Source organism: Rhinolophus ferrumequinum, chromosome 9 (genome assembly GCF_004115265.2).
Source record: "Rhinolophus ferrumequinum isolate MPI-CBG mRhiFer1 chromosome 9, mRhiFer1_v1.p, whole genome shotgun sequence".
Classification (NCBI taxonomy): domain Eukaryota; kingdom Metazoa; phylum Chordata; class Mammalia; order Chiroptera; family Rhinolophidae; genus Rhinolophus; species Rhinolophus ferrumequinum.
Window position 1 is genome coordinate 64,021,655 of NC_046292.1, and position 51,071 is coordinate 64,072,725.

Here is a 51,071-nt window from a genome sequence, read left to right on the forward strand (position 1 = left end):
CATGGTTGTAACAGGAGCTAAGTAGGTAGCCCTTGTATTATGGGAAGAAGATCAGAAATCTGTTTAACAAAAGCTGTTTCATTAAAACGATAGCCCAAAATATTTAGTCCAATTTCATAATGGTCCACTGAATATTCACAATGTATATTACAAATAGTTATACAAACATAAATAAGACCTGGACCCTGCTGTTTAAGGAACTCATTTTCACAAAGGAGACGACAGACTTACAAACAACTGATCACATAAAAAATGGTTAAGTGCAATTAACATTAGAATACACAAGGTACAGAGGAGTGAATAATTAGTTACAGGGAGGTGATATCTGAGATTTTTTTTCTTTTACTTTGAGTTGGATTTTGAAGGATGAATGAGTTTCCCAGCCAAAGGGGGAGGGAAGAACCTTTTAGACTAAGATGAAACATATTTTGAAAGGCACGGAACTATAAAATAGTATGTTCTATTAATTTTTGAATTTTAAGATCATAGGAAGGGAGCCATATGAAATGAAGGTGGAGGGAAAGTCAGGGTCTATCATAGAAGGCTTTCTGACTTTATGCTGTTGGTGAACGGTGTTCCATAGTCAGGTGTGGCTTTTACAAAGTATATATTAGCTGCATTGTAAAGGATGGAATTGGGTAACATGTGGAAGTAGAGATTACTGTGATTACAGTCCAAGTAAGAAACGAAATCATGATATGAATGAAGGCAAAACAACTAAGTCATTATCTTCTTATTACTATTTTTAATTACTATGTAGTAATAATACTCAGTTAAATTCATTCTGTCACACTAATTTTGGCTCTAAAGCACAACTGCTTTAATATAAAACAAAACCTTTAGCATTATACAGCTGCAGTCACAAGAAAGAATCCATGAATTCACTTGTACTGTTCTAACCAAGGCACCATAAATCACATATACTTCTGGTTGATATATCAGACTTTTCACTGTAAAGCCTGAATAATTTATCATCTTTCTCTAAAATACAGCAAATACTATTGGTTGTGATATCAGAGCTTCAAAGCTGACCGTCTTTCTCAAAAACACAGCAAAATGTATTCAAAGGTCATCATAATCAGTCTGCTAACGCACTAGGTTTAAGTTTCATTAACTGTCTCCATCTTTTTAAACTCATCACCGGGACCAAACGGTATGCCCACTAGAGACTGCCTCTCCTTACCTGATTCCACTGTCTCCTCCCCTTCCGGTAGAAGCCTAGCTTTCTTAACGTTCTGGGGGGCATCATCACCATTGTCCTCATATATGTTAGACCATTTTATTGCCATATCCAGTTCTGGGGGGGGAGGTTTCTTCTCAGTAGTGTAGGTTTCCGGAGGTGGTACATAGTTGGACTTCCATATTTTGAATTCCTTTGGAGGCTGTTAAGCAAACACATTAAGAAGCACTGTGACCAACCGAGATTCCGATAATCGGTATGGGCACATGCACCTCCCTGCCGTTCGCTTATTGTTCAGGCTGACTTTTTTTTTTTAAAGGTTTAAAGACACATTTTTTTTTCCATCAAAATCACAATACTGTTAAGTGAAAAGCCAAAGGGTTCCCTATACGAATAAAGCTAATAACTTTTTAGTTACCAAAGAAGAATCCAGTCTCAGAGATACTACGCCAAGGCTGACCCCTTCAGGAGGCTGCAGCAGACATTGTCTTGGAGGCAGCACCGCAGGCACTTCGGCGTCAAAGGGAAGGGGTCTCGGGGAGAAGCTGCAGCGGGGGGGCGGGGGGAGTCACCACCGTTAGTCCTCGCCGCGCAAGGTCGGGGCACCGAGCGCGGAGATTTGGGTCTCCTCACGAGTGGGCGGGGACTGCGGGTCCGATCTGACACCCACCAGGCTGGGGGAGGGGGCCCGGGCTCCCCAGGGCTGGAGGTGGGAGGGGGTGGTACGGCATCCCGCAGGGGGTGACTGCGTGTGGGGGAACGGACAGCCGGTCCCCAGGAGGCGGCTGAGGAGGAAGGGGGCGGAGGCCGGGACCAACATCAGGAAACCGGGTCGGGGACCTCACCTCCTCAGGCGCCTTGACAACGTGCCTCTCCCAGTCTATCTGTTTGTTGAGCGGATTGTACAGAAAGGCCGGGCGAGTCACGCTCCGAAACAGCTCGTCGGGTCCCGGCAGCCGCTTTTCCGTCTTGTTCCCACAGCAGCTCCCCGACTTCGCAGGATCCAGAGCCCTGCGACTCATGTCCTCCGGCTCGCTGTTATCCTCCTCTTCCGAGGAGCCTGAGCTGCTGCTCCCGTATGCCGCGAAATAGCTCAGGGGGTCCTTCTCCTCGGCTGCCATGACGGTTACGCGCGACTATCGAGGGCTCCACCGGAAGCCGGAAGTTGTTCCAGGTCCCGCCCCGCGGTTGGCCCCGCCCCAAGCCTCGGAGATAATCTCCGGGCCTGCGCCCCCTGGGGGCTGCGTGGAGTTACTGCTCCCGCGCTGAAGGGCTAAGGCTGTATAGGTCAGACAGCGCACTTGCCCCAGCAGGGACTTCTTTTGCTCATTCCTGAAATGCCCTGAGAAGAGACAGGTCCTGAGTCAGTGGTCCCAAACAAACTTTCACTGTTCAGCAAGAATTTATTAAAGGCACAGAACAGCTAAGAAGTTTCCCTTTTCACTGCCACCTCACTTTAGCTCTTGCCCAGAGAGACCAGGATTTCGTTCTCACCCCGCCGCATCTCCTCTTAAAAAAAAAAGAAAAAATTAATGTGTTTCCCTCAGTAGTCATGGAAGACCTCTATGGGTGGTGAACTCATCAAGTCACAAACTGAATCCTCTCCTGGTTGACCTCATTCCATCACACTCAGAACAACCTCTCTGACGAAACTCCTGGGTTGCATCCCATCACTCCCGGTCCTCCAAACTCGCTGGTTTCTTATTGTCAGCCTCCTTCCATGCCTGCTTTGCTCTGTATGGCCCTTAAACGTTGGTGTTTCCCAACATATAATACCGGTTTTCAGCAATACTAACATTTTGTAGAGAGTTTTACAAAGTTGCAAATCAGCCCATCCCTTTTTAAGGCATTAACTACATTATTCTTGTGACTCCCAAATCTGGGCCTCCAACCTCAATCTTTTCCCTCCAAGCTCTGGACAGAACTTCTATCTGGCTCAACCTCTACATGGCGCTTAAACTTTCCATATGGACATCCTGCCGTCTCAAACACCCCCTTCCTTATAGGACAAGTAACTTGTCTTTCCATATAACTTGCTTTTGCATTTGTGTTCCCTCTTACTAAATAACCATGTACTTAGTTACCAGGGAAACTAAAAATCCTTGATTCCTCTCCGTGAACTAGGAGGGAATGGTACCTACATGAAAATGATAAAAGTTGGTGTCAGTGTAAACATTCACAGACCCCGTTTAAGGAGTCTTGCTCATTTACACAATACACTCATCTCCAGGGAGCAGAAAATATGTCTATCTTATTCACTCCTCTTTCCTAGTCCTATATAACACATGGCCTGGGAGCTCCTTGAGCGGAAGAGTTGGATTGTGCTTTGTTCATTTTTATATTCCTAGAACCCAGCTCAGTGCCTGTTACAGAGTAGATGATCAATAAATATTATAATTTATGAGGCTGTAGTATAGATAAGTGTTTCTCAAATTTTTCCATCCAATTACCTACGTAATGGTCCCAAAGTGCAATGTTTGGGAGTCCATCCTCACTTCTCTCACCAATCGCAAGTTTGTGGCTCCCCCAAACTAACACCAGGTTTGCTAATTTGGTAGAACTCACAAAGCTCACTGAAAGCTGTTCTCATCATGTCTATAGTCTATTATAGCAAAAGGATACAGATTAAAATCAATAAAGGCAAAAGGTGCATGGGGCAGAGTCCCAGAGATTTCCACATGCAGAGCTTCCAGTGGGCTTCTCTCAGTGGAGTTGCAGACAATACAAACTTCTTGCAGCAAAGATATGTGACAATATACAAGGTCTGACAATTAAGTTCGCAAACTTGTTGCAATGATGTTGCTAACCTTTTTTGATCTCAGAGGGATTATTCATTATGAATTAGTACCAACTGGACAAACAGTTAACCAAGTTTACTAACTGGAAGTGCTAAAAAGACTGCATGAAAAAGTTAGACGTCCTGAACTTTTCACCACCAATTCATGGCTTTCGCACCACGACAATGCACTGTCTGTGAAGTTGTTTTTAGCTAGTAAACAAATAGCTGTATTGGAACACCCTCCCTACTCACCGATCTTGCCCCCAACAACTTCTTTCATTACCCGAAGATAAAGGAAATATTGAAAGGAAGACATTTTTGATGACATTCAGGATATCAAGGCTAATATGACAGTTCTGATGGCCATTCCAGAAAAAGAGTTCCAAAATTGCTTTGAAGGCTGGACTAGGTGTTGGCGGTGCATAGCTTCCCAAGGGGAGTACTTCAAAGGTGACCATAGTGATATTCAGCAATGAGGTATGTAGCACTTGTCCTAGGATGAGTTCACTAGCTTAATTGCCAGATCTTGTACATGGGAGTATTGCCAACCAGGGAGGCTCACCTGAGCCTTGGTGTCCAGAGTTTTTATTGGGGCTCGATCGTGTACACATAGTTGATTCCCATGTGGCTGACCTCAGTCTCCAGCCTTTCCAGAGGTCAAGCTGATACTGTGTGGCCCAAAGCACCACGAGCATAACATTTTTGGGGAAGATAGTATATCTTGGAAATGTATGTAAACGTTATGCTAGTACCTAATACATCTTTTATTGTAATATACAAAATATTTTAAATGACTTACATTGGGTAAAACTGACACTCTAAGAAGATGACCACATTTATTCCGTGGCTTTTAAAACCGGCCCACTGCTGAGTGCTTCTGGGGTGTGATGCTCAATTTGAGTAACATGAGTCCCTGTTATCAAAGTCATGAACAGCTTCCATTTAACCACCTCTAAGGGCTACTTCTTACTTGACCTTTTGACAGGATAGTCCTCCTTCTTGAAATGCTGCTTTCCCCTTGCCTTTCGCTAGATCATACGCTTTAGTTTTATTCCTATTTCACAGTTTTATTCCTATTTACTAAATAGTTTTATTCCTATTTAGTTTTATTCCTATTTCCTTTCAATTTCCTCTGCTGTCTTCTTCTCTTTTACCTTTAGATGTGAGAGCACCCCAGGCTCAGCCCTGGGCCTTCCTATCTTTTCTATTAACCCTCATTTCAAAGTGATTTTATGAAGTCCCATGGTCTTCAATACAATTTTTTTGCTAATAACTCCCACATTTATATACCCAGTCCAGAAGTCTTCCCTGACCACCAAACTTCTGTATCCAATTTCCAACTTCAGTGTCTAACAAGTCCCTCAAACTTAACATATTTGTGGTAAATTATCTACCAAGATTATCTACCCTGTGCATGTAGACCACTCTTTCCATCAAGCGGTGGAGAATATTTCCTCTTTGAATCTGGGCTGGCCTTGTGACTTGCTTTGATGAACAGAATGCTGCCACTTTGTTCTCTTGGGAGCCCTGAGCCACCATGTAAAGAGGTCCAGCTGCCCTGCTGGAGATACCACGAAGAGATAAAGAACACTGGCCAGTTCCCAGCTAGGCATTCATGCCAGGGAGGGCACCAGATATGTGAATGAAGTCATCTGGAATCATCCAGCCCCAGTTGAAGTTTCAGAAGTTTCCAGGATGACCCTAGGATGGACCATTAGAAAAACCATGAAGCTAAATCCAGCCCAATTTGCAGCATCATGACTAAATGGTTATTTTAAACCACTACATTTTGGGTGTGTGTTTTATGCAATAGATAACTAACAAATATGTCCAAAACAGAACTCTTCCCTACCTTCAATACTCCAAACTTCCCACATTCTTCCCCATCTCTTTAAATTACACTATTATTAATCAAGTGCTCAGGACAAAAGTTAGAAAGTCGTCACTTTAAAATGCATTCGAAATCCAAGTACTTTTTACCAATTCTACCTCTACCACTCTCATGTTTTGCCCGAACAATTGCAGTGGTCTTTTTTATTTATTACTAATTTTTCCTTAACATTTAATCATCTTTAAATTGGCTCAGCTTCGTGCATTACATGTAGTGGTCATGTCTCAATCTCCTTCAACCTAAGATGATTTCTGTCTTTAGCTTTCATGACCTTGATATTTGGAAGATTGTAGGCCAGTTATTTTGTAGATGCCTCAATATGAGTTTGTCCAGTGTTTCCTAATGATTAGGTTCAGGTTATGAATCTTTGGCAAGAATATCATGGAAGTAGTGTGTTTTTTATTGCATTCCATCAGGAGGCGTAGGATTTCAATTTGCTCTGGTACTGATAATTTTAACTTTGATTTTTTTGTTTAATGTGGTATCTACTATAAAGTTTATTTCCTCCTTTGTTATTTATTAGTGGTTTGTAGGGAGGTACTTTGAGACCATGTCACTACCCCATTCTTCATTAAATTGTTGTTTGTATTAGCACTGACTCATGGTTTCCTATTTTATCCAATGAGTTGTAATACATTAATTAATTTGGTATTGAAATTGTTCCAGATTTGGCCTCTGGGAGCTCCTTCAAGCTGGCTGCTGCATCCTTTGGAGATGCCCATTCTTTGGACACTTGCCTGCTTTCTGGCATGAGATATTCCAGGCTTATCTTGTTCTTTGCCCTGGCATTAGACATTTTGCTAAAGAACTCTGATTCCTGTTAATGGAGAAAAATGGTATTTAAAAGCCAAGATCTAGGTGCTTGGTGTGCTCATTACTAATGAGGTGTTAATGTTGTAGGTTCTCTCAGTGGACAAAATTAGATAATGCACTTATTTCTGTATCTATTGAAAACTTTGAGTTCATACTGATACCTTTCATTTTAATCCAGTACTACAGGATTCCTTTTAGTTTTCTTTCCATATTTGTAACTCCATTTTCCAATATTAAGAAATCTAGCTCCCATTATCCTAAATCCATTTTTACTTGGTCAATCCCCAAGGAAAGATATGCAGCCAACCTTCCATCACTGCTGCTGGCCACTCCCTCATGTGGATGCCCTGTTTACTGGACTTTGGATTTGACATACTGCATTAGACGGCCCTTCTACAGAGGCTGTCCTCACCTGTTCCTACCGTCTGCTTCAGGCTCTGATGTTGAACACTCCTATAGGCGTTTTCTTCACCAGCTCAGGTCCTGACACTTTTTGAGTGCACACCTGCCACTGCTGAGCCATGTCCACACTTTTCTTACTACACTCAGGCTCTGAGAGCCCACAGACGACCACCCATCTGCACTGATATTCTCATTCCATTTGAATCCCAATTCTATATCCCCACCCCCACCTCATGCCATCCGTATCCCGTTCAGCCTCCTACACGCCAATCTGGACTCCTACTACTTCCCCCAGCCCTGCTGGTACACACACTGTACTTGGCCCCACATAGTGGCTTGTGGATTGAACTGTCAAAGAAATGCAGGAAGAGAATGAAAGGGAAAGTAGACAAGGGAAAGAGGAAGACAAAGTTGAACTTCTGAAACAAATCAGATCATGTCTCTCCCTTGCTTAAAACCCTGCAATTGTTTCCCACCCTAGAAATCCAAACTTCTTAAAATGGTCTGTAAGCCCTTCCATATCTGATTCTTGCTGTCTGTGAAATCTCATCTCAATCCAGGCACCTGAGTTCCCCCCGTCACCCTTCACACGTATGTTCCAGCCATACAGACGTATGTGGTCCTCAGTAACTCATTCCTGCCACAGGGCTTTTGCACTCGATGTTAGTTCTGCCTGAACTTTCCCCTACAACTTCATGCGACTGACTCCTTCCTTCTTATGATTTAGGTCTCAGCTCAAATGTTACATGCTCTGAGAAGACTTCCCTCTTAAAGCTATCAATATGCTTTCCTTTTTATCTCTTACATGCCCTATTTTATATCCACGGCAATGAGAGTTGTCTGGCTTTCCTTGTTTATTTTCTATCTCCCCCAACTAGAATGTGAGTTCTATGAGAACATACTTTATTATTTTTTCTCCAGCACCTCGAATAATGGGTACTAGATAAATAAATATTAAATTAATGATACAAAACATACATAATCTCCACTCTTACCTTTCTGCCATTTAAGAAACACTAATAAGAGAATATTGATCTTGGAGTCAAACAGCCCTGAATTTAAATCCTAAAGAGCTGTGTAATTTTGAGTCATTTACTTTATCCTGAGTTTGTTTTTCATCTGTAAAAAAAAAAAAAAGAAAGAAAAAAAGACAATACAACTTACCTTGCAGGGTTGTTATTAAAAACAAGATCACACATGTGGAAAACAAAGCACAGTTATTTGGCACCCAGTACAGCTGTGGTTTCCATTTCCAAATATTGTTGCATATTGGAATCGCTTGGAAATCTTTAGATCTCCACACCCAAACATTATAGTTTAATTGGTATGGGGTACAGCCTGTGGATCGACATATTTAAAAGCTCCCTAGGTGATTCTACCATGGGTAGCGAAGTTCAGGAACCACTGCAATAAAGGACAACTGTCTGATAATTAAGTAGTATGGCAAATTAGGAGTAGGGATTTTAGGAGCAGCACCTAAGTTATCTGTGTATTGTTTGTGCTTATAATAAATGCAGCTCGCCTTTCAGAAAGCCCTCCTAAGATTACCTTTAACAACTATGGATCGATTTGCTTTTTTACAGAGTTAACAGTGTACATATTTATCCAGTGACAGAAGGTAAGTCCAGAGCCTAAAACCCTGCTCCCTTTTACACTGCTTAGGTAAGACAGTAACTAATAAAACTTGACTTCTACCATATACCATACATAAAAATTACTTTGTAATGGATCACAGAGCTAATTGTGAAACTAAAACAACTAAGGTTCCAAAACACCATCATCATAACATTGATACAAAGATTTCTTAAACAAGAAACAAAAATCATAAATCATAAAAGGACTAACCATAGGACTTAATTAAATACACAAACTAAACCAAAAAACTCCCAAAATTAAAAAACTCAAAACAAACTAACAAAAAATAGAAAAATGCTGTCCTTATCCTGGCTTCCCCTAATTTGTCAGTGTTTGACCCTTCACTAAAAGTGACATGCAGACCAAAGATGGAATTAACTTCTTGAAAAAGCTTACCGTGAAAAGACATGGAGGAAACTTAATGCATATTGCTAAGTGAAAGAAGCCAATCTGAAAAGACTATATACTGTATGATTCCAACTATATGACATTCTGAGAAAAACTATAGAGGCAATAGAAAGATCAGCGGTTGCCAGGATAGGAAGGGGGAGGAAAGAGGAAGGGATGAATAAGTGGAACACAGGATTTTAAGGGCAGTGAAACCATTCCGTGTGATATTTTATAATTGTGAATACATATTATGCATTTGTCAAAACTTATAGAACTGTTCAACAGAGTGAACCCTGACATAAACTATTACCTTTAGTTAATAATAACGTATTTAAGACTGGTTCATCAATTCTAACCAATGTACTACACTAATGTGAGATGTTACTATGGGAAATAGGCGGAAAGAGAATATATGGGAACTTTGTACTTTCTGTTCAAGTTTTCTGTAAATCTAAAACTGCTCTAAAAAAATAACATCTATTAATTTTTTTAAAAAACCAAGAAAAAGTGAGCTCAAAGGTGTTTTATGTTAAGTGATAATACAGTATCTGTGAAAAGTACCTTCTTCACTGATGTATTAATCAACCTACTGACTAACTGCACCATATCATGTCAATCATTCAAAGTTAAACGTTTTTGGCAATACCTGGTTTTCAGTGTTTAAAGAAAATGAACTGACTTTATACGATTCAGAAAACCCAAAAGCGTAAATTTGTTAAAACCTTAATTTTACTGCCTAGTTATTCAACAGTCTGAAAGAGAACTATTATAAACTATAAATATAGATGCTACAGCATATTTATATTTGATTCTGAACAAGTACTATTTAAATAAAAAAACTGTGTATCAAATTTTATTTTAATTAATCAAATGAAAAGCCTGCTTCTGCTTTTAAGATTTCTTAAAATGTAATGCCACTACTTTCTTATGCTACACTAGAGATGAAATATGTTTCTCCATAATCCTTAGAAAATTCTTCCACTCTTTAAAATATTTTTTTAAACCATCAATCTTCTTCATGATTGATAAATTCATCAGTCCATCCAGAAATGCAACTTGATTTTACAATTTGAAATGTTTTCTATAAAAACTGGCACATATAAGTGTTTTTGATATTTACTTTCTATTGAAAAGTCTGAAACTTCCAAAACAGCACTACAATTTAAAATCTTTTATTATTAATAGCATACTTTTATCTCTACTTTTTGCAAGTAATTGAAATATATTAGGTGACTCCCTGGAAATAGGTAGAATTATAATTTAAATGAACAAGAGAGCATAATTTATAAATGTGTAATATCAGTCAAACTTTGTTATATAACAAAAAGACAAATCTAGCTAATGTCCGACTTGTTCCAAACAAGTCTATTAAAAATAGACTTCACACACACATCATTTTGTTCTAGTTATTTCAACTCATACAGTGGTTCTCATTAAAACAGAATGAAAAGTACAGAAAAAGTATTTTTAAAAATCTCGTCAACTTACATGTAATAACAAGTTTTTTCCAAGATTTTTCTCTAGGAGTGAAAATGATAAAGCAAAGAATATGAAAAGTCTAAAGAAAATAACATTAATTGCAAAGGTTAATAAGAAATGTATTTTGGCAAGTTGAGGTCTTAGGTGGCTCATACTGTGTCTGATGTTCCTCTGCATCAGAAGGGGACACTGCAAGTGTCTATACACCAAACTGAGTGAGAAAGAGATTCTTTTCACTACACTGGTAGTTTTCCCATCCGTGATTGGCTTTATTACTGAAGAGAAAGTTTAATCCTGAAAATTTACTGCTGAATGGTTGGAAAGGACTATTAGACTGAAAATTTCTACCACAAATGCGCTGAGAAAAAAAAAATTAGTCTCAGCCTAAGACTCTATTCTCAAATAATGTTCCCTCATAAAATTCGTCTTAAAACATAAAAAAAGTGAAAATACTGAACACCTCAAAAATGAAAAAAATACTAAAAAAACCATGATCAACATGATTTTAGCTATCTAAAAGTATGCTTTTATTCCAAAAGTCTATTTACAAAGTGTGCTAACATTGCATTTTAAAAGACATGTATCAGATGTTAATAAGTCATTATTGCAATTTTATAAAAAGACTCATATCCTTTCAAATATTTTTGTGATTATTAAAAAAATAATTAAAAGGCTATAAACTGTCATTGCCGCGAAGAGCACGTGATCTTAAGGGAAGAAACATCTCACTCGAATTCCCACAAGTTCCTTCTTCTAACTGTAGCTCTGGGGGCAAAGGAGGAGCCCCAGGGTCCCCAGGTCGGGGAAGTGTAGTTGAAGAGAAGTTAGGATTTTCAGTTCTGCCTACTTCTAGAACAGGCAAATTCACAGAAGAATCAGTAGAAAAAAAGGGGGCCGTGCTGGATTCTCCTTCTGGATGGTACATGACAGTGGATGCTCTCAGTTTTTCAGAGAAATTACTCTCATCTGAATTTGATCTATAAAGGTTGTTTGTGGCTCCATCTGGAAAAGGTTCACAGCTGCTACATTTCAGTCCTATAATAAAATTATTCAGATGTCAATGAAAAAGAAACCAACAAACCTCAGTCAATCCCTATCTTGTAACTTTTTAAAGATTACAAGCTAGTGACCACACAAGCAAAATTTAAACAGTAATTTATAAATTCTGTCATAATCCATTTCACATTTCAATTGTTTTTCCCAATAACTATGAAGTATACTATTATTTACATTTTTCAGATAAAGCAATAGTCTCTTACATTTGCCAGACATGGCAATAGTCTCAAGGAAGCTAAATGATATGCTATAGTCTATATTTAATTTGTATACTTCTATACTTAACTATTGAAGGACCTAGAAAAAAAATGAAGTAGCTCCTAAAATTTTTCATAAAATAAGAAATAGCTTTCACAACTAATATTCTTTAGCATTCTGTTACAAAAATAACATTACCCAATAAAAACAAAATTTAAACAGGGCATATAATAAAATTCTGAGTTAATGCCAATTACTCATTCTTGAATCACGGTATTTGAAAGGGATTTCAGAGGTCATCTAGTATAGTCTCTCACTATTAGAGGTTGAGAAAACAGAGACTCAGAACAGTTAAGTCATGTCCAGCATTCTAGGACTTCTTCGTAAGAAAGTGAGAATTAGATTCCAGGTCTCCTCTTCACATTAAACAGATAATGTCCTGGTTCTCAATCTAACACATTTATTTAAATGACAGTGGTTGTTCTTCTGATCAAAGAACTTTATCATATCTAAAAGTATAGCCAACAATTTAGCTTCAGGGTGAAAAGAATAAACACAAACAAAATTTATCTTCCTGTTAAGCTTAGCAAATATTCAACTCCTAACTATCCATAGGCAAAGAGCCTCCAGAGTTGACAAATTTTATGTAAAACCTGCAAAGTCTATAAAATACATTTATACGTCATTTTTTCCCACTAGTTTTTCAACTTCACAATACATTCAGCATTTCTGTCCCGTGCTATAAACTTTTTTTTAAAACAGAACTCAGAATGGGAAACTTCCAATGTGTTCAAACATGGACTTAGAGATTGTGAGTTCCTTAAGGGCAGAGTCCTAAATTACTCATTTCTGTATTCCCAGCGCCTAGAAGAGCTGGAGTAGAGCTACATCACATTCACAATTAACGTAAGTGCTCTGGAGAGACAGAGAGTGAGATGGGGCTGGGGCGGGGGGGGGAGGTTATATTGTGCAGGCAAATTACACAGCATTTCAATCACTGTGTGTACTATGGGGTGAGTGTGAAACAGGAGTGGTGAATTTGCTATTTTCTCCAGCAGTCTCAGTTTCCATGCCTCTCTCATTTTGCCTAAGTGTGATTCTAGTGTTTCATGTCTAATTTATACAACATGATTCTTACAAACATAAGCCAACCGTTTCATCTTGTGATCAACTGGTGGTAGAAAAACTATCAGAGTTAGACTTATTAAAATATTTGCCTACATACTATTCTTGATGTGTGATGTGCATTTTCAGGGGTTACTTTTCAATACATTAATCTTACATTCTGATGACTTTAGAAACAAACCCCTGTGCGTACTGGGACTTTATTATAGTTAAATTTTCTAAAAATGGTATTGTTAATGAATATAAATACAAAACATTAAGTGATATTCCACTTTTCCAATGCAGTGACATCATATAAGGTTAAAAAATGCAAACTGAATGTAATTCTGAAGCTTAACTTTTTGAATAAAAGCAAAACAATAATTTCTGAGTTTTTTGTTTTGTTTTGCATTTTACTTTTAAAAGCACTGTTACATTTAAATGAATTCTTTTATATATATTCACCTTTCAAATGTTCTAGTTTTATATTTCGAAGTTTCAGCACTTCATCTGTAATCTTCTGTATCAGGAAGTTCTGTGTTTTTTCTCGTCGAATAGATTCAACCAGGGTATCTAGTCCTTTAGGGTTTTCTTGTAAGTAGTCTAATAATTTTCCAGCCCTTTTTCTACTTGATGTTCGGCAAGAAATTTCTTCAGTGTCTTCTCTACTGAGTATTTTTTTTGCACGTAGATGATCAAAATGTCTCTCAGCTATGATTTTTTCACACAGGTACACACGCAAATTTTCTAAGGCCTAAAAAACATAAAATATGCTTCAATGTTATTGTTTAACACCTGAGGAAAATACATAGGTGACTAATTATTAGTTATGAATCTTAACTGGTGGGAGAAGACATTTTGAAGTAAGGGAGGCTCAGGCCTACTGAAATGCATGCTATAAAGATGAAGGTCCAAGTAGAAAAAGTAGGTCCTAGACTAGACATTCTTCATAGCTTCTGTCCTGCGCTGATCTCATTTTCACACCTAGAAACCAGGACCAGGCAACTGTGAGAAGGGGCCGTTCTAATTTAGAAGGCCTGAGTCCATGGAAATACGGTGGTTTGCTGAGGGCTACCTTTACAGGTAAAGATGAAAGCAGAGGCTTCCATACGTTTTAGTTACCATTTATCAAGAAATCCAGGATTAGTCAGGACCAGAGAGGATAACTTAATCAGAGGTCTCAGAGTTGAGAACTTTCTCATGTTTGTTAATTTTCCATCTTCCTAGAGTAAAGCTATTTTTTTTTTAAACAAACACTAACCTAAAAGGGCCCATAATGTGTCTATCTTTTTGGAGTCACTAGGAAAGACTATTCTCCAACTCAGTGAGTCATTTGGTAGAAGGGAGGTAGAAAGATGTTGTGGGGAAAGAAACCTAAAGGAATAGTGAATGTTGGAATTAAAGAAATAAAAAAAAGGAAATCACAGAAAACAGGGTTAGATCTGAGAAGTACCAAGGGGGTTTAATTAGCAAAAAATTGATATGGGTCCCAATAAACGACTTTAATAGTTCAGTGCCAGTGACTGTACTGTAGCTCTTTCACTTACTAGCTATGTGATCTTAGGTAAGTAACTTCTCTGTGCCTCAGTTTCCTCATCTGAGTGTTATGAGGAATAAGTTAATACATGCAAAGTACTTAGAAAAGTGCCTGCTACATAGTGATCAATAAATGTTAGTGATGGACATGATCACTAATATGACTCACATCTATCATGATGAGCAAAGGGCAATGGAAGATCTCAAAAGTACCCAAGTATAATATGGTAGCAGAAAAGTAGACTAGTTGGGGCCGGCCCAGTGGCTCAGGCGGTTGGAGCTCCAGTCCTGCAAGGGATGGTGGGCTCCGCCCCCTGCAACTAGAAAACGGCAACTGGACCTGGAGCTGAGCTGCGCCCTCCACAACTAAGACTGAAAGGACAACAACTTGACTTGGAAAAAAAGAAAAAGTCCTGGAAGTACGCACTGTTCCCCAATAAAGTCCTGTTCCCCTTCCTCAAAAAAATCTTAATAAAAAAAAAAAAGTAGACTAATAAAAGGTTCCTGTAATTCTCAGTTGATGAGAATATGTGAAATCACATATTCCTTTATTTATTCACACAACAAACGTTTCATATATCGAAATGCCAAATATGCCAAGTACTAAGCATGTAGACCAACAAGACTTGAAACCTGCATGCAAAGGGCTCATGGTCTAGTTAGAGTACATATCACATGTAAGCCAACAATTATAAAACAATGTGATATGACTCAGGGAGAAAAAAATGACTATTGATCAAGTACTGGGGAGCACAGAGTAAGCAATTAATTAACGCTACCTCCAGGACCTGGGATATTTAGAGGCTATACTTTTTCTATTTAGAGGCTATACTTTTGGCTATACTTTTTCCTATACAGGCATGAAGGTGTGCAGTGGAGAAAATACTGTGAAGTCTGGGGCAGTTGGAACACAGGCTGCATGTGAGAGGATGGTGAGGAACGCAGTTAAGAAGGAAAACTGGAGTTGGATCACAGAAGAATTTTTATAACATGCTGAGGAACACACATTTCCCTGTAGCCGAAAGAATCATGCAAGGTATATAAATAAGAAGCAATAAGACAACTATTGCAGAGGACCAGGGGGGAGCCAATACTGGGGTCAAAGGAGACCAATTAGAAGACTGCTGCCATCTCTTACATATATTGAGTGCATGAATTTAAGCTGTGGGGATGGAGACAGAGACGACTAGATTTAAAAGATGAACTCCTTGAAAAACCTCACCTATTGTCCTTTCTATCACTGATGCGATAATTCCCAAATTTGGGTATGCGATCAAGACTTTCTCCATCTAGACATCCCAAAGGTACTTCAAATTCAACATGTCCAAAAGCAAATTTATTTTCCCCTATTCTTTTGCTCTAATAGTCTCAACTCATTTGAGAGTATCACCACCCAGCCAATCATGCTATAAACCTACCATGATCCTTGACCTTCCCTCTTTCACTCACTTGCCACACTAATCACCCATCCACCAAGCCCTGACACTCTACCTCTTATATTTATCGAATTCGCCCCTTTACTTCATCTCTATTGTTAGCATTACTGTAGTTAGTTCAGGTCTTTTTGCATGGGCTTTTAACCTAGTTATACTTCCTACTTCTCTCCTCCCCCTCAAATTTCCCCTTCACAAATGTATCAGATTTTCCAAATTTTCAAGAGAAAATCAGAGTTATATGAACTCTAATATTGAAATGCTGTCAGTTAATTTTTTTTTAAATTTAAAACACTGTGTGTGTTCCACCCCTGCCTTAAAAGGATAAATTTCCTCAACAATGGCAGAATAGTAGAAAAGAGCATGGCTCTAGACTCAGAGCAACCGCATTTCAAATCCTCAATCTGCCACATACTTCTGTGAGAGCTGGCGCAAGTTACTTAACCTCTCCAAGCTTCCAGTTCCTTAGTGATAAAATGGTACTTTGGAGGACCTCTAGGACTAAATGAGACCACGCATATGAAGATTTGACTGTCTCTGATACATAGTAAGTACTCAATAATAGCTAATAGAATGGCAGACAGGGCGCTCCATAGTATGGATCCTACCTACATTTCCAGCTTAATTTATCGCCATCTCTATCTGTCCTGATAATTTATGTTGTACCTGAAACTGCTGTTTGTCTGTCTTTCTTTACGACGTTATCTTTGTCTTGTTTTCTCTTCTCATACCCCACGTCGCTATTAAGATTCAGGACAGCAGTCATCTCCTTCAGGAAGTTTTCCCTAAGTTTCCCACAATAAGTTAGGTACCCCTCTCCTCTGTTCTTACAATACCCTGTGTACAGATTTCACTTTTCCATAAAGCAGGACTCCACTTCTCATCTCCCGATTCATTCCTAGACCCTTCCATTCTGTCTCACTACTCTTCTCAAAGTCACCAATGAGCTCCTTAATGACAAATCTGGTAATTTTCAGTCTTCACCTTTCTTTACAGCAGCATGGACACAGTTGACCATGCCTTTCTTGAAATGCTCTTCTTGTCTTACCACACTCTCCTGGCTTTCTTCCCATTTCTATAACTTCTCACTTTAACTTTTCTATGATCTTCCTTTTCCCGTCTAGCTCCCAACTCCCGAAGTGAACTCATTCAATCCCACATTTATATTTTCAGCTCAGATCTCTTTTCTGATCTTCAGACTTGTGGGTATAGTTGCTGATCTGACATTTCCGCATACTAATCTGATTCCATTCTATTCCCAGTTCCTACATACAATCCATCACCAAGGCCTATAATTTCCTTTTCAAAAATGCATCTGGAATTCTCTAGCTGCATCCATTTCCACCGCCTTCAATCTGACTCAAATCACCACCATCTCTCAAATATATAAATTCTAAGAGTCTCCTGGTTTCCCTCTTTTCACTTTTGCTCTCCTCAGTCCATAAAATAGGCAGAGGGATCTTTTAAAAATATTATTCTTCAATAGGTCCCTACTACACTTGGGGAAAAAACATCCAAACACTTTACTACCATCTATTAAGACCCTTCATGATCTGGCTCTAGCCCACCTTCCTCCTAATTTCACCTCAGGGAACCCTCTCCTCTGCCTTCTTCCAATTTCCCCAAGTCACCAAGATCCTCCCTGTTTTAGGTCCTTTGGAAATTCTATTCTGCCTGGAATGCTCCTCCCTGAGTTCTGTCATATCTCTCAGGAACCAACTTAAACGTAACTTTCCCGACCATATTATCTCAAGTACATGCCCCCTGTTATCATCTCAACATCTGTCTGTCTCCTTCATAGTACTTACCATCATTTGTAATTGCCTATGTATTTGTTTTCAACCCTAATGACCTATATGTTTGAAGCAGGCAAACACCAGGTATGTTTTGTTCTACTCTGTATACCCTGCACTTAGTAGAATGCTAAATAGACAGTGTTTTGGATGAATGTAAAATTCATTGCACTTATTTTGTTATTTGTTAATTATCATTTTAAGTCTATCTCTCTCCTCCCAAGAAATCAAGCTCTTTTCAAACTAGGATTGTATCTTAGTTTTAAATTTTTAAACTGTTAGATGCAACTACAGTATCAGCCTCACAGCAGCATGTAACCCGTATTTAATTCAACTGAACTAAATTCCACCCAAAACATGAGGTAAAAAGCTAGATGGGGCAGGATGGAAAAGGAGTATAGTGAAGAAGTAGGAGTTTCCAGGAGGACGGGTGATGGTATACTATTCATCAAGACAGAGACTATAGTAGGAACAGCAAGCAGCTTTGGGGGAGGGAAAATAAAAAGTTCAATTTTAGACAAGGTGAGGAATCTGCATGACATAAAGTGGATTTCCAGTAGATACCTGGAAATAAGTGCCTATAGTTCAGAGAGAAGAAAGTTCAAATATGTGGCTGATAACTATCTAAAGCAGGGGTGTCCAGACTGCGGCCCGCTGGCTAACTGCGGCCCATGATCCATTGTTAACTGGCCCGCAGCAAATTCCAAAAATATATTTAGTTTACTTAAATAAACCAGGTGAGGCAATACGTACTTCACCTCGAGTGAGTGGCCCGGCTGCTTGTGTATTTTACCGCATATGGCCCTTGGTGAAAAACGTTGAAAAAAGTTTGGACACCCCGGGTCTAAGGTCATAAACCATTTTGAAAATATCATGAAAAAAATTTCTAAGAAAAATATGTGCACATACTTTTTTTCATAGACCTCCTGAAACCCATCCATGACTCCCCAAGGTTATGAATTTCTGATATAGCTGTAAAATGAAATCATGGAGATGAATATCAACGAACTGATAGAAAAAAATAAACACCTGGAAGCCACTCTTCACATCTGCGTTGGCATACAAGTTTTACATCCTCCCACTTGTAACCTCTCACTGCCTGTTTTATCCGCTGTAAAATAGGAATGACAATTATCTCCCTTAGACATTGTTGTAAAGATTAAATGGGTTGGTGCAACCACTATGGAAGGCAGTGTGGAGATTCCTCAAAAATTTAAGAATACAATTACCATATGACCCAGGAATCCCTCTCCTGTGTATCTACCCAAAAAAATCTGAAAACATTTATCCATAAAGACATGTGCGCTCCAATGTTCACCGTTTATTTACGGTGGCCAAGACAAACAACCAAAATGTCCTTTGATAGATGAATGGATAAAGAAGTTGTGGTATATATACACAATGGAATATTATTCGGCGGTAAGAAAAGATGAAATAGGACCATTTGTGACAACATGGATGGAACTTAAAATTATAAGGCTAAGTGAAATAAGTCAGACAGAAATAGTAGAGAACCATACGATTTCACTGATACGTGGTATATAAAACTGAAAACAACAAAAGAACACGACAAAAAAAAGAAGGACTAAAAACTCATAGACACAGACAATAAATAGTTTAGGGGTTACCAGAGGGTAAGGAGGGAGGGGGCCTCTAGAAGAGGGTAAATGGGATCTAATATATGGTGATGGAAAGAGAACTGACTCTGGGTGGTGAACACACAATGTGAGATATAGATGATGTATTACAGAATTGTACACCTGAAATCTATGTAACTTTACTAACAATTATCACCCCAACAAACTTTAATTTAAAAAAAAAAAGATTAAATGGGAACATTGTAAGTAGTGTGACACAGCATCTGGAACAAAGCAAGCCTAGTTTTGAAGTTCATGGTTTTACTGGCACAAATCTTGAGTAAGACAACACTCATTTATTCTATATTAGTTATCAATGTCCCAGTCTTATATCAACTAAATGTAAAGCAGATCCTCATTTTTTGTATCTTTCCAGGCTCAAGGACAGTACTTTCCTTACAGTAAGTGTTCCATAAATATCTGCTGAATGAGGAAACTAAGGCATACTGTTATTGAGTCATACTAACTGTAATTATGAGTACAGCGTAATAAACCTTACAGGGGAGAGAAAAGGAAGGGATCTGAAGTAGATGAACATTCACAAAGATGAAATTGTGAGTTTTGTAGTGTTAAACCACAGCACACTTCATGTTGTTTGTTTTTAACTTGAATTAATATATTTTAGTGGCATTCGTACAGGTCTTATACTGCAAAACAACTGAAAGCAAAGGAAAAGGAGAAACAAGTCATACCTCAACAAAGTCATTCTTTAAGAATATATATTAAGATTTTCTGCAGCATCCAAGCAAAAGAGCAAAATTCAGCTATTGGATATTTTCGGTGTTTGCTTGTAAATTAATTCTCGGCTACACGTATTCATCCCCCTCCCCTCAATTTAAATATGTGGGCGTTCGCTTACTAGGGGAATTCCAGATCGTGCTTTCAGCTGTTGAGCTTCCTCAACCCCTTTTGCAAAAGTGTTTCACATATTGGCTCCACTGCTTGGGATCCTTCATCGGGTCCAGCCTCCAGGTCGAGCCAGCAGCCTGGACAGTCTGACTCAAAGATGAACCTGAGCCGCTCGCTGATCTCTAACAACGAACGCGGCACCAAAGCGCAGGGGGGTAAACCCACCAGGGAACAGGTGAGGGGTGGGCAAGAAGCAGACAGTGAAGTAACGCTCCACTGAAGGCGGCTTCAGAAACCCACGCCCTGCTTTTGGCGATTCAAAACTTGGACTGACATGTCGCCGAAGGATCACTTCCACCAAGGTCCCTCGAAGGCAGGGCCCACTGCCCACCGGTTCCCTCCTCGACCCACAGGCTCCTCCTCCCACTCGCACTCCGGGTTTCCGCTTTCCTCGCCCGCGGGGCTGCAGCCCGCCCCCGCCCGCCCCCAGCCCGCGGGGCGCCTGGGTAAGGCTGTGCTACTCACGTCCTTCTTCACTTCAGTCAGGTCCTCTTCTGTGAGGGACGGCGCGACGGGCTCCATGGCGGAGGCGGGAGATGGCGCTTCTTCCGGGTCCGGGAGCTCGGGTTGCGCCGCTCCACCTAAACTGGAGGCTTCGGCCTCGGGATGAGGGACAAGAAGCGGAGGCGGAGCGGTTCAGGAGGAAGAGGGCTGCCCCTTGGAAAACAGGAGGGTCTCGGAAGTCACACTGTGGCGCTTCCGGCGCTGCCTGTGGAGCCGACACAACAGCAGACCCACGGCATAAAGACGCGGCCCGCGGCCCCGCGTTCCTTCCCTCTCCTACAGGCTCCAGCGCAGGTGCGGCAGGGCCCTCGGCAGAGCCCGCCCCGTCCCTGCGGCAGCCAATCGGTGCCAGCCCGCGGGCCAACCTGTCTCCGCCCTCCCGGCCCGAGCCTTTAAGGAGTGGCTTCGCCCACATCCTCCAGGTCTTTTGCATGTGACATCGGTTTGGCCTCCCGGAAAGGCAAGGTTTCCGTGGGTGGAACCGGTTGCTGCTGTGCGGGCGGACCCTCCCCGCCTTTGCCGACTGCTCACTGGTGGAGTCTGGTCTCGGCTGATCTGTGCCTTTGGGTTCCTCCCCTTTTCCCAGACCTTGCTCTACAATTTCCTGTTGCTGTATTTGCCCACTCAAGTTTTTAAATTATTTGATCAGGCGCAGGCACGCGCGCAGGCGCATACACTCACAACCTAACTACAATACTAAAGAAATTTTTGAAAGAGCAGAACCACCTACAATCCCACCACTTTAACATGTAATTTATTGTATGCATACTGTTTATTATACACATATTTCCATATTTATTCTGTGTAATGAAGCTAGATCTACCTCAATAGGGCTGCTGTGAGAATTAAATATAAATGTAAAGTTCTTAGAGGTACTTGGCACACGGTAAGCACTCAATTTATTATTTATTATGTATTATTCAAACATTTATTGAGTCCTTACTAATATGTTCTAGGCATCTTATCCTATAAGAGTTCTCCCATTTTACTGGGGAGACTGATGAACAGACAGCCATTCCCAGATGGTATTCTAATAGAGGTGTATACAGAGAAACATGAGTAAGTCGGTGAGAAGCTCAATACAGAACCCTGGGCCCAACCTTAGGGTGGACAATATGCTAAATAAACTAAAAATAAACTAGATGGTATTTGAAGCTGTCATGCAGAGACTGATGTGGGGTCTCTGGCCCCACTCCTCATATAAGAACGCAGGACATGGTGAGGCCAAAAAGGAACACCCACAGAGCCATACATAGGGGATTCATACCACTATAGTCTCGCTGGCGGCTGGTTTGGAGACACAGGAAGCAAGAGCCACGCTCTCCGCAACCTGCCATCCACATCTCTGTCTGCCAACCAACCAACCCCAGCTAGCTGCAATCTGCAGTGCTAACTGCAATCTGCTCTTGCTAGCTCAGCCACCATCTTCTTGCCAGCCCCCATTTGCTGCTAGCATAGCCACGGCAGTTATATTAGCGGCCAATGGCTCACTGCTGACAGCCAACCAGCCACAGCTGATGGCCATCCAATCACAGTTGATGGCCATTTACTACCCGAGTGAGCACCTTTCCACGTGAGGGCGAGAGCCTGGAAACTGCACTCCTGGCTCTGTCCCCACAGAAGCTATAAGGGTAGATAAAAATGACAAGAGAACCAAAAACAAACTGGGGGACCTGAACATTTAAGGGGAAAAGAAAGGGAAAGAACCAGAAAAAAAATGTTGCCAAAGCCACACCAATGTAGTTTTGATCACAACACAGGGATTCTGCATTTAACGTTAACATTGTGTCATATGTCTTTTTCCACATTGATACACAATACTTTTTCTGATTGCTTAATATTCCACCATCGTGGTATTGCCCAATTTACTTAACCATTTGTTCTTTCATTTCACAAATATTTATTGAATGTTAACTAAGTGCCAGACTGTTCTAGGTAATGAGGAAACAGCTGCGAGCAGCGCAGATGAATTTCCCTTTCCTCCTGGAGTTTAAATTCTAGCGTACTCGTATGTGTGTTTCAGGCAGGGCAGATAGACATTTGAGAAATGTTGTATAAATGATGTCAGAAGATGATAAATACTAAGAGAAAATATAAAACAGGGAAGTAGGATGAGGCTTTACGGAGTGGTAAAATTTAAAATAGGGTAGTTAATAATAGACCTCCCTGGGGGAGGTTTGAGTTACCACTTGAAGCAAGGGAGGGAATGAACCGTGTGGACATGGAGAAAGAACAGAAGAGCAGAGAGAAGAACCAATAAAAAGGATCCAGTGTGACTGGGAAGGAGATGAGATCCTTGTGTGCCAGTGTAAAAGTTTACTCTGACTTTGCTCTGAGTCATATGGGCTTGCTTACTCTGAGTCAGATGGGAAGCCACTGGAGAGTTCCGAACAGAGGAGTGACTTGATCCGATTTATGATTTGAAAGGGAGCATTTTCACTGTCTCCTTGAGTTAAGGAGGATGGAAGAGGGGAAACTAGTTAGGAGCTATTGTCATAATCCAGGCCTCAGGACGTGGTGGCTCAGACCACGATTGGTAGCTATGAGGGTGGTGAGAACATTTTGAGAAGTGGGGAAGTGATTTCATTTCCTTTTAAAAGAATCACTCTGACCGCTGAGTAAAGAGTGGACTGTAGGTGTAAGGGGGAAACAAAGAGACAGGCTGGAGGCTATTACAGCGATCCAGGCAAAGATGGAGGGTAGTGTGACCAGGGTGGGAGCAGCGGTGAGCACTCCATGGTTACCCTAAGTTATTCCAAAATTTTCCTTGTTATAACATTTGTCCCCAGATTTTTAATCTACCTGTTCCCCATCTTTTTTTCTTTTGAAATATCATTTCCTTTGCATAAATTCCCAGGAGAAGGAGCACAGAGCCCAAGGAAATGATTATTGTCTGTCATTTCATATATATTTTCACAGGTTCTCTCCAAAGTACTGTTTCATCCATGTGTGGGAATGAACTGTTTTGCCATAACCATATCAGCTCTGTTGATGAAAGAGGGGATTCAGTACACATCAAAGCAAAGTGATTTGAATGATGCCAATTTGAGACACCCATTTTGATCTAGCCATTATGATGTTGGTGTTCTATTTTTTAAATTTTTTTTTATTGGGGAATATTGGGGAACAGTGTGTTTTTCCAGGACCCATCAGCTCCAAGTCGGATCGTTGTCCTTCAATCTAGTTGTGGAGGGCGCAGCTCAGCTCCAAGTCTAGTCGCTGTTTTCAATCTTAGTTGCAGCAGGTGCAGCCCACCATCCCATGTAGGAACTGAACTGGCAACCTTGTTAAGAGCTTGCGCTCGAACCAACTGAGCCATCCGGCCACCCTTTCTGTTCTTTGTTAAGTGAAACATTCAAACACACCAAACTATAAAGAATAATATTACAAACACCCTGCGTTCATTACTAAGATTTAACAAATATTGATATTTTGCCACATTTGCTTCTGTTACGGCTTTTGATTACCCAATGTTAGTGGCAGACATCGCTGATTCTTGAGACTTCTTTCATGATGTTACTGTGCATCTGACTCTTTCCTTGTCGTTGACCATCATTTCATTTGTGACACCTCCAATGTTCTTCCATCCTTGATATTCATTCCCTTATTTATTTATTTAACTAAAAAGTTGTGTCTGCTATGTGTCAGAAGTGGGAGTTATGGAATGAGGATCAGGGGTTGGGTGGAACTGAGTAAGGAGCTTCGGGATTTTTAACAGCTGAAAATTTAATATTTTGTTTTTGAGGACATGTCTCAACGTTCCCAAGTCGAGTTGTCTGTGTCAAAGCAGCCATATATGAATGTCATATGCCTATCACAGAGCTAGTTCATGGCAGGTGTAGTTCCTGCTTTCTTTCTAGTGTACCACACTTCCTTCATAAGCAAACTCACTTCCCCTTCTCTGCCAAATCACAGGATCAGACAGTAGGGGAGGTTGGGCACGTTTTCAAGAAAGCAGTCCTGCCCAGTCTCTATCTTGCAATAATTCTACCTCCATCCCCTCCTCAACTTCTAGGTGCACCATCTGCCTCTTACTGTGAAATACGAGGCGTCTGATAAATATACTGTGAAGAAAACAGTTTCGGTGCTGCAAACACAAGGTAGCATATCATAGTTGTTAAGAATGAAGCTGTTTGGCATCTGACCGACCTAGGCTGGTATAATAGTTTCCTAGGGCTGCTGTAACAAATTACCACAAACTGGATGGCTTAAAACAATAAACATTTATTCTCTCATAGTTCTGGGGGCTGGAATTCCAATATAGGCAGGGCCATGCTCCCTCCAAAGGCTCTAGGGAAGCATCTTTCCTTGCCTCCTCCTAGCTTCTAGTGGTTGCAGGCAATCCGTGGCATTCTTTGCCTGTGGCAGCGTAACTCCAATCTCTGCCTCCATCTTTACATGGCCTTCTTTTCTGTTTTCTTCCTATGCCTCTGTCTCCAAGTTTCTTCTTCTCATAGGGACACTAATCATTGGATTTAGGGCACGCTCTAATCCTATATGACCCTATCTTAACTTGATTACCTCTGTAAAGATACTATTTTCAAATAAGGTCACGTTTCGAGGTGCCAGTGGACATGAATTTTGGGAAGACACTGTTCAACTCAGAGCAGTTGGATTCTAGATTTGCCAATTATTGACTGTATGACCTGGGAATAATTAATAAGCATTCAATAAAGACAGCTCTGATAGAAATGCGGGGGGAGGGAAGAGGAAACCATTTCTGACAGACAACACAATTTGGAAAGAGGTGTCATTGAACTGGGCCAGGATTTTAATAGGTGGAACTTTAACCGTTATTTAATAATTTATTACAAAACTTCCTGTGAGATACCAGGTGGTATGCTGGGCAATGAATTCTATCCCAAGTGATTGTGAATTATAAGTTTCCTGTAAATATTTTTTGGGAAAAAAGTGGCCAGTTCTGAGACAGACACCCCTGGATTTTAATGGCAAGCCAACATGTGGTGGAATTCAGACATTTCAGCTCAGGGGCTTATGAAGACTGGAGGTGGTCCTGCTCCCGGGCGTGGCTTCCAGCTCAGGAAGGAAGGACCAGGAGGATGCGGGTGGTAAGTGTGGACCTGAACAAACTCTCTGAGGACATTCACAAGTGTACCCTAAGACTAGTAATTGTTGGGGCTGGTGAGGGACCCAGAGAGAGGGGATCATTTCCTCTGCCTTCCCCCTAGAAGACTGTTGGTTTGGAGAATGAGGACAGGAATTTGGTATTAGAGGCTTACCTGTTTATGGGACAAGATACCTTGAACATAATTGAGGGAGGCAATATTCCATCTACTAGCAGGGAAATCTTGAGGGAGGGGCTAGATCTCCCAGTTGTACAGCTGCCTGGGAAGAAACAATCACTAGCAATTTATTTCATACTCACTTTGAGCCAAGCACATTACATTTGCTGTTGCAATTTAATCCCTGTAACAGTCTTTCCAGGTAGTAGGCTTTACAAATGAGAAATATGAGACTAGAAAATATGATTTGCCCAAAGCCACTCTTCTACCAAGTAGCAGAATAAGGATTCGAACTCAGCTCCATCTGGTAACAAGGCCAGTGTTCTTAATTACTAGCAGTGGACTGAGCTAACTGCTTCAGGGCATAGTGATTCAGAGGAGCTACGATTCTCAAACGTTCCTGGGACAAGGCAAGAGGTATAATGCAGGTCAGTCCCACTGCAGACCAATTTTTTAAAATCTCTGGAAGCCTGAACAGTAATAGTTTTTTTTCTAACAGTTCTGTCGAGATATAATTTACATATCATATAATTCACCTATTTAAAGAGTAAAATTCAATAGTTTTTAGTATATTTACAGAGTTTTGCAACCGTCACCACAATCAATTTTGGAATATTTCATCACTCCTAAAAAAACCGCAAAACCCAAAAAACTGTACCCTTTGTCCTTCACCCTCACTCCTCCCATCTTTCCTAGCCTAGGCAACCATTCATTCACTTTCTGTCTCTGTAGATTTGCCTATTCTGGACATTTAATATAAACGGAATGATACATGACCTTTGCTTGGCTTCTTTCACTTCATATAATGTTTTGAAGTTTATCCATGTTGTAGCAGGAGTCAGTACTTCATTCCTTTTTATGGCTAAATAATATTCCACTGTTTGGATACACCACATTTTGTTTATGCATTCATAAATTGGCAAACATTTGGATTATTTCCACTTTTTAGCTACTATGAATAATACTGTTATTATGAACATTTGTGCACAAGTTATTGTGTGAACATGTGTTTTCATTTCTCTTGGGTATATATCCAGGAGTGGAATTGTTGAGTCCCATGGTAATTCTATGTTTAAACTTTTGAGGAGCAGCGGTAGTTTTGAAAATTTCCCAGTTGATTCTAATGAGATCATTAGAATCATAGTCAAGGCTGAGAACTAATGATTTCAACAGGATGGTGAAACACAGGACACACTCTGAGAGCTTCAAGGGAGACATTTCGTAACCTGTGGGGATCCCTGTGGGACAGTGAGGTTGGTTCATGGATGGTTTTCCAGCTGTACCCAAGATAATAGTCATTGCTGTTAACATGCAGAGAAATGTGCCTTAGTGCCCTGCTCTTAATTCTATTCAATTTAACATTTATATAAATGACTTTAGGGGATGAATATCTGGAGCAAGAATTTTCAAACTTTTTTTAACTGTGCAATCCTTTCTTCAGTGAAATCCTCTGTGGAAGCTGAAAAGATGAAACGGTTAAAGGTGGAGAAGAGGTTGGGTTCTGAAGGCCCTGCCTGCAGACCTGTAGACTCTTCCTCTTTTGCCCACCTGCCCAGTCCCACCACTTCTGAGACCTTCCTCACAACACGCAGGGTTTTATAGAGCATCATTGGAAAACTAGTGACCCAGAAGCTATTTTTTAAATTAACTTGGGGGGAACCCAAAACTGAGAACATAAAATACATTTAGTGACAGACTCGGGGTCAAGATGAACTCTAATAGGGATCAATATAAAATAAACAAAAGCAAACCCAAACCGAACTCCTCCGGAGTGGGTTACACTGAGGAGTAAAAAGTTTTATTTTCTGCAAGGTATTCAAGCATATCCCAGACAAGTTTTTCTATGAAGAAGCCATCGAAGGGGAGTCAAACACCAGAAGACGAGATAGTTGGCCTGAACGATGTTGACAGTAGTCAGAACTCTAAGCCTTTGCCAGACCGTGTTCATACTCCAGAGTCATTTGTACCTTGGGGATCTCTGCTAGATAGGGGAAGGGCCTTGGTCTGCAGGATAGGAAGTGGTTGTTTTTTTCCTTTATCTTTCTTCTGATTTTCCTAAGCCAGTTCCCCTGGGGTTTTGTCTTGACAAGAGCTGGCAATCATCATCAGTTCTACTATTTGTAATGTTTAATATTTAATCTATTATGATTCAACTAGAGTGTAACTTTGGGAAGGCCAGCATGTTTTCAGCGCTGCTCCTAGAAGAGCGCCTGGCACATAGCAGGTGTTATGAAAAACTGAATGTTTTTGTCTCCCCAAAATTCATACGTTGAAATCCTAACCCTCAATGTGATAGTATTCTGAGGTGGGGTCTTTGGGGGGCGACTAGGTCAAGAGGGCAAAACCCTCATGAATGGGATTATAGAAGAGGCTCCAGAAAGCTCTCTTGCTTTTTCTGCCACGCAAAGCCTCAGAGAACAAGAGTCAGCAGTCTGCCACCTGGAAGAGGGCCCTCACCAGAACTAGACCATGCTGGCGCCCGGATCTCAGACTTACAGCTTCTAGAACTGTGAAAAATAAAATTCTGTTGTTTATAAGCCGCCCAATCTGTGGTAATTTGTTATAGCAGCCTGAACAGACTGAGGCAGTAGGTGTCCAATAAATACATGTCGAATGACTGACTGACTAAATAAAAGCTATTCCAGAGGTACACATTTTCGGTTATGCAAGATGAATATGTTCTAAAGATTTGCTGAATAATATTATGCCGATAGTTAACAATACTGTATTGTATACCTAAAATGTTGTGGTGGGTAGAGCTCATGTTAAATGTTCTTACCACAATAAACTAAAGTGAAATAAAATAAAACATTATTTTTCATTTCTTTATGTCAGCGTAACTTTTCCATTACCCCCATCCAGTCCTTTATGGTTCCTCTCAGCAGCCATTCTTACTTCTGTGACACACCAGGATGCAGCTAATGAAGGAGAATTAATTAACTCTTGTTAATGAATTCGGCGTTCTACAACAGTTCCTGGCCTCAGCTCTAACACACTTGCCCCAACCCATCCCTTGCCCATCCTCCATCCTGACCTCCATCTTTATGGTCTCTGACTCACACCTGATTCTCTGGTTTTCAGCCTTACTTCATTTGGACTTGAGTTAATCCTTTACCACTTAACTGTTCAAGTTCAGGCAAGTTTCCTAACTGCTCTCTGGCCCAGGTTTCTCATTCACCCAGGAAAAAAAGCTTAGCTATGTGAAGAGGAGTAAAGGTAGAATGTTGGGAAATGCTAACATATAAAGGATTAGACACAGCAACATCTTATCTTTATAGATTGATTGAATGCCTGTGAAATGCTTACTTTCTTGCATATACCATATAGGCAGTAAATGTTAGCAGTTATCACTTTATTATTTTTGAGACTTCCTGTCTTTATTAACTCGTCCTTCAGAAGTGATGCTCGTCAGCACCTTCTTCTTGATGACCTTGATTCTCCTTGGCCACAGTGCAGTTTCCCCCTCAACTGTGCTGCCTTGGGGAAACTCAGCCCCCAGGCCACCTCCCTAGATGCCGGTTCCCTCTGGGCAGCACCCACACCCTCTTGATCTACCTTCAGAGAAGAAAGGAAACTCTTTATTGCTGAAGAGTAGTAGTTGATTCTGTGTTTCTGGGCATTGTGTACCTAGTTGAGCTAGAATCACGTGCTTTAAACTGCTTGGGGCCAGCTCTAAAAACCCAAAACCAACCACTTGTGATAACCTGGACTGTGGTCAAAATTAACTTAGTTCTGTCAACCACCAGCAGTTTCTTAGAATCTTTGCTGTTTATTTCAACTACAAGTAGTTTCAACAGCTGTGAAAAGTGCATCAAACTTTAAAAAAAGATTGGAAAGCATTTTGTTCTTTTTTTGAGAGACAAAATGATTCTGTTGTGCTTTTCTTAGATATGATTCTATTGAGAAATAAACCTGTGTCTCTTGGTGTATATATTATTAGGGGAACTTTGGAAAGCGTATTTCCAATGTCAGGAGCTCTATTGTAGGAAAAAGGCAGTGAGAAGATTTGATTTGTATCTGAGGAAATGATCCTTTGGGCAATATAGGGGACTGGGTAGAGAAGAGTAAGACTGGCTCTGGAGGGAGGGCGGCTTGAAGGCTGAGACCCTGAACTCATAAAGTGGTGGTAGTAGTGAGAGACAGACAGTGTGACTTGGAGAGAATCAACAGAACTTGCCAGACCCAGATGTGAAGCAACACTCCAACTTTGTCTCCCATAAGAAATCCAGTTACACTTGGCATCTTGTGATTCTTAGGAACTTACTGACTGTGTGGGGATATTTCAGGTGGAAACCACAGGTACTCCTCCCCTTCATAATTTTCTGTTGTCTTCAGGCCTCTGACTCACACTCCCAGCCTGAGAAGCCAAGTCTTTTTCCTTGCTGCTCAGAAAGGCAGTTTGGTCTTCATCTTCTAACAAACTACATTTACTGAGAATTATGGCTTATGATGTCTCCCTTGTTATAATATAAACTCCATCAAGGTAGAGGTCTTTGCTTTATTTTTTGATGCATCCAACAGTGCTTAGTGTATAGTAGGTGCTAAATAAATATTTATTGAAATGGAATGAACAACAAAAAAAGGGTGTTCAATATGTTGGATGCTACAGAAAATTCAAATAGAAGGAAAACAGAGAGAGGACCCGTGGTTTTAAAATATGAGGTCTTTGGTGACATTAGAGAGAGTACTTTCAGGAGAGTGTGCTGTGGGAGCCAAAGTGAAATGTTGCTATTGTTGTTATTTTAAATTCAATTTTTGGAAAAGCTAATGAAGACACATGGTTTTGGGAGTTAAGGAAATAAAGATGCAAGGGTAGACTAGTCTTCTGTATGATACTTTCTTAATTTATTATGTCTGGCTGATGGAAGTTGAAATATACTGGCTTTTATTTGGTGAGGATGATGGCTTGAGAAAAAAATGTGCCTGGAAATATAAAGTTCTCAAAGGACTGTTCCACTCTGCCTAAGAGAATTGGAGACAGAATACAAATGAGCAGGCAGGAATTTTCCATTTTTAATACCATGTTTCCCTGAAAATAAGACCTACCCTGAAAATAAGCCCCAGTTAAGATCGTCACCCAGATGGACGCATTTTGTACGTTACGACGATTTTCCAGAAGAAGATGACATGACTGTATTTGAATAAATGTAGATTTCTGTACATGAAAAAAAATAAGATCCCCTGAAAATAAGCCCTAATGCATCTTCTGGAGCAAAAATTAATATAAGACCGTGTTTTATTTTCAGGGAAATATGGTATAAGACCCAGTCTTATTTTCGGGGAAACACAGTAGATAAATATACAACAAAAGATTCTGCTACATAATATGTGGACATTCTGGGGTCAGGTTTCTTCTAGAGATATTTTAGTGCTCATGTCTATTCACATAAAATTGCTCTCTCACATTTGCTCCACACCCTGACGAGCTGTTTTACATATTAAGTGTTGTCTGACATCATTGTAAGTCGTGATCCCACACAGGCAACTTTTCTAAGGGAACTTATGAATACTGCCAGAGTCAATCTATATCTCAACCAGCCATTGTTTATCTTAGTTGCTCTCAGAGGCACAGACGGTGGATACTTGGAAGTCATGCTGACTCAAACAGCAGATTGAGACTTAATTCACATACCACTCATGTGTCCTGACTTTACCACTTTTGCCTATACATTTAAATTTTCTTTTAAATATAGAATTGTGGTAGTTTGTACTCTTTTAGGTTTTATGGCTGAAAACTGTCCTCTGGTTTGTCTGAGGGTCCCCAGGACCATCTTGTGTGAAAACAAGTGGGTCCCTCGTGTTCTTCTGCCCCAGCCTCCTTGTCATTTGGCCACATTGTGGTTGGTGACCCTTGTGAAATTGCCCCTCTGCTGGGCACAGTTATCTCCATGGGTGCTGCTACTGCTGCCACCATTTTGGCCTCAAGGGAGGGGACATGGTTCTGTCCTTTGCTCTTAGGCTGGAGAATAGACAGACACTTCCCCTAGGTTGTCACAGCATAGAATACACTTTGCATTTATATACCCCATATAAAAATAACAGAAGGAAAGTTCAAATTTGATAAAAATTTAACAACTAACGTGAGATGTGGCTACGCTTAGAGCTTACAGGCTTAGATCCATCGTGCCTTATGTTGTGTTCCCCAGAAACTGACTCAGGCACAGATTTGAGCAAGCAGTTCATTCGGCAGATAATCAATCCCAGGAAGCATCAGTAAGAGAGTGGAGAAGTCATTCAGGGAAAAGAAAGTCTAGATTGAGTGCGTAAAGAGAAAATTATCACTGTGGGCCTCTTGGGCTCAATCCTATTGGCAACCTTTGAGAGACAATATAGACCTGTCCTGGCCAGTACGGTAACCACTAGCCACACGTGGCTGCTGGGCATTTAAAATGTGGCTAATCAAAAATGAGATATGCTCTACATGTAAGACACACATTGGCTTTCTAACATTTAGTACAAAAAATGTAAAATATCTCACTGATAACTTTTATATTGATTACATATTGTCATGATAATATCTTACATATGGGGTTAAACAAGATATATTATGAAAATTTATTTCACCAGTTTCATTTGACTTTTTAAAATGTGATTACTAGAAAATGTAAAATCACATATGTGATTCATATTACATTTCTATAGGACAGTGCTGGTGTAGCACAGTCCTCAGAATTGTCTTACCTGAGAATTGAAGAAAGTGGGTAGATTTATCTGCCTGCACCAAACCATCACTGGCCACTCTCCTGGGGGGGTGTTTTCTTCCTGGTACTTCTAGCTGCCACGTGCAAAGCAGAGTGTGCTTCCTAGCTGGAGGCAGCTCTAGGGAGGGAGTCAGTAGGAAGCGATGGGTGCCCAGGCATTTTAGAAGGACATAGACAGTACCTGGTACACTCTCTCATTCCTACCTCCCATAGCAAAGGCCATCTTAATCAACAAACTCCACCTCCCCAAACAGGAGGGCTCCATTCACGTTCATCCTCAGAATCTAGGCCTGACTTACCCCAGGGAAAATGAGAAGGTATTTGCTTATTTTTTCCCCTTCACTTAGCTCTAGCTCAGCTTACCCAAGAAATGATTGACAGGCACATCCCTTCAAGGGGAAAACGTACCTTCAGTGATAGAGGTGAGGTCTGACATGATGGTCTTCAAAAGACTAAAGAATGCAAGGCTTAATACCAGTACATTTCCCAAGATCTGGATTCCTCAGTCAACTCTCCAGCAGGACAGCCATAGTTGATCCCAAATCATGCTGAACCAAGCTAGGTCTAGCTACTTTCTCCTCTGTGTAAGGTCCACATGTCTGTCCTTCAACTCTGCAAGAAACCATGTGAACAAGAACACACAGCTCTACCATAACAAGCCTTATATTACGGGCACAATGTCTAATCCACATGGAGTGGGATGTTTTAAAGAATTTTTGTGTTCTGACACACACCCCAACCCTCACAACCCTTCCAACTTTGCACTCTCTGATTTTCTTCACTTGTACACCGAGGATCTTCCTCCTAGCTCAGAAAACTAGATATGAGTCATCCACTGCTTTAGGGGAAGGATATCACTCTTGAATCAGAGAATAAAGGAGGCAAATTTGTAGTTTAAGGTCAAAAGTCACTGGTGCAGGTGTCGGACAGAAAAGAGCCGGATGCATAACTGCATAATTGCAAAGTGAGCTCTGCCTCTCAGACGGAAGATTCCACAGACTGGGGAATGGGGAGAGAGGAAGGACCTCAAGGACAGAAAGAGAGATAGCTCTGCTCCGCGGACCATGGCCCATCAGTTGGCATCCCTGGAGACTTCCATTTGTCCCAAGGACCTAGATTAGATGTGTTCACCAAGGGTGAGGGTTGCTTGTGGGTTTCAGTCACAGTGATGATTAGCTAGGTCCAAAGACAACTACTTGTGCCCCAGGATTTTGTTCAGCTCTCTGCCCAATCCATATCACGTGGGAAGCTCCCTTCCAATAACTTGGGACACTTAAAAGCCCCAGGATCGAAGTCTTGGTCACCTAGAGGGTCTTCATGGAGTAGTACCTGGGTAAGTAGTACCGTAGGACCAGACAGAACTGGCCCTAAATTGTTCAACAAGCCAGGACAATGATGGACACACACCTGCATTACACTTCTCAGGGTAGGAATATTTCTCCACAGGAAATGTCATCTTTGGAAATCCATCCATAGTTATGACAAATCTTACATGAATGTGCAACTTCTCTTTTTGAAGTGACCTTGTTGTAACCCTCATCCCGCCTTGCCCCAGTCTATTAAATAGGCTTCCCACAGCAGAGGGAAGCATTTTGCTTAAAGGTAAATCGATTGAAAAGTACCAAGTATTCAAAAATCCAAGGTACGATCTCACCTAGTGTCATCTTGTGTTGTATACACTTAGACGACATAGCTAGAAAACCATTTGAATTAGAAACAGTCTGCGAGAGAAGCATAAGGCTGTGCGAACTGGCCTCATAATTACTTCATGCAAAGGTGTGTTTTGGGTGGATTCAGGATACACCATCTGTTTTGTCGAGGTGGTTGGACTCAGTGGGTACATTCCAGGAGTTGTTTTCTCACGTCCCAACATCAATGAAAAGGGAAGGGGGAAAGCTGCCCATAGGAATTCTGTAACATTTGCCTTCCTTAGGCTGATTTCAGGCAGCACACATTTCTCTGTCATTGACTCATGACTGCTGCTTTAGGTCCACTTACACTGGAAACAAGTGTTTAATGCCCTAGTGACCCAGCAAATATTTCAGAGGGCAGCCTTTTATATTTTATGCTTCCAGTACTAGGTAATTGTGGGTTAATGACAGAGAAGACAAATGGAAAATATCTGGACATTTGAAGGAAACGACACTAAATTGCATCTTAGATATTTTTGCAGTCTGGAGCACGCAATCTGCTGACTAAGGTATAAAGATGGTGTGTTTTGGGGTGATCACAAGCCACATACCCCCTTCTATGCACCCTGCACCAGTTGCCATTCCCATACAATGTGACCCCACCCCCCATATCTGATTGGAAGTGGTGTGGACACTTGACCCAAGTTGGACCTATTAGATTTGCCCCTGGGAATTTGGGAAATGGGCCTCAAGCCTCTTGAGCAGCCCTATTTGGTCCTGTGCACAGGTCTGCAGGGAGAACAGAGAAGGAAGCAGACACACAGAGTGAAAGAGAGATGAGGACCACGTGACCAGAGGAGTAGCCGTATTGCAGCCTCTGGGCTCTGGCTTTCCAAGTCTGACTCCAGGCTCTCCTGAGGCCTCATTATGCCACCTGTTCACGGGTCCCGTGATGTATCTAAAATAAACCCTCCCGTCTTCTCAAATGCCTGTGAGAGTTTGCACACTGTGTCCCCATTATCCACAGAAGCCCAGTCTGCCCTCACCACACACAGCAGCATGGCGGGAAGCGTAGCTAGGCTGGCTCCACAGCTCTGGATCGCCACGTTACTTACAGCATTCTTTCTTTACATCTTGAAGGATAAATAGCTTAAGACATTTCTCACTTCCTTCACCTGTTCTCCCACTAACGATGCCTTCTGGACCCTGCGGTCTGCATGGAAGAGCCAAGGGGACAGGTCAGCAAAGGGCGGAAGAACAGCTCCCCTTTTCTCCTCGGAGGTTCCCACTGCTCTACAGTTTCACGTTGATCAAATAGGGCATAAGGGAGAGAGGAGACACTCGCTTCCTTCCTGCCTCTTTTACTCCATTGCCTCATTCAATTGACATGTGTGAGGCACTTACCTTGGATGGGCCAGGCACCATTTAAGATAGTAAAGGTATAGTACCTGCTGCAGCTTACGTTATAGTGCAGCGAGACAGGCAACACATAAACATACAGCTCAAATAATTTCAGGTAGTGGAGAACCATGAAGTACATACAACAGGGAAGGAGGATAGAGGGATTGTGTGCATGTATACGTGTGTGCTAGTGTGTGGTGGCTCCTTTAGGAAGAAAGTCAGGAAAGGATACTCGGGTGGGGCTGGGGAAGGTGACGCTGGATGGACACAGGAACTAGATGGGGGAAATTGTGTGGGAACAGCTTTTTAGAGAGGGGTACTAGTATATTCAAGGGTCCTGGGACCCCATGCCTCCCGTCTGACCTCCCTCACTTCTTTTCTTTCCTTAAATATTAACTGAGCTCCTGCTAGGAGTCAGGAGCTGGTTGAAACAGATCAAAAGAATCGGACAGAGGTTTGTCTTAGAGGAATTCACAGAGTAGAGAAGGAGAAAGAGAAGCACGTCTTTAAAATACAGGGAGTGTGTACAGAGTAGAAAGACGTATAAAGTGTTGTTGGGAAGGTGATGGGAGCACACAGGAGGCTGAAACTACCTGCCAGTTTCTCTTAAACACCTGCCATCGCCTGGGTCCTCGAAGGAGAAGACTGAGCCTCTGAAGCATCAGAGAGGTCAGTTTCTTTCCAGTGTAATGCTCTTTATCTCAGATGCCTTCAAAACAGAGTGGGAAGCTCATTGGAACAATCTAGCAACGCACACATACCAGACACCAACAGGGAAACCCAGTAGAAAATTGGAATTGATTCAAGTTGCTGAGAAAACAGGAAAGGTGACATTTATTTGCAGGACTAGGATGCTGATATTAAAAACAAAAACATAACACACACACATTCACACACACACACACACACACACACACACACACACACACAAATGCTCAGAGAAAGACTGGGGGCAAAGGGAGGAATTGGCAATCATCCCTGAAAATGTATAATGTAACTGCTGAAACTTTCACAGAACAAGGAAAAACCTTACCATAACACAGGGTCAGAGTGAACTCTTTGGTCCTTATGTAACTGATTAAGGGTTTAAAGGAAATGGTGTATTTACTTAATGCTATGACTCACTTGAATGGGAGAGACTAAAAAACCCACAACGATTAGGTTTTCCATTTACTGCTGTTGTGTGTCCATGTGACACTTAATGACATTGAAGTCCAAAAATATGGAAACTCCCAAGAGAATGCGTCTATGTAAGAATAAAAGAGGAACAGGTTGGCGCATTTAAATAGTTGAAGAGGAAATGCTAACTCAGGCCACTACGTTCTGTGTGTCCTCAGACTACAGCTGGTGGTGAGTAGGTGTTGGGTGTTAGGTAAACGGAAGAAGTGACTGTAGTGGTGGGAGGTGTGAATGCCAGAACGCAAGTTGGGTTTGTGGTAAACACCAGAAAGAGCATGGAAGAGAGGTGTTTTAATTATTATGTCAAAGTAGAATGGATTACAGGGTAACCAGATGTCCTTTTTAAAGGAAATTGTCTTTCTATAAACATTTGCCTGAGGAAGACTTGGCTAGGAGTAGTTTATGGCAGAATTCCTTCTACTTGGTGAATTTGGTAAGAAAAAATTGGGAGCTTGGCTCTGGGCCTCACTTTTCCCTCTTGGGAGCAGATTCATCTTCTCTGAGCACATATTCTGCTCAGCCCCTCAGGGGCAGGCTCTGGCCCAGCAGAGAGAGGCTTGCTGTAGTCCAGCAGTGCCTTGAAACTTCAGCTGAGGTTCTGTTTGCCGATAGAGACAATTTAGAGCTTTCAACCTGAACTTGATCAGTAATAAATGCAATGTTTTGGCCTCTAACTACTTGGTATTTTGTCTTATTTCTCAATAGGTTGAGAACTCAGGCTGGGAAACAAAACATCATTACTGAGACCCCAGCGGGGTCCTGGGTGGGGGCACCTCAGAGTCCCCCAATGCTGCTGAGTTTGAGCTTCAGTCAGAGGCCCATGCACCTGCCACTCTCAAGAGACAAGTCTTTTATGTTAGGACAAAGGAAACACTCTGTGGTTTCTGAATACAATCCCTAAATCAAAAGACCCAAGGACAGACACTCTGAGTGCCAGGTGTGAATTGGTAGCTGAGCCACTTCTCACCTGAGCAAGTCTAGGTGGTATGCTGCAGAGTGAGAATTAGCTCTCAGGAAACTCATGTCCCTGTTTCAGCCATACTGAGAGACCAGCTAGGTTTTTAAAATACCACCAGTTCCCTTATGGACTGGAATGTGCACAGAAACAAGAACAATAACAACAAAAAAGCAAAAAAGCAAAAAGCCCACAAAAAACAAAAAAACCCCAAACAAATAAAACACCCCCCAAAAAACAAGAATACAACAAAACAAAACAAACAAAAAACAAACCCAATCTAACAAATAAGAATAACCCCCCGCCCCGCAAAACAAACAAAAAATCCCACCAAATCCCCAAATTAACTAAACCAGCACTTTAACTGATAGTATGTGACACACATAGGCTAGTTTCTGTACTAAAAAATAAAACAATAAAACATAAGTTCTATATAGCACCTTATGGTTAAGAAAGCACTTTAGACACATCTGCTTTGATCTACTTAACAACTTATAGTATTACTATTATCTCCACTTGTGTGAAAGGATGAAAAGAGGAAGATAAATGGAAAAGAATACAAGGGGTTAGAGACAGGGAGACAGGAAGTGAGTTAGACCAGATTGTGGGGCGATATGCCTGGGAGTAACGTGCAGTTGTACTTGGCTACGTACAGCACAATCACAGATGGGGGTCTCAGACATATCTCAGGTTAGAAAGATCATCGAATTGTGATATTATTGCCTTTTATATCTCTAACCACATCAGATTCCAGAAATAACTTATGCTATTGAGTGAGACGACAATTCTGCCACTCAGCAAGTCGCAATGCCCAGGGCTCATGCGCAGGGCCCTGAAAGTCAGCACTGGGGCGTCTCTCCTTATCTGGGCTTGCACACCAGACCTAGATTTTTCCATATATGTCCATGTGCTGCTTTCTGGGACAGGCCTGACCAGGATGGAAGAAAAGTTATGTTTATTGAACACCTTCAATGTATCACAGATATACAGAATAGAAATATGCGTATTATCCTCTGAAATTACCTTAAGGTGTAGGTGTATGTTATTTTATAAATGAAGCATTTGAGACTCACAGAGGCTAACAGACTTATCCAATCCAACTCTAGCATCAGATGGGATCTGAAATCTCTAAGAGGAAATGGGCAAGTATTAAGATTAATAAAAGGAAAGATCCAAGATGGCGGAGTAGATAAACACTATGCCTGTTTCCTTCCGTGAACATATTAAAATTACAACTAAATAATAGAACGATCAATCTGAAGAACCATCTGAAGTCTGGCTGACTTAGTTTTATAACTAAAAATACAGAGAAGAAGCCATATCAAGACTGGTAGAAGGGGAGCAGACGTGGGTCTGGCTAACCCCAGACCTCCGTGGGGTGGTTGAGAACTGGGAGGGATAGCCAGGCCATGGAGATTCCCCTCAGAGAAGCGAGGGAACCTAACCCTATACCAGGCTCCCCAACCTAGAGTACTGATGCCAGAAAGAGAAGCCCCCGCAACACCTGCCTGTGAAAAACAGCAGGGAATTTGACCATCTGGGTGGGTTGGAAGGAGGCAGAAAACCTAGGCATCTTCTTAAAGGGCCCGTGCACAGACTCTCTCACTCCCAGGCACTCACCTTGGGCTCCAGTGAAGGGACAGTAACTCAGGGGCTGTCAGAGACATACAGGGGTATGTGGAGTTTGTCACTTCGGAACAAGGGCTGGTGAACAGACTATATTTTCCTTGTGAGGAGTCCTTCTTCCATGCAGCAGGCAGGCAAATGCCATCTTTAATGTGTTGAGCCCTCCTCCTACATTTACAGCCAAATCGAATCTGATTGGCCTGGTGAGCTCCACAGCTCCACCCGGCTGACTCACTGGGATCCCACCCTACCCAACTCCCCCAACGCCAGAGATACTTTCCCTAAGAATAGCCTCCTGCCTGCATTGCACTCTTTCTTGGAAAACTATTAGAGTCCTACAGACCCCAGGCTGGCAGGAACTGGCCTCGGTGTTCTCTGAGACTTTTGCTGAGTAGCTTCAAGCTCAGCACTGGCATCAAACCAGAATTTACATAACCTGGTGACGGCAACTCTTTCCACTCTAGTGACTCCCTGAGACTCTGCCTCACCCAACTTGCATACTGCACGAGGCTTTATCAATGGCTGAACCTTAAGGGAGCCAGCAGGTGGCAGCAGGCCTCAGGTTGTCCTGGAGCTATCCCAGGTCTGGGCCTGTGGCAGACATCCTCGATTCACAGCATGACCTCTCTCATGTGCCTCCAGGGTTGGCAGAGGCAGCGAACAACCGTGGATCGTGGATGGCTTTGTAGCTCTTATCAGGTAGTCCCATGCTGGTCACAGGCAGTGGCTGAGCTGGGCCTGCACTGGAGCCCCTCGCAAGAGGGCCCATAACCAACATACTTGGAGGTTGTTGGCTTCAGACCACAGCAGAGCACTGTCCGATTAGCCCCACAAGAGGCACACCCAAAAGCTGGTCTCAATAGGCACCAGAACCCACTGGGACGAATCCCATTCCGAAGGGTAAGCCCCCACACAGCAGCCCATCAGCTGTGGATGTGGCCAAACCCAGTCAGCTTAAGGGTCAATCCCCCCCCACTGATGTGCCAATAGCAACCAAGGCTCAACTATAACAGGAGGGCATATAAAACCTACACAAGGGACATTCCTGGAACACTCAGTGCAGGTGATCAGGGAGCCTGTGCCAGTGGGCCCCAAAGGGCATCTACTACATAAGGTCACCTGGTCAAGACTGGGAGACATAGCAGATCTACCTAATACATAGAAACAAACAGAGAGAGGCACCCAAAATGGGGAAACAAAGAAATGTGTTCTGTTCTTAGCAACTTTTTCGATTCAGGTCTACAGTGCTCCAGTGTCAGTTTCCTAAAATCAGTTTTTCCAAAGCCAAAGACTTTTTAAAATCCTCCAACCTCTTTCCTAAAGTTTGGGAAGCGACCCAGGGATTCCCAGAGAGGAGCTTGTCTTCAAAGAGCCTTTGCAGCCTCTTGGGTTCTCAGAGTGACATCCCATGAAGAAACTGGCCAAGCAGAGCCAACTCTTGCCTTTCCATTTTGGGTCTTTGTTTCTAGAACTGTTCCTGTTTTGGAGAGCTCAAAATTTATAAGCTTCATTACTCATTCAATCGCTATTCAAATCAATGTTTATCGAGCTCCTTCTGTGTGCCAGGCCAAGAACTAGGCATGTAATGGAGAACAAAGCCAGGTCCTGTTTTTCCCCAGGAATGAGCTATTCTACAAAGCATAGCTGTTCTGTGATCTTTGGGAAATACCATCTGCATCAGCTTGAACTTGGTCGCAGATATCTGGGGAGGGGCCCATGCACCCCAGACATTTTCACACAGAAACCCATTGTCTTTCCTTTGAAACCCAGAAAACCAGTCCCATGAGCCCTCATAGAAGGCCCAGAGTAGCAATCAGGATTTCTGGATTTGGTGGCCTGCTGGCTAGGATTCTGGCTAGAGTAATTCCATTCTTGGACATGGATATTGGGCTCCTTTTGAACAAATGACAAGTGTGTACAAGCTATGCTGCTTTAATTAGAGGATCAAACAGTTAAGGTAGAAGTTTATAGAACTTTCAAGTAAAAATCCCGAGATAAATGAGTAGCCTAGGGTGAGGTTATCTAGGAAGTCATGGTACTTCTAGCTTGTTTCTTCACCAACCCCAAGGGCTTGCCTTTGCCTTCATGACTGAAGTTGCCTCACCAAGATCAGGTCTAGATTTCAACCCACAGGAAGGCAGCAAACGAAGAGGAGGGCATATGACCTGTGATTTGTTCATATCACTTCCATTCACGTACCATTGGCCAGAACTTACTCCTATGGCTATAAAGGAGGCTGGGAAATGTAGTCTCCATGTGCCAGGTAAAATTTCCAGGGTCTATTACTAAAAGGAGGAAGGGGAGAATTACCAGTCTCTATCACACACTCCTTTAGTCCTTTTTCCCACTGCCCAGATTATTCTTGCATCTTTACGTTATTGGCCCTTAAACCTCATTTCCATGTTCCCCAACCCTGTGGCTCTCTCTGGACTCCTGGGCCTGGCCTACTCCGGTTTGGTTCTTTTCTCTCTTCCTTGAAGTTCCTGCTAGGAACTTGCTTAGGCTGGAGGGCGAGGAGGGGCTTTCGATGGGAGGGGTTGTTACCAAGAGAGAAACAAGATGTTGCCAGCCAAGGCTGAGGCCACCCAAGGCCAGATCCACCTACTTCATAGATGTTGCAGTCCTCCTCAGTACATCAGCTTACGGGAATAAAACATGTATGGAGACATGGCGGAGACATTTCAGGGTTCATGGCAGGAGAGGAAGCCTCTGAGAATGAGCACTTGAGGGAGGGTCCAAGTATAAGCTAGAGACTCTGCTTACCCGGAGTCATAATTGCATCTTCTTCTTCCTTTTTCATCTCGTCTTCAGCCTCTCCAGCATCATGGTAATAATTATAACTACCATTTATTGGGCAATACCAATGTCAGGCACGCGAAATGCACCATCTCTTGTAACCTCCACTCCAACACCAAGAGATAGGTGTTACTATCTTCATCTTACAACTTGAAAAACTGAGCCACAGAATGGTAAGGACTGACTTTATACTGTTGTTTTAAAGATTAAGGGAGATAATTCATATAAAACAACTAACTCAGTGCCTAGCAAACAGAAAGTACTCAATAACTATATTAGCTTTTATTGTTGTCGTGCGGGGTGTCAGGCGGGGTCTCTGGTCCCACTCCCCACATAAGAACGCAGGACATGGTGAGGCCAAAAAGGAACACCCACGGAGCCATAGATAGGGGAGTCATACCACTATACTCTCACTGGCGGCTGGGTTGGAGACACAGGAACCAGGAGCAACACAATTCTCAACCCTTACTGTGCCGCTTGCAGGCTCAGCCACCATCTTCTTGCTAGCTCCCCCTTTTTCTGCTAGCCTAGCCACGGCAGTTATATTAGTGGCCAATGGCTCACTGGTTATAGCTGACGGCCAACTAGCCACAGCTGATGGCCATTTGATCAGTCGATGACCATTTACTACCTGAGCCAGCACCTTTCTGTGTGAGGCCGAGAGCCTGGAAACTGCTTTTTGGGGCTCTGTCCCAACAATTGTTTTAACAGAGGAGGAAACTGGCTTACAGAAGGCAAGTGCTTTTCCCAGTGTTGGCTCCAGAATTTACAGATGGAAGGGGTTTATCTTGCATTCTGGTTTGGGGTACTGGGAGGACTGTTAGGGGACGTGTCTCAAAGGTGTTGTCATGCTGGGTCTCAGGTCCCGCTCCCCACATAAGAACGCAGGACATGGTGAGGCCAAAAAGGAACACCCACGGAGCCATAGGTAGGGGAGTCATACCACTATACTCTCGCTGGCGGCTGGGTTGGAGACACAGGAACCAGGAGCCACCCAATCTGCAACCTGCTGTCCGCTTCTCTGCCAACCGACCCCACTTGCTAACTGCAATCCACGCTTGCTAGCTTAGCCACGGCAGTTACATCAGTGGCTAATAGCTAACTGGTAACAGTTGATGGCCAACTAGCCACAGCTGATGGCCATCTACTACCCGAGCCAGCATCTTTCCACATGAGGCCGAGAGCCTGGAAACTGCTCTCTGGGGCTCTGTCCCCACAGCTGTATTTGCATAAAAAGCACACTATGTTAACTTACCCTGTGCATTACAACAGGACCAAAATTTTCTAATATGGTTATACTCATACTTTACATAAAATTGAGATTATTTCAATTGTTCATTACAAAGGTGATTATTATTGTTTGGAACAGCTTGAGGTGTGATGGAGATCATGGGTGGCTAAAGCCCCTCAGAAGCTACCTTTTGGTGTTACCACTATATGACCCAAGCCAGTAAATGACGGAGCCACGATGTGAGAGCAGTCCCGATTCCAGAGCCCATGTTTTCACTACCACCCTGTACCACTTCTGTGAGTTGGCAGAAGATGTGACCAATTGGAGATTCGGTTTTCCCTGAGCCTGACCTCCCACCTGCGGCGTTGGGGGTTGATGAGCTCCCCATGTTTCTGTGACCTTTGGGACCTCCATCACTGTTTCTCACAAGTAAAACAGAGACACAGAAACCCAAAAGGTAGATTTCTCTTTCGTGCATTCACTAAAGAGCAGAGACTTCTAGCAGATAAAATGAACTTGGACTGGGTCTCTTCACCATTCTCCCAATTGTTCTGGAAACCTGTCTCACAGCATTAGGGCAACTCTCCTGTCAGCCCACCATGCTTACTGGCTTTGACAGTCTCCATTTAATCAGAATTTTCATTCTCCCCTGGAAAGGTCCAAGGTGCTGTCATAGGCTCCCTACAGACAGCACAAATCACACAGCCTTCCTGGTTTTCCCCCAAAGGGGTCCTATAGGATTTGACAGTTTCTGGCTAACTGAGATGACAACAGGCAAGGCTGGGGTTTTACAAATAAATGCTTCTCAAATCTGAAGAGCATGTCAAAGACACCAGTTTGTAAAAGCCCGTGTCAGATTCTGACCAGAGATTAGAATTGTTTTTGATTAGCTCTAAGTAAAAAGTAAAGCCAGCCCCACCCCTAAGGAGATAGATGGCTGGCTTCAGCCTCTCACTCATTGATTGATCCATTCAGTCTTAAGTCACCAGATATTTATTGAGCACCTACTATGTGTCAAACACCATCCTAAGTACCGGGATGTGATCTGCCTCTAATTCAGAGCTCATTGTCCTCTGTAGCGGAAACAGGTGTACTGTGTGACGAGTACTGTGTTTTCTTTATATTGGGCCCAAATCTGTGAATTTGCTCATTTGTCTGTTTTTGTACTTTTCAAACATCATGAGCACTTGCTGTGTTAGATGCTGGGAGCATGATGCTAGCTAGGAAAGGCTCTTTCTACCCTCGACCTCTCCTACCTAGGCTGAGAATAACCTGGGCTTGAACAACCAAACAGCAGTGTGCTGACAAGTACTGTTGCCGAATTGGTTAATTTTATGTGTCAACTTGACTGGGCTACAGGGTGCCCAGATATTTGGTTGAACATCATTTCTTGTGTCTGTGAGAATGTTTCCGGATGAGATTAACATTAGAATTGGGGGGCTGAGTCAAGCAAATTGCCCTCCCCAAAGTGTGTGTCTCCTCATCTAATCCTTTGAGGACCTGAATAGAATAAAAAAGGCTGAGTAAGAAAAACTCTCTCTGTCTGCCTGACTGTCTTTGTGCTGAGATTGCTCTTTTCCTGCCTTCAGACTTGGACGCAGACTGGACTTTACACCCTTAGCTCTCCCAAGTCTCCAGCTTGACGACTACAGGTCTTGGATTTCTCAGCTTCCATAATTGTGTGAGCCAATTCCTTGGAGTAAATCTATCATATACCATCTATGTCTATATCTGTATCTCTCTATATCTATATCTAATCTACCTATCTTATCTATCATCTATCTATCTATCTCTCTATCTATCTATCTATCTATCTATCTATCTATCTATCTATCTATCTATCTATCTATCTATCTATCTATCCATCCATCCATCCATCCATCCATCCATCTAATTCTGTTTCTTGGGTGAACCCAGACTATACACCAAGCAATGATGGGACTCCATTGGGAGCCCTTGAAATGTCTGGTGCATTGAACAAAAGTGCCCTTGCACGTTCTTCATGCTTTTGAAGTGTAGGGCAACGGGGACTGAGTCAGACTGCAGAAGGGTCTTGGCTAGCTTCTTCCCCTGTTCTCTCTCTCATCTCCTCTCTTCTTGTTCCTTCCCTGCTCTCTACCCCTCCCCTCCCCTTTCTCTCCCTCTTCTCTCCCTTTCTCTTTCTTGCTTTCCCCACCTACTTTTGGTTGTCATTATTCTTTATTTCTTGCCTTTCCCTTAACACACAGGTTACAGGTTAGGGCCAGATGGACATCTTTCATATGCAGATGTGAATAATTAGTAAGAATCAAAGTGTTGCCAGCCCACCCTTACACCCTACGTTGGTGATTTTAAATTTTTTTCAGCAAGGGAAAAAATTCTTAGCTAAAAAGCTGATGCTCCATGGGAGAAAATGCAGGCATGGGTCAAGGAGTGGGTGGTTTCCTGGCCATGAACCCTCTCGACCCTCCCAGATTCCAGTGTGTATGGATCTTAAATACCCCTGCAGGGATTTTGGCTCTACTTCTGGTGTCAGCTAAGGTGGGAGAGGCCAGCCCACAGGATCTGTGCAGGCCACGTCCACAAGCAGGTCATATGAAGTCTCAGTTGACCCACGGTCGCGTGAACCACAAAGGCAGCAGCCACAGACAGCGACCTTCTCCCTTCTCCCAGCCCAAAGGCCCCTTGAGAAAATCTAAATGACCACCCGAGGGCGCTGTTACTCCACAATTTTTCTGTAAAAACTGCTGTCGGCTCACAAGGACGTTCAGATTTCCTTTTTTTTTTTTGGGGTGGGGTGGGTGGGTGGTGGGGGGGTGTCAACCAAAGGATGCTTCTGGTAAAGACGAGCAACCCATACTCCCAGATCTGTATGATACGGAAAAGCAGAGGTAGGAAAACTATACATTTTGAAAATGACTTGATGTGTAATAATTTTGAACTTTTACCAGGGCGCTTGGGCAGCACAGAAGAGCACGGGCCGTGCTGCCCAGACAGAATCAGGGTCTGAGCCTCAGTGCCACACGCACTAGCTGTGTGACTTTGTTCAGTGACTGAATCTCTCTGGGCTTCAGCTTTGTCACCTGCTTCATGGGGCACTTGTGACAGTTAAGAGAAAGAGGCACGCAACACTCCCTGGCATCATGCCAATCACAGAGAGTGTAAAAAAAAAAAGCTATTATCATTAAATTCTATTTACAAAATTAAAAAAAGTGACCAAGAAGGCATTAGCTGCTTGCAAGCCAAGTGGAGGGTGGGCTGGGGTCCAAAGCTATACAATTAGATGACAAAGGAAGGGGCATTTAGATGGAGGGATTGGCCAGATCAGGCCAAGCGAAGAAAATACCACCAGAAAAGGTAACTTGATTTCTCCCTCCTTTTCCTGTATAAAAATGCTGTGTGGATGCTGCGTCCATAGGCTCGCCTGGCTGAGAAGCAGCTTCTTTCAATATTACTCTCAAATTCGTCACTCAGGGCAAATTTCATTCTCATCTCCTCTTGCTTATTCAGACTGCTGTTCACCCCAGCTAGAGGAGCAAAGTCAGGGCCAAAATATGATGTGGGATTTGGGAACTTGAGAGGAAAGAAAAAATGACCAGTTAACAAATTATTATACAGGCCATGTGGACTCCCCGGTTGACATAATATGAGGAACTTAGTATGTGTGGTAATTATGTGCACTTGAGTTGAGTTTTAGACAAACATATAAAATGAACATTATTTCCTCTTTTAAAAAGAGGCTGTGATAGCAAGTAGCATCCCGTAAGCAATAATTATGCAACACTATTTCGAGGGTTGGGCTCTGTCAATGAATTTTAACCACTAAAGAACAGAAAGTCTATTTGGGGGCTAAGGTAGTCGTAAGAATGGCAGCTTCTCAGTTTTGTACTGACAGGTGCTGGTGAAAAGCTGATTAATCCCATTCAAGGATATAATAGGGTACATCTGTATAGCACCGCATAGGGTACCAAGTACTTTTATATAAACTGCCTCATTCGCTGTTCTCAACCACCCCTTGAGATATGAAGAGGACAAAGAGTATTATTACTGTCATTAAGAAAAAACAGCTTTATTGAGATATAATTCGTATATCAAACAACTCACCCTTTAAAGTATGCAATTCAATGGTTTGAAGCATATTCACAGATGTATGCAACCATCACAATCATTTTAGACCGCTTCAATTATGCCAGAAAGAAATCCGCTATCCTTTAGTTATCACTCCCTCTATCTTCTCCCTATTCCCTTCTCACCCCACCTCCAGCCTGAACAGCCACTAATCCACTTTTTGCCTATACTGGACATTTCACATTACTGGATTCATATAATATATGGTCTTTTGTGACTGGCTTCTTTCACTTAACATACTGTTTTCAAGGTTCAGTCATATTGTACAATGTGTCAGTACTTCATTATTTTTTATGGCTGAATAATATTCCATTGTGTGGAGGTAACACATTCATCAGTTCGTATACATGTAGGTTGTTTCCTCCATTATTTGTTTTGAATAATGCTGCTATAAACATTAATGTAGGGGAGGCCGGTTAGCTCAGTTGGTTAGAGCATGGTGCTCTTAACAACAAGCTTGCTGGTTCGATCCCCACATGGGCCACTGTGAGCTGCGCCCTCCACTAGATTAAAACAACTACTTGACTTAGAGCTGATGAGTCCTAGAAAAACACACTTAAATAAATAAAAAATAAAAAAGATTAATGTACAAGGTTTTTTCTTTTCCTTTCTTCTTCTTTTTTTTTTTTTATGTGTATATATATGCTTTCATTTCCTTTGTATATGTTCCTAGGAGTGGAATGGTTAGATCATATGGTAGCTCAATGTTTAAGTGTTTGGGGGACTACCAGACTGTTTTCCAAAGTGGCTGCATTTTAATTTCCATCAGCAGTGTACAAGGATTATGATTTCTTCACATCTTTGCCAATATTATTATCTGACTTTTTGATTTTAGCCATTCTATAGGGTGTGAAGTGGTATTTCACTGTGATTTGCACATCCCTGACAACTAATGAGATCTAATATCTTTTCATGTGTTTATTGGCTATTTGAATATCTTCTCTGGATAAATGGAGAGATTGCCCATTTTAAAATTCGGTTGTCATTTTTATTATTGAGTTGTAAGAATTTTTTATATATTTGAGATATAAAAACTTATCAGATGTATGAATTGCTAATATTTTCTCCCATTTGGTGGATTGTCTATTAAGTTTTTGGGTAATTCCCTTTGAAGCACAAAAGTTTTCAATTTTGATGACCAATTTCCAGAGACTTAAAAAATTAAAAACAACAAAAAAATCTTCATTAATTATGTAGGGGAGCCAGTTCACAGATCTCCTCATACTGTTATGCTATGCGTGGAAACCTTACTACTGTTATTTAATAGATGAGGAACATGTTCATGTATTTGCGAGACTGGGGGTCACAGAAGGGAAAGGAAAGTCACCCAGGATCAGAACAGTAAAACTGTCTCATCATAGAATTCCAAGGTGGCAAAGGACAGTATATATTATCTACGCGGTCTGATAATTAAGTTCACAAACTTGTTGCAACGATGCTGTTAACCCTTTTTGATATCAGAGGGATTACTCATTATGAATTTGTACCATCTGGACACACAGTTAACCAAGTTCACTATTTGGAAGTGCTGAGAAGGTTGTGGGAAAAAGACAAAAACCACCTGAACTTTTCACCAATTCATGGCTCTTCCATCACAATGCACCAGCTCACACGGCACTGTCTGTGAGGGAGTTTTTAGCCAGTAAACAAATCACTGTATTGGAACACCCTCCCTACTCACCTGATCTGGCCCCCAATGACTTCTTTCTTTACCCAAAGATAAAGAAAATATTGAAAGGAAGACATTGTGATGACATTCAGGACATCAAGGGTAATACGATGACAGCTCTGATGGCCATTCCAGAAAGAGTTCCAAAATTGCTTCGAAGGGTGGACTAGGCACTGGCATCGATGCATTACTTCCAAAGGGGAGTACTTCGAAGGTGATGGTAGTGATATTCAGCAATGAGGTGTGTAGCACTTTTTCTAGGATGAGTTCGCGAACTTAATTGTCTGACCGTCGTATATTAGCTTTTACTGGATAAAACAATCTCTCTACCACTACTCTTAGATGCAGTCCTTTGGTCTTTACTTGAATATCCCCAGGAACGAAGACCTCACCGGTAGTATTAGTTTAGGTTGAACATTATTCCCACGAGCAACAATAACTGTGTATAACCAAAGCCACTTGTGCCCAGCAAGGTCAGTGTATGTGCAAACAAAAGGGGAAACAGAGAAAACAGGTTCTTTGGAATCCTAAACAACCTCATGTCACCAGCAGGTCACACGGGCATGCTGTAAAAAGGCAACTGGCTGTCTTTGGACACCAGGTGCCCAAGAGACTGCTCTAATTTTAGAATTAACATAGTGCTTGCTAAAGAGAGAGGTCCAGGACTCATGGGTCTGGAATGTGACGTTCTTTCACCCTCAGGCTGTGTAGACTCATGTTCTACTGTTGATTCTGCTCTAATCATTTTCTAATATTGAGAGAGGGAGAACAAGACCACATAACTGGCATGTGCCTGAGGAATTTGTCAAGAAATACGATTTAAATGACAACCTCGAGAGAGAGTTGGTGATGGCCACTCTCTGATGGGCTAAGAGCTTGTTTGCATGGTGGCATTGTGCCACCACGATTAGCCTCTACCTTCTCCAGATCCTTTTTCTGCAAGTCTCTGCCAGCTCTGGGACCCAGGGGGCTGACCCCAGCAGGGGGCATCTCCTGGGTCCTGTCACTAGCCAGCTTGTAGTTAGTCGAAGGGGAGCGCCAGCACATGAGAGAGTGAGAGAGGCTGAGGTACAGCTTCCCTGCTCTGGAACCTGATCTCTGGCTAGAGCTGCGGCGCCTCCTGTCTCGGATCCAGTCCTTGTTCCGTTGGGCCTAGGAGTACAGCTGACAGCTGGTTTCTGGGTGTCTCACCATCTCTTGTTTGTACCCTTAACACCCATACCTCTGAAACTGACCTCACAGAAATCTCTTTATGCGCGTCCAATGAAGGTGAATTCTATTTCCTATCAGACAGACTCCTTGTTACCATCTTGCCAAGGTAACATGTTCCTTCCATCTCCCCCAATGATTATCAAGCCTAAGAAGGAAAGCAAGCCCCATGCTGTTATCCTAGCACTAACTCTAGGGGACTTCATATGCTCTCCTCTGGGTCCCATGTAAACAAAATGGATGACCTTGTTCATATCCCACCCTGGAATTTCAAGCCTCTGTTGGATTCATGAATCTGTTTATTCCACAAAATTTTTCCAGAGGAAGAAGAGCTAACATTTCTACATGGCTCCACATGTTGCTGGGAATCAGAACTTGTTTGGTCCCTGCACTTTTTCCATCAGTATGAAGTATGCAGAGTGTTCTTTTTTTTTTTAAGGAGGACTCAGCTCACAGTGGCCCATGTGGGGATCGAACCAGCAACCTTGGTGTTATCAGCACCACGCTCTAGCAACTGAGCTAACCGGCCATCCCTGAAGTATGCAGAGTTTTTGTACCATTACAGAGTAGTGGGGAATTTTAAC

General features: G+C 42.0%; 2 protein-coding genes across 3 annotated transcripts in view; both read right to left on the reverse strand.

Annotated features, from left to right (window-relative positions):
- Nucleotides 1-2,327, reverse strand: part of C9H1orf52 (chromosome 9 C1orf52 homolog) — a 9,685-nt gene extending 7,358 nt beyond the window's left edge. For both annotated transcript variants that reach the window (XM_033114998.1, XM_033114999.1), the window contains exons 1-2: nucleotides 2,026-2,327; nucleotides 1,184-1,382 (exon numbers count right to left, since the gene is read on the reverse strand). In XM_033114998.1, the coding sequence (XP_032970889.1) occupies nucleotides 1,184-1,382; nucleotides 2,026-2,301 (475 nt within the window). In that variant the 5' untranslated portion in view covers nucleotides 2,302-2,327. The remainder of the gene's footprint in view (nucleotides 1-1,183; nucleotides 1,383-2,025) is intronic.
- An 8,484-nt stretch (nucleotides 2,328-10,811) lies between these two features.
- Nucleotides 10,812-21,025, reverse strand: BCL10 (BCL10 immune signaling adaptor). Its single transcript, XM_033115951.1, has 3 exons — nucleotides 20,701-21,025; nucleotides 13,393-13,681; nucleotides 10,812-11,604 (listed from the first exon to the last, which is right to left on the reverse strand). The coding sequence occupies exons 1-3, from the start codon at nucleotides 20,755-20,757 to the stop codon at nucleotides 11,243-11,245; spliced, it is 708 nt and encodes a 235-aa protein (XP_032971842.1). The 5' UTR covers nucleotides 20,758-21,025; the 3' UTR covers nucleotides 10,812-11,242.
- Nucleotides 21,026-51,071: the final 30,046 nt, after the last annotated feature.

Excerpts from the sequence above, each read along its gene's own strand:
- BCL10 (XM_033115951.1), bottom strand. The coding sequence starts at position 20,757 with ATGGAGCCCGTCGCGCCGTCCCTCACAGAAGAGGACCTGACTGAAGTG. Across the intron at positions 13,682-20,700 it reads TGACTGAAGTGAAGAAGGAC|GCCTTAGAAAATTTGCGTGT; the intron begins GTGAGTAGCACA and ends TATGTTTTTTAG. Across the intron at positions 11,605-13,392 it reads AAAACTAGAACATTTGAAAG|GACTGAAATGTAGCAGCTGT; the intron begins GTGAATATATAT and ends ATTTTATTATAG.